This window comes from Leuresthes tenuis, unplaced genomic scaffold (genome assembly GCF_036924035.1).
Source record: "Leuresthes tenuis unplaced genomic scaffold, fLeuTen1.0.hap1 SCAF_19, whole genome shotgun sequence".
Lineage (NCBI taxonomy): Eukaryota > Metazoa > Chordata > Actinopteri > Atheriniformes > Atherinopsidae > Leuresthes > Leuresthes tenuis.
Genome location: NW_027325373.1, coordinates 31,318,120 through 31,390,208, shown reverse-complemented (window position 1 = coordinate 31,390,208; position 72,089 = coordinate 31,318,120). Strand labels below are relative to the sequence as shown.

Below are 72,089 nucleotides of genomic sequence, written 5' to 3'. Positions count from 1 at the left end.
GGATTATACTAAGGAGCCAACCTCTTCTGACTGATTACCTTCTTTTTTAGAGGGGCAACATTGTCCAGTGTTGCATGCATTGAAACTATAGTGCTGTCAACAAGAGAGTCGAGTTCTACTGGAGTAAAATTTAGGTTGTCGTCCTCTGTCACATCTGCACATGGCAGTGAAGAAAAGCATGATAAAATCAACTCTTTAAAACTGGTTACAGCATTCTCTGATAGACACCTTCAATACGTAAAATTCTTCTCAGAAGCCGTATAGTCAAGTAATGTAAATTCAAAAGTTATTAAAAAATGGTCAGACAAGACAGGGTTATGAGGGAACACTGTTAACTGTTCTCTCTCAATGCCATAAGTCAGCACAAGGTCAAGGGTATGATTAAGGCAGTGAGTAGGTCTGTGAACACTTTGAGAAAATCCAATAGAATCTAATATAGAATTAAAGTTAATATTTAAGGCTGTCATTTTCAACATCTACATGAATATTAAAGTCACCCACTACAATGACTTTATCTGTACTCAGCACTAACTGGGATAAAAACTCTGAGAATTCAGACAGAAACTCAGAATAAGGGCCAGGTGAACGATACACAACAACAAATACAAGAGGTTTTTGTGATTTCCACTTTGGGTGGGAAAAACTGAGAATCAGAGATTCAAAAGAGCTAAAACTAATCTTGGGTCTAGGACTGATAAGTAACCCTGATCTGAAGATAGCTGCCACTCCTTCTCCTCTACCTTTGGTTCGAGGAACGTGAACATTTAAATAGTCAGAGGGAGTTGATTCATTAATGCTAACATGAACCTCCTGCTGCAGCCAGGTTTCTGTAAGACAAAATATATCAATATGATGATCACAAATCAAATCATTCACTAACAGAGACTTCGAAAGGAGATATATAATATTCAGCAAACCAGATTAAATAGTTTGATGTTTTTGTTCAGTTAAAGTTTTTGTTTAAAATTTTTTTTGCACAAGAGAATTAGTTCCTTTTGTGTTTTTTGATTGGGGGGGAGCATCAGGTGGGAAGCCGCAGAGAAGTGTGTTAGACTACAACTCTGCATCCTGGTCTCAACCCTGCGTTGTCATGTTTTTGGATGAATAATAACTAATAAGACCAGGTTTTCTCCAGAAAGATAGCCAATTATGTATGTAGCCCACGTTGTTTGCTGGACACCATCTAAACAAACAGTGATTGAATGAGGACATACGGCTAAACATGTCATCACTGGTCAGATTTGGCAGGGGTCCAGAGAAAACTACGGAAACATTGTTTTGGCATTGTTTTGGCAAAATTACACACCCATGCAACATTAATTTTAGTGTCCTCCGATTGGCGTAACCGGGTGTCATTACCGCCAACATGAATAACTATTTTACTGTATTTACGCTTATCTTTAGCCAGCAGTTTTAATTAGGATTCTATGTCACCCGCTCTGGCCCCTGGAATACATTTGACTGTGGTCGCTGGTGTTGCTAATGCCACGTTTCTGACTATAGAGCTGCCAATTACCAGGGTTTTCTCCTCAGCGGATGTGTCGCTGAGTGGGGAAACTCTATTTGAAACGTGGACAGGTTGATGGTGAACCACAGGCTTGTCTTTAGGACTATGACTCCTCTTCCTGACAGTCACCCAGACACCCGGCTGCTCGGGATCTGCTTGGGGACGACTAATAGAGCTAACTAGGCTAGTTGGCTCCGCACTGGCTGAAGGGGCCTGGCTCGCTATTGGGTGGTTTTCAACAGTGCAGAGCTTCCAATTCAGATAACCTCGTCTCCAAAACTACAAAAATACTACATTTGTTACATGTACCATTACCACTAAAGGAGGCAGAGGAGTAACTAAACATCTGACACACGGAGCAAAACAAAGCTGCAAAGTTAAATGTGTGAGTTCTGCAAATCAGCAACAAGGTTTCCCTTACCTGGACAATGCTGTGTGGTAAACTGATATGACTGGAGGGCTAGACACCAACGCAAGATTCTTGCATTCTGATGCTGTTTTGATTGCATCCACTTCAAGGGTCGATGGTCCGTCGGCAATACAAATTCTCTTCCCAGAAGATAATACTTAAATGAATCAATAGCCCATTTTATAGCTAGTCCCTCCTTTTCGACAGTTGGGTATTTTTTTCCTCACAGTTGAAAAGCTTCTTACTTAGGAATAGGACAGGTTTCTCCTCACCTGACCTTCCCTGGGCTAACACAGCTCCTAATCCCACACCAGAGGCATCAACCTGCACAAGGAACTGTTTTGTGAAGTCAGGGGTCTGTAACACAGGAGCTTGACAGATCTGTCAAGACAGATGTGTTTGTATGCTATGGGAATAGCAACACCCCATTTTGCCTTTGTTAAAAGGCTACGTTTGTTTTGTTAATAAAAGTCAACTTGTTCTCTGCACACCTCCTGACCAGCATGATGCTTTTGTGCCCCTGCATCTCTCACTCCACTGTAAGATAATAATAATAATAAATAAATAAAATAAAATAATGAAAATACATCAAATATATAAATATATATTCTGATATTCAATATGGAGAGGGAGGAGTTTGACTTTCAGGTTAATGCAATGCATTTTCTTGAAACAGTAAAAGCTATGTCACAAAATTTCCTGGAACTCTGAGTCAATTTTAAGTTTGTTGCATTTCCCAAAAGACAGAGTCCTGGATCTAATGGAATCGGTGTTTCCATTTTTGTTAGTGACTTACATATATCATACCAAAATGTAGCTACTTTAGCACATTGCCACATGCAGTGTAACATGGTACCCTCAGCAATACCACATCTGAAACAGATATTTGAAACTGAGGGATTGTACCAGTGTAATTTTTGAGGGGTGAGATAAAGTTGATGAAGAAAGTTGTAGTTTTAATTTAATAAGCTATTCTAACACAAGCTAGACCACAGGACCCCGTGTATTGTAATGCCCATGTCAGACTCCCACCTCTCTCTTGATCGGTGTATGTTTCGTTTTGAATAAATTTAGAATAGAACTTAAGATTCATCTCCTCACATATAAAGCTGGTCCTAGTAGAGTGCCTGTGTAGATATCACTCCGTTAGCTCTCCTGTAGCCGCAAGTAGCCACATAACAGCACCTATGAGCTAACAGATCTATAGTACACGTTGTTCATTCATTCGTCTTAAAGTATTGGTGAAATAAAGACAGATAGTGTCTTATTTAGAGGCTGCATCGTATTTGCCCCGTTTACTTCGTTATATGGATTGTGAGTTATCTAAATAGCTTCCGAAGGACGCCGACTTTCGCCAAACTGTTCTCGGTGAGTAGATAAACGTATTTCATGCCAGAAATAAGGTCTCGGTTTAAAAATACCAGAGTTCCCCTTTAATGACCGAGCTCCATCATATCTTTTTTTTTTTCTCTTGTCCTGTCCAGCATTATGGCAGCAGAATTGTAATCTGAATACCTTTTAGGCCAAACAGATTTGCTTTGCCAAGAGAAGCTTTATGAATGTAAAGCACAACTTGATGCCCATCAACTGCTTATTTATTTATTTTTGTTACAGTATTTAACATGTAATAGTGCCAAACCGGACCAGGGGACAAGCAAAGAAGAAGAAGAAATAGAACAAAAATAGAAACAAAAACCAGACAACCAGCTGCTACACCTGTAAAAACACTACAGACGACAATCTACGACCTCTGTTGGGAATCCAGCCTTAGCGCCTCCAGGAGCACCTGAAAGCAGACAAGCAGAGAAAAAACAAACAAAAACAAGCACAAGTAGCGGCAATCGCATACAACACAACTGTGCATAGATGAGCAATCAGAAGCAGGCAGAGAGGGCCACAAGACCCAAGTCACCAGCAGCCCCCACAGAGCGTAGAACCCAGGAAGCCCACCGCAGGGACAACCACGTGTCCACCCAGAAGGCCGCAGAGGAAGCCCCCGGACAGAGCCCCCATAAGTACAGGGCAACGGCCCACCCAGCCGCCCAGACATGGGCCGTGCACCGGACCCGGGCCCCAGGAGCCGAGCGCCCCCGGGCCCCTCAGTAGAGGCACCCCAGACAGCCACACAGTGGTTCAGCACCATCGTGGTGCCACACAGTGTGCCATCGGAAGCAGCACAAGCAGGCCAGACGACAGCAAGTACCAGTCATCACCACACACACTTACTTGCATGTCCCATACATCCACACGTCCTCCCTCCCTCAACTCTGCTGGCATGTGGCGCAGCGGGCACACCAGGGGGCCAGCAGCCCCCCAGCCACCACAGACCCCGAACCAGCAGAATAATTCATCCTCCTGGCTCCTCCCGCCCCGGGCAACAACCAGGAAATAGGGGTGTGGGAAGACCCCTCCCCTTACCCTTCCGGCTCTTCAATAACTTCTAATAGTGAGCAATTAAAATTGAGGGGCAACCAACCTTGTAGAACTGTGAGTGTGGCCCCCTGGGCAACCTACATACCCAAAGAGCCCTGCCCACCAGATGCCACTCAGTGCAACCACCCCCCAAGACCTAATGTGTGTGTGTGTGAGTAATGTCTTAGGTGTAATTAAAACAGGGGCGGGGAACTGCAGAGTGCAGCCAAGGGGACCACCTGCATGGCCCCATCCACTACACCCCACAGAACACACACGGCCCCAAAACCCTTCATGTGTGAGTGTGTGCTGTGTACAGGGGCCAGAAGGGAGAGGGGTATGGGGATATAGACCGGGGGAGCTTCTCTCTCCCGGAGAGGGCAGCCAGAGACTGGCTGCAAAGGGCACCCCCGTTACCTGGGACCCGCCACAGGGCAGGAGGGCCTGATGTCCACCAGGCTCGGGGCCTGCAACGACCATATTCGGGGAGCTACTGTACCCCCAGAGGGCACCCACCCACCCCACCCCTCCTCACCCCAGAGGACCTCTACAAAAAAAATAACAAAAAAACCCAACCAAACAGACAAACAAACCACGCGGTCACACCAGTTGCAGCAGCCCGGGCCTGAGACCGACCATCACCCGGGTCCACTCAGGCCCTCCCTAACAGGGGAAAAGCACAGTCCCACCCCACCACACGTCCCAACACCCTAAAAAAAAAACAACAACCTGCGGACACATCGGAGGTCCCAGAGCAACCAGCCCGGCACCAGGACCTGCACCAACCCACCCATACTGTGGTGTGCTGAGTTAATTTCCACGTTGATGTTGTTTAAGTCACCCAGTATGCACAGCGTGGGGCATGCAGGAATGCTACACTTAAGCCATGTTGATAGGTCCTCAAAGACTTCAAGCCAGAACTTCTGGACAGGCTCACAAAACCACAAAGCGTGTGCATAATCATCAGGTGTGTTGTCGGTGGAATGTGAGCAGACGTTTGAGTGTGTCAGACCCATCCTGAACATCCTTTGTCCTGTATAATGTGTTCTATGAAGAATTTTGTATTGTATGAGCTGCAAATTAGGATTTTGAGTCATTCTGAAGGTGTTCAAACATATTTGTGGCCAGAAGCTATGACTAGAACTGATGGATAAATCTGCCTCCCATTTTTAGGATGATAGAGACATTGTGTCATCTATCTTATACAATAATTTATATATTTTTGATAGTAGTTTTGTGGTGCAGATGCTTAGAAATTCTGCTACCCTAATTGGGAGTTGTAAGTCTGGTTTGTGGAGGATATATTTCTTGGTTATTATAGACTTAAGTTGTTGATATTCTAGGAATGTATTGCTGCCTATCCCATGTTGTGATATGAGCTCATCAAATTAAATAAAATGTCCATTTTGGATTATATGTTCCAGATATTTGATTCCTTTGATCTTCCACAGAGTAAAGTTTAGCATTTTTTTGTTTTGCAGGATGTCTGGATTGTTCCAGATAGGTGTAAGCTTACACGGGAAAAGTGAAGACTGTTATTTTAAGAAATTCCCTCCAGGCTGTCAGAGAGGTGCTGATGTTAATGCTTTTGAAACATTTGTGATTTTTTACATTTTGATTAATAAGTGGCAGGTCAGAGATTTCCAGATTATCACACAATGCTTGTTCTATATTTATCCATGGTTCATCTAGTGGGCTAGGCTTAAACCATTTTGATACATATTGTAACCTATTGGCTAAGAAATAGTGCTGAAAATTAGGTAAATCTAGTCCACCACTGTCCTTGGTCTTCTGTAGGGTTTTTAAACTAATACGTGGTGGTTTGTTTTTCCACAGAAATTTGGAGATGCATGAATCTAGTGACTTAAACCAAGTAGCAGACGGTTTTATGGGGATCATTGAGAACAAATACCTTTTGGTAGTATTATCATTTTAATAGTTGCAACTTTCCCCATAAGTGACTTCCAACGAGTGAGATCGTCCTCTACCGTCTTTAATAATTGCACATAATTTAGCTTTGTTAACTCTGAGAGCCTGGCAGAAATGTTTTTGCCTAAGTGTCTAATATTTCCTGACTGTAAAGTGATCCCAGGTATATTCTGGACCCTACAGTTAATGGGCAGAACTGTGGTCTTAGACCAGTTGATAGAGCAGTCAGAAAGTGCTGAGAATTTATTTTTGAGTGTGATCGTGTGAGTGAGAGACTGTGAGTTCTGAAGGAAAAGTAATACATCATCAGCATAAATACTTATTTTATGCTCAATATTTTGGGGTTGGATGCATTTAATATTTCTATCTTGTCTGATAGCAGCTGCTAAAGGTTTGATGAAAATAGCAAAAAGTGAGGGAGAAAGTGGGCAACCCTGTCTTGTACCTCTCTGCAGACTGAAGCTTGGAGAAGTTTGATCATTTGTCCTGACATACGCATTTGGGGAGCTATGTAATATCCTTATCCAGTTGATGAAGTCTGACCCAAACCCGAATTTGTTTAATGCTGCGAATAAAAATTTCCAGTTCACTCGATCAAATGATTTTTCTGCATCGAGAGAGACGATTTTGGTTTCCAAGTTGTTGATGGTAGAATAATCTATGAGATTAATAAACCTGCGCGTGTTAGTGGATGAGTGTCTGCCTTTCTGGTCGGGATGTATTATAAGGGGAGTTATTTTTTCTATTCTTTTGGCGAGGGCTTTACAAATTATTTTGAGGTCTACATTCATTAGAGATATTGGGCGATAGCTGGATGGAAGTACGGGGTCTTTTCCTGGTTTCTGTAGCTGGATAATGTTAGCTTTAGAGTTCATGTGTGTGGATAATCTGCCATTCTCTTTAACTTGTAATACCATTTTGTGAAATGTAGTTGCCAAAACAGTCCAAAATTCTTTGTAGAACTCTGATGGAAAACCATTTAGCCCGGATTTTATATCTAATTAAATGTTTAATTGCAATACACTTAAAAAATCTAAGTTACATACCATTACTAAACAACCCTGAGTAAATTGTACTAATCTATAGATGTTGGCGAATGTATGGTTAATTTTAAGTCAAATTAATTTAAATTTCTAAGTTTTTCTTTTTTTTTTTTTCAAATTAATTGAGTGAGAGGCCCTCGCAGTTGCAGACTGGACCATCTGCGTTTAAAAGTGAGTTTGTTTGTTTCTCTCTTTTTTTAGTATCCTACATAATACTCATTCGGAGTACAACTAGATAGATAATAAAACAGAAGGAAAGACAACATGCAGCTTTATATTAAACGTCATTCTGTAAAATGTAACTGAAAATAAAGTACTTTGAGATTTTGATTTGTGACGATTTGTTGTGACGTGATTGCATGCTGGTGGCGGGAACATAAACGCCCATGACCGCGACCACGTTCAACATTCAGTCAAAGTCAGACCTGTGCTGACCGTTCTCCGACCATACTACAACCGCAATTGCTGTTGCATGAATTCGAGGATCTATTGGTGAGGAGATGAAGTTTTTGTTTTAATCTGTGTGGTGCTTAGGACGTTTACTGTTAACCGGTTTGACGGACATTTTAAGGCAGGCTGTCCACTAGCTTACTTTTCCTCGGTGGGGGAGGGGATGTTTGGTCGCAGTGGAATTCTTGATTTTTTTATCGCTCAGCTTAGCCTGTTTCCTATTGTAGAGCTAGTTTTCTTATTCTGATAGCTTTATATGAGCAATAAAAGTTTATTGTAACAAGTTTCACCGTCTTAGATACTTAGATACAAATCTCAACTGAGACGACGGTGTTCAGCGAGGCGGGCTGTCCTGTGTGCGCGGAGGGAGAAAACGCGTCCAGCCGTTTTTCTTCGCTTTGCTACTGAAACTGGTAAGTTCACATATTTGACCATATTGGCCCTCAAAAAGGCAATTCAGGCAATGATAGCTTATGCGGGAACATTAGAAATACATCGTTAAAAAGTCCAAACGTTATGACAACTGTTCAAAACAAAATTCAAACACAATGATTTGGAAATGCAAGTATTGTGCTTTTAGCTGTGAAAAGAGAGCACAGCTGTTTAAACATTATAGACTCAAACATGGAAGTTATGCAAGAACAGAGCCATTTCCTTGTTTGCATCAGGAATGTCTGTGCACATTTAAATCACTAAATGCACTTAAAGTGCATTTATCCCGCATTCATACCAAAACCCCGGGTGGCAACACCCATTCCGAAATCCCACCATTCCGACATCCCACCATTCCGACATCCCGCTATTCCGACATGCAAACGTCCCACCATTCCGACATCCCGCTATTCCGACATTCAAACGTCCCACCATTCCGACAAGGCTTTCCGTATATGGAAATGTGAGTTACTCAACAGGTGAGTCCCTTCTTTCTGTTCATGCAATTTATATGTTTAACACATGTTTACAGATAAGCGTTATTAAAAACACAAAGTCTCGACAACTGGAGGAGGAGAAGCAGACCGTTGTTTTCAATCACACACTCAAATGCCACTTGTTTCAACTTCCGAAAATTTAAACCAGGAAAAAAAGGCTTACAAACATGGACCGAAACGGCTCCATAATACGCATAAGAATCCAAAATAAACGAAAGTTAACTAAAAGAAAGCAAATAAACAGCATGAAGTGGTCAAAATTGGTTTTACTCATGCCTATGTGCGTCTGGCACATGCGTCTTCGGGCTCTCCCACGTTGGTTTGTGGATGAAAGCTATATGTTCAGCTGTAATGTCATGTAAACACAATCTCTACATGACATTTACTCCCAGGTGTGACCAGTTAGGTCCTTAAGATATCAACAGGCTGTATAAAGCCTTGCGCAACGGCTGTGTGTTTGTGCCAAATGCGCAAAGCCCATCCGCGCTTCCCAAAATTGGAGCGAGTACTCATAAATCACGTGAATAACATGAATAAACGTTTTTACTGCATTTTGTTGTGTTTTACACGTTCTATGCTGTCATTTCTCTCCTCTTCTATTGGCAAGGCAAGGCAGAGTGCTCGCAACTGTGTCCTGTGCAGCCGTGATATCTGTAATTGCAATTATTACTTTTGCATATGATGACAGCGTGCAAAAGACGCATGGGCTCTGTGGAGAGCTCCGCTCCAGCTGGCTGCTGTGACAGCTCACTGACACTGTATTTCTGCTTAATCAGTTTCAGTCTCGCCAGAGTTACATTAATATCTGTATTTTTATATTTTAAATTTCAGGGGTTTTTGATAATAGATTATTAAAGTTTGTTTGCGAGGCTGTGGCCTCTGCATGTGCAGAGTTTGTGCGCCAAACTTTAGGGCGTATTTGCGCCGGCATATCATTAGTGCAAAATGTTTTGGGTAAAACATAGGCTATTAAAAGGAACTGTTGGAATGGCGGTATGTTAAAAAAAAAAATGCGCATACTGTGTGCTGTGCAAGATGTGGTACAACAGCTTTGGCAAATAAATCAGCTGTCACAACCACTTCTACAACACAGAGTCATGACTGTATTAAACAAATATGACTGCCACCTGGATGAAACATTTGTTAAAGAGATGATTTGTGCTGTGTCAGAAAGTAACATAATGTCGCATTGTTCCAAAGATGGACCTTTAGGAACTGCCAAAAAAAGAGCAGCCTATGTGCACAGAGAGTTTCCACTGGTAAATCCAATTGAATGTGTTGTGGGAAAAGGCAAAAAACCTCTTGCATATGTTCCTATTGTTCCCATGCTACAGTTTTGTCTAAAACTGATGTTTTAGACAAAGCTATGTCAGAGAAAGTCCATGTCCCACAGAAATACAGGTCATATGCAGATGGGCAGTACTTCAGTGAAAATTCACTTCTTTCAAAGGGTGAGTTCACAATTGCTCTTGGCCTTTACATTGACGACTTTGAAATAGCCAATCCTCTTGGAACATCAAAGGTGAAACATAAGATGTGTGCAGTTTACTGGGTTATTGTGAACATACCAGCAAAATATAGATCCACCCTTAACTCTATCCAACTAGCTCTACTGTGCAACACCTCCACAGTCAAAGAGTGTGGTTATGCAAAAGTACTGCAACCTCTGATCTATGATCTTCAGTTTGTTGAGCAAAATGGCATTTTCCTGGAGCAGCTAGGTACAAGTGTCAAAGGTACTGTTTTGTATGTTGCAGCTGACAATCTTGCAGGATTCTTTGAGAGCTTCAGTGTCGAGAAATTCTGCAGATTCTGTTCAGCCAGCAGGAGTGACACTCAGCAATGTGAGATATGTTCTGGTTTTTTTCACATGCGCGATAAAGAGTCCCATGATAGGCAGGTGCAACAGGTGCAAAGGGATCCTGGATTGGGTCGGTCTTATGGTGTTAAAGGAGCATGTCCTTTAACTCAAAATCTTAACCATTTTCATGTGGTGAGTGGGTACCCTCCTGACATCTTGCACGATATCTTGGAAGGCATTGTTCCAACCGAGGTATCACTGTGTCTTTCAGACCTGATAGGCAAGGGTTATTTTACACTTGATGTGCTGAATCAGGCCATCAAATTCTAAAAAAGTACACTTTTAGTGACAGAACAGATCGACCTCAGACGATTGGAAAGGGATTTTCCACTAAAGGGACAATTGGTGGAAATGCCCATGAGAACTGGTGTCTCATAAGGCTCCTTCCACTTCTTATTGGTCACTATGTCCCTGAGGGTGACAACACTTGGGAAATCCTCATACTTCTCAAGGACATTGTGGAGTTAGCTGTAGCACCAAGACATACTGAGGAGATTGTAGAGCACAGGCACTTGCTACAGCTAATCTTTCCAGATTTTCGTTTGAGACCAAAACACCACTTTGTGGAACATTACCCTCAGCTTATCAGGAAGTTTGGTCCCCTGTGTGAAGTTTGGACAATGCACTTCGAGGGGAAGCACAAGTTCTTTAAAACGGTAATTCGCACTGCGCAGAACTTCGAAAATGTCGCCATGACACTTGCAACAAAGCACCAGCGGGCAATCAGTTACCACCTTGATTGTAGCTCTTTTTTCAGACCATCAGTTGAGATGTCACGGGTTACCCCAGTTTTGCTTTGCATTTTCCCTCCAAATGTACAAACAGTACTTGCGCATAACAGAAGAACACCAGGATCAGTGCTTAATGCGTCATCTGCGTGTGTAGATGGAAAAAAATATCATCCAGGCATGATACTTTCTGCTGGGTCAAGCTCAGGTCTCCCTGAATTTGCTCAGATTGAAAAGATTATTGCAGCTGATGCAGAGATTCTGTTTGTATGCCACAAAATGACAGCATGGTACATTGAGCATTTGAGATCTTACCAACTACATTGCAATGATGTTACCTCTATGTATGTGGTTAAGATGTCAGAGTTAAATGATGTCCACCCATTGTCAGCATACAAGGGTACAAGGAGAGCTTATGGTAACACTGAAAAGATTTGTTATTTGCTAAATAACTGTCCATAATTTCTCTCCAGATGGCTGTGCAAGAGAAATTTACCATGAGGATTATTGTCACTGAGGGAGATATAAGAAAGTTGACAATGACAACACGACCAGACACACTTAAAGATTTAATTGACTGGCTCAAAGGCACTCTCCAAGCAAGTTACAGCTTTGGCTTGCAATACCAAGATCCTGAATTTAACAATGAACTGTGTAACCTCACAGATCTGTCTGAGCTCCCTGAGAAACCAACTATCAAAATTATCCCAGTGGTTGAACTTGTACCAGTCCATGAAACATGTACTGACACAAGCAGCCTGGCAGAAACGGATATCCTGTCCATCTCCTCTTCAGACAGAAGTTCTCAGTGGCCAGAGATATTTGAAATTCCCAAATTTCCAGTTGATGTTGAATATAGACTACGCCAAGGTAACCTGCTGCATCTCAGGGATGCCACCTATCTGAAAGTGACAAAAGAACTGAAACATGACATCCTCACAAAATTGGCAGAGACAATGTATGCATTTAAAGCATACCCAACAAAGGAAGACTTTGAGACTGTTGCAAAAGCTTTAGTGCAAACACATCCATGCCTTAAAGAAACAGGGTCACCCTCTGGTTGGGATGGATGGAAGAACAGTCTCAAGTTCAAGATGGGTAATTATAGAACCAAAATGCGCCAGTGTGGTCGACTTGATGTCACGGTCAATGGTGGTAAACGTGGAAGGCACTCTACAAGTGGTGACCCTCCCAACAAAGACATTAAGAAGCCAAGGAAAGGGGAAATACATTTTCTGCCTGATTATCCTGAGGGGATGGAAAAACACAACCTGGAGGGAGCTCGTCAGGTTCTGGTCAATGAAATGATGAAGAAAAAGCCAAATGGGTCCCTGGTTAAGAAAGAGATGGATATGACATTTGCACTTCGTAGAAAGGAAGTTGTCCAAGACAAGCCTGCCATCAGCCAGATGGTACAAAGATGGCCTGCTCTTTTCACAGAAAGTCAGGTTTGTATTCATGTTTTTGATACTTTTTATAAATGTTTTTATGTTTCAACTGTAATGTTGACCATTAAATAATTTCACCCATATGTTTTGTTGAGGGTGTCAGATAAGGTAATTTGACAATGTGCTTATATATTGTCTTACTGTGTTTCAGGTTTATTATGAGTTCAGCAGAGTAGTGGGGAAAAATCTCAGAGAAAACTTTTTTGATGTCCTAGACCGTTTTTCTCCAAGTCTGATGGACCTCTTCAGGAACAAGAGAGGCCTTACTGGTCAACTTTTGGCTGAGCTTTTACATCGCACAAAGGTGAGTTGTCTACATTATCCCCATCTTGTGAAGTTTTTATTTGACCTCTGTTCCTTTCGTCTTTTTTTCTATTCTTTTTCCTCCTTTGGTCTGCTCTATTCTTCCCTCTTTTCTGTTAATTCATTTCTTACCTCTGCATCTTTTGAGCTCATACATTTACCTCATCTTCTGTCTCCTTTTCTACTTTTGTCCTTTCTCTGTTGCTCTGTTTTTTAATTCCTTGTATCCTTCTCTTTTTATTTCTTCCCTTTCGTATTTCCATCCCTCATTCTCTTATCTTATCCTTTGTTTTTTCATTATGTCTTATAGACCAAAATATATTTTAAATAGACGTTAGTATCCTTATAACTGTTACTACTACTGTGTGTTGTATTCAATGTCCCAGACAACTGAGCCAACAGACATTCGGTGTCTTTGCCTTCGAGGGCTGCCAGTCATCTTGGGAGATGGTCCTTCTGCCTTCTTCAAAACATGCTCTGTAAGTAAATTAATTTGTTGAACATGTTTTTTCTTTCTTTCACTTTGTTTTCTTTGGGGAGAGGTTAATGTACACCTAAAGGCAGTTTGTGTGTACAACACAATACTATTTAACCGTTCTGATTGTCTTCTCTTTATTAATTTGTTTCTCCTTTAGGATGAAACTGTCCAGGACTCATACATTCAAACTCCAGTGGGACTCCTGTGTATTGATGAAGAAGGCCCACAGCTGAACCCATCCAAAGTGGGAATCATCTTGGAAGGACGTCTGGTGATGGATGACTTGGACAGTCTTCCTCAGGCCTTCTGCATCCTTTATGGACTGATTTACGCCTTGCACCTGGACTATCCCAAGTACATGAAAAATACTTTCTCCTTTGTCCAGCAGGTGATGCTCAGCCTTGGTAAAAGTCAGTTGCCACCCAAGATTCAGTCTTTGAAAAACCAGCTCTCAGTGTAAAGTCGGTTTCTGACTGGTGCAGATATCAGGTGCTTGGTTGAAATGTTGCACTTTTGACATGTTGCTGCTCATGTTTATACTTTGTATGTTATAGAGGGGCACTGATACTGTGGTTCGATTACGTTGAAAAAGATGTTAGAGCTGTTTGTTTTTGGAATTGTTAAAAAATACTATCGTGTCTCAGAAGAAGATTGTATATCCATCCACTTCTGGCTTTAAGAAGTGAGCAGTGACAGTATTGTGAACTTGGATATTGTTAAGAACTTTTCTACTATAGATTGAAACTTATAATTCAGACCTTTTTGCACACTTTTTCTCCAAATAATTGAAATGTAATTTGTTGTGATGTTAGTGTGAACATATTTAACCATCCGAAGTTAAAACAGCTGACAGAGATTGTCATAAAATATTGTTTTAATGTTTTATACAAAATATGTTGAAGACATGGGTCTCCATCCTGTAGCACGGTTAAAGGTAAAACTTTAATAAAATAAAACACAAAAATGATGCCACTTTGTTGTTTTCTTTTTCTCACTACTATTTAAAGGTTCACACACCTTGATGATAATAACTGGACTAGATAAATGAACATTACAAATACGTTTTAATTCAGTCAACTTGGACTAAAGTGCATTAAACTTAAAGATATTAAGTGTAATAATTGTGCAAAACACTTGACCGTGTAAACTATTCATAGTTAAATCAACTTGGCATTTAGTGTATTTAACTTAAATATATTAAGTGCAATAGTTGCGCAAAGCAGTTGACCTTGCAAACAACATTTAAGTTGAATCAACTTGGCATTTAGTGTATTGAACTCAAGCTTTCAAGTTAGATGTACTTAAGTTTTCATCATACATTACTAAAAAATGTTAAGGCAACCGGTTTCCTCAAATTTTTTTAGTACATTCAACTTATCCGGGCTTAGAGTGTGGGGCTTTGTTACTAGGCATATGTTGAAGGGCTTCATGGAGTTCTCCTATTGAGAGAGGTGAATCCAGAGCCATTGCCTGTTCGGTTGGTAATTTTGTAAGGTTGATATTACTAAGAAACTGATCTATGTTACTGTCTGATGGATCATTTTGTAATGAATATAAGGTTTTATAGAAGTCCCTGAAAGCATTGTTTATTACATCGGGGTCATGGGTGACATTTCCTTTTGAGTCTTTAACAGAAGTGATTGTTGTTTTCTCTTTCTTTCTCTTTAGTCGATTAGCTAGGAACCTTCCAGATTTATTGCCGTGCTCAAAGTTCTCAAAGTCTTTGTATCAGAAACTGTGTTTGTTTGTCAATAATTTTGTTTAATTCAGGTTTAGCTTTTCTTAGTTCATTCAGTATGTGTTCCTCTTTGGAGGTACTGTAGACAACTTCTGACAATTTAATCCTGAGTTCTAAATCTGATATCCTTGAACTTTCCCTCTTTTTCTTATTTGATGAAAAAGAGATTATTTTGCCTCTCATAACTGCTTTTCCGGCTGAAATAATAATAGAATAATTAATAAAATCAGGGTCTTTTAGTAATGATGTATTAAATCTCCAATTCGTAGCTGATGGTGTAACTCTGTTATTCTTCAATGTGATAGAAACTGGAGCGTGATCACTGATAGTGATGGGGTGGATTTTGGTGTCTGAAATATCGCTCATCAAAGAACTGCTGACTAAGAAATAATCTATTCTTGAATATGAGTGGTGTACTTGGGAGAAGAAGGTGTATTCTCTAAGAGTGGGGTGGTGGGAGCGCCGAGCATCACAAAGACCAAAATCATTCATATACTGTTTAACAATATTTATGGACTGCCAGTTCTGCTGACTTTCCGAAGTACTGAGTCTGTCTACTCCTGAGTCAGAAACCATGTTAAAGTGAAAAAGGAGTGAAAAAATGAGGGGTCATCAACATTTGGACCATATATATTTGCAATGCATAAATTCATATTTTGAATAGATAAATTAACTATTAGAAATCTACATTCTGGATCTATAACTGTGTTGTTTACAGTGAAATTTACTCTTCTACTTATCAGGATGACTACACCTCTTTGTCTGGAGTTGAAACACGCTGAGTACACATGAGGAAACTGTGTTGTGGTGAGAACATCAGCTGCAGTCTTTGATAAATGAATCTCCTGTAATAAGACAATGTCTGCCTGTAAATTCTTCAATTTATTGGAGATTTTTAATCTCTTCTACCTGGACCCAGCTCCATGCACATTCCATGAAATAAACCTCAGCGTGGACGTGCTCAGACTAACGCAATGAGTGCTGGATGCTTGCTAAAAGCATCCCGTGCATGTGTGTACATACATGTTTCTGTTCATGAGTGCGGGCACACTTGCTACAGTGTGTACGCGCGCTGTCAATGCTGTGTAAGCGTGGTATTTGATTGCGTGTGCTGCTCAAATCTCTGCGCCGTGCATGTTAGTATTACCCTCCTGACCTAGGAGTGTCAGGGAGGGTCTCGATGGCCTTTGCCGCGATGTCTGTAGGCTGTATGTGAATACAAAAAAAGGCAGAGCGATATCGGCCTTTATACAGCAGGACTGCAGGATTTATTCTGCAGAATCCAACAATGCACATTAGTAATTATTACAAAGTAATATAAATGTGCATAAATGTGACGCTTCTGTCCGTCACCACAACAAAACAACACAAAACAAACCCCTTTCTTTCTTGCTTACATTTTACATTGTACCCTGTTAGCTACGTTAGCAGTTAGCAACCGTCACCGCAACGCTTAACACGGTTAAAACTCAAAATTACTCGGTTGTAAATCTCTATACTTTCCACTCATAACGTTGATACTCTTGAAACTTGTTTTAAAACACAGACATGGATAAGTTAACCCCACCTGTATGTGAATACAAAAAAAGGCAGAGCGATATTGGCCTTTATACAGCAGGACTGCAGGATTTATTCTGCAGAATCTGCATAGGGGTTTTGGGTTTCTCAGGCGTAAAGCGCCCCCTATTGACATGAAAGAGTATCGCGCTACTACCGAAAACAACAACAGTACAATGAAATGAGCATTGAAATCCCATTTTCTGATACAATAACATGAAATTTAAAAAAAAACATTTATAGGGGTGTCTTGTTTTCTTTTTGTTTGTTTTAAACCATTTCAAACACAAATTTTAATGCACTCAGTATTTTTTTTACACTTAATGAGCTTAGTTTTTAACCCTTTACACTAGCATTACGTATTAAAGTGGAAACACAGCGGGTTGGGGAAGAAAGACAGAATATAAAAACAGTGCGAAAGAGTAAAAGTGTGGAGAAAAAAACCCCCAAAACAAACCCAAATAAACAAATGTGACCTGCATAACATTCTATGCTAGTGAGACTGGCAGTGAGCTATCTATTTTGCCTTGACAGATAACTTGTGTTTCCCTGTTCCAACAGGTATCCTTTGAATGGTGTTCTGGTGTTTTTCCCCCCTCTTTTCTGTCTTCTCAAACCCCAGCTGGTCGAGGCGGATGGCCACCCTTCCTGAGTCAGGTTCTGCCAGAGGTTTCTTCCTGTTAAAAAGGAGTCGTTCCTTTCCACAGTCACCACAGTCACGTTCAAGAAAGGAGATTGGACTGAAGACAAGTTTCGGTGGAATCTGTTGGTTTCCTTAGCTAGGATATTGTTTTTTGAATTGGCTCTATATGAATGAATTGGATTATTTTGAAATTAATTAATTGGATTTAACTGTATTATGATTACAAGGAATTTAATTCCATTTGGCTTTAATTGGACTATATTATTTAAGTGCCTTGAGATGACAATTGTTGTAATTTGGTGCTATATAAATAAAACTGAATTGAATTGAATCTGTTGGGATTTTCACGCTCAACCATCTCTAGAGTTTACAGATAGTGGTCCGAAAAAGAGAAAATATCTAGTGAGCGGCAGTTGTGTGGACGAAAATTTCTTGTTGATGTGAGAGGTCAGAGGAGAATGAGCAGACTGGTTTGAGATGATATGAAGGCAACAGTATCTCAAATAACCACTATAACCAAGGAATGCAGAATACCATCTCTGAACGCACAACACGTCTAACCTTGAAGAAGATGGGCTACAGCGGCAGAAGACCACACTGCGTACCACTCCTGTCAGCTAACAATAGGAAACTGAGACTACAATTCACACAGGCTCACGAAAATTGGACAATAGAAAATTGGAAAAACGTTGCCTGGTCTGACGAATCTCAATTTCAGTCGCAGTCTAATTAGTGGTGTAACGGAACAAAAAGGAAATTTCCTTCGGGCCCTCAGAATTAATGCAAATCAAAGGGGAATTCCGGTATTATTAAACTTAGACCTTATTTCTGGCATGAAATACGTTTATCTACTCACCGAGAACAGTTTGGCTAAAGTCGGCGTCTTTCGGAAGCTAATTAGATAACGGGGAGTAAATGGGGAAGGGACGATGCAGCCTCTAAATAAGGCATTATCTGTCTTTATTTCACCAATACTTTAAGACGAATTAATGAACGAACGCGTACTATTGCTCTTTTAGCACATAGCTACTGTTATGTGGCTAATTGCAGCTATAGGAGAGCTAACGGAGGGAATTCTACACACACCTCTACTGGGACGACCATTGGACTGCCATGGCTATGGTATTTGGTAAAAAGGGTACAAGAATTAAAATTACAGCTGCTGCGGAGCAATTGTTGGGGCCAGGGAATTTTAAGCAATAAGCATGAGAACTGGAAGACAACAAGACAGATGACATAAAAATATACAAGACATCACTTGGGGCTTGAACTTGCAACCTCTGAAACCAAGGACCATCCTCTAACTCAGTGAGCCATTTAGCAGGTATGTGTACATAAGAAGCATCCATATATAGAAAGCCTCTTTAAGTGGAAAAACATTTGGCATTGTGAACAACACTGGTAATGGGTTGAAACATCTAGAAAAAGAAAACATGAATTCAAGAAATGCAAGTGGTTACAAATGGGAACCAAGCTACTGTGGTGTATTGGGGATGGTCGCCTTCAAACTGCCTGTGTGTAGCTGATGCAGGAAGAACTCTGCTGACACAGACTTGATCGAACACAGAAACCTTTATTGTCAACCAGGTCCGTATCAGAATTACAGATTGATGCATCAAGTCTGGAGAGATGTGTCAAGTCCGGATTCCCCAAAATCTCTGACTTACTGAGGATGCGGTCTTCGTTAAGTAGGATCTGCCTGTTCTTAGTGACCTTGAAGATGTTGAATGTTCCCATCACCAAACATAAAGCCTGGACATGGTGTTTGTGTAATTTTGAGCCTATTCTTGGACAAACTTATTCTCAAAATGTCCTGATTTATACCCATGACTCCCTTACACAGCTGGTAATTACCAGACTTCTTATCATTTTCCCAAAACAACTTTGCACAGGTGGTAAACATCAGACACTACACTACCGCACAAGTCGGCCTCGGGCTTGGATCCTTAATAATCGACATAATGCATTATTTAAGAATTGAAAACCTATCATTAAAATAAAATAGAAATATCTTACTTTCAAATATGCCATTCATTAGCTTGGCTTTTTGTATGAGTCTTGATGAGTTTTGAAGATGCACTGACCCTGGACAGTTTGTGCAAACAGTCAGTGCGGTTACATGCAGGCAATCGGATCGGATTAATGGCGAAATTACAATAAGATATTATTGTAGTTATAATATATGAGTTATTCACCTCATGTAACAAGCTTAATCTGACTAGAAATTGAATCGGATCGGGTTACTTGCGATCGAATTAAGACCCCGGGATAACTCGATCCGATTGCCCACTTAACGTGCCTGGAGACGACAGTGGATAGGATCGAGCATTCTGCATGCTCGAGATTTTGTCCCGCGATCGTCACCCGGAAGTTGAAGGAGACGATATTACTGTTGTTGTTGCCGCCGTCAGAAAGAAACAAACAACTCGATGGAGAATGCGCTGTTGTGCATCGCATTTGTGCCATAACCATGCTCATCACAAATGTTGAGGGATGTAGCTTCATCTTGCGCTTCGTTCGCCATATTTCTCGAATGCCTTAGTTTTGTTGTTGTTGTGGTGAAGACGTCAACCACAAGGACAATGCCAAGTGTTATCTTCTTTGTTGTAAGACATCATGACCCTTCCAAGGCAACTGTAGTGATTTACAGATGGCTCATGGATAGAAAAACAAAAGTTCTTCTGGCTCTATTGAAGAGATATTTGAACACACAGAGGCACATGTTTTTCTTTCATGTTAGATGGTGTGGTTGCAATGAGGGCATTTATCCTTTTCAGGGATAAGCTTGAACCTCTATTCTCTGTGGCAGCAGGTAAAACCAAGGGGGACACTGCAGCTGTATCTTGCTCAGAAGCAGTCGAATCTTGAGAGGTGGAGATTGTAGCTTGCAGGAGCATGGATAGAGGTGCGACAGTTGAGCTTTGTTGCTCTGCTGAAGCAGAGCTGGTAGAGGAGAGATCCTGTACAGATAAAACGGAGGAGGACACTGTAGCTGTATCTTTGTAGGTGGGAGGAGAGATCTGTTCTGGAGAGGTGGCAGTCATGGCATGCTGGCAAGCCTCCAAGTGTCTTGTCATGTCTGGCCTTCTCAATACAGTTTTACTGCACACAGGGCAATGATAGTGTCCCTGATTTCTGCAGTTCAACCCACATCTGCAGATAATTTTATCTAGAATAAAACCATGTCTTAGTTAGGGACCAATGACAAATAAGTAAGAACACATTATAATACTGTTTATATATGAATATGTAAGAGACAAATAATAAGTCAAACAAAATTATACAAGAATTATATGATATAACTCAGTTTTCTTGGTCTTTGAGTAAGAAAATGACAATTAAGTGAGCACTATCGATACGATAACAAAGCTAAAAACTACCCTAAAGTCAAAAACCTGATTCTTTCAAATGAATATCACTTTACAGGGCAGTAGTGTGCAACGTAACGTTCTAGTGAATAAAAACTGTCTCTGTTTCTTCGTATGACGTCGTCACTTGACTTTTACTTACCTCGTCGTCTCCACACTTCACAAGGGGAACGAAAAATACGTGCTTCCGGTATACTCGTTTTTCATTTTGAAAGGCTTCGAATTAACTTCCGGTTCTCACAGTGAACCCTCACAGTGCGGGTCCTGACAGTGGAGATCTGCAGCTAGACTGTGTTGACAAATTCAGTTTCAAGGGTTCCGGAACACGTTAAAGTTAAAGTTAAGAATTAAACAAAGTCCTTATATAATTTAGAAATGATTTACATTATGGGGACCGCTAAGGTCTATATGTGGCTAAGGCAGCAAGTGTGTGTCCTCAACCATGACACCAGCCCTCCCGCAGTGACTGGCCCCCGGAGGGAGGTGCCTGCAGGCTGAACGGACCTGAAGGGCCCGCGTAGCCTTGAGACATGAATCGATGGAAGGGTTAAGAGAAGGAAACTCCCACTGTAGGCGTTTCTCCACGGTCAGAGTATAATGAGACTATACAGTCAATGAACACCGTTTTTCCCACGTTTCCGAGGGTGAAGAACGGATCATTTAGGGGTTACTTCGCCGGGATTTTACCGTTAACTCGACCCGCTCATGCTGATGTCACCAGGCACAAACCGAGCTATTTAGAGACAGTAACAGTTCTGCTACGGGATGTTGTGAACATTATTATTTTCTGAGGTTTAAGGCAGTTCTGTAAGTCCTCGGTTGGAGGTATTTCAGGCGGGCAGAACCGCTGCTACAGACCGAGCGACCGACTGTCAAGTCCTCCGCTCCTCTCGGATACGGCTCGATCAGGTTCGTTTCTCGACAAAATCTGAAGTTTTCAGGACCAGTTGAGCTTTGTCAGCTACATTTAAGCCTTTCTGGAACTTTTTGTTTGACTTCTGTCTTAAATTTAAACAATTTGATATAATCTGTTTACAAAAACTGCACTCAATAAAAACACATCACATTCCCAGTAAAAATACTCAAAATCATAAAAATGAAATGACTATTTGAAGAAAACGTTGAAACTACATTTTAACTCTTAAACCCTACTTGAGTTGAAATAATTAAAAGTACTGTAAAAAGTAGTTAGAACATATGCAAGGTAAGCATTTGTGTATTATACGGTGTAGTGACACATGCTGTAAAAATTCTACTTTTAAACTGGTTTTCATGTGTTTTATTTTGATAAATGTTCATTAAATATTAAAATGCAAAGTACCCAGTGGTCATATTACTAGATTATGATACAGAAGAGGAGTTATACTACAGCAAAAAGTCAGGGAGGAGTACTTTTTCAACAGTTTAATATGCTGTATTAAGTCATACAGGAGCAAAATCTACATGATTAATGAAAGTATTGTGTTGTAAAATCTATTAAAATAAAAGAATGATGTGGAAGAGGATTTGAGGCAGATGTAAACATGTAGACACGTTAGTGATTAGTGTAGCATCTGAGGAAAATACAGGAATGGCACTTAAAAATGTGCTTTAATCCAATACTGAACATCTAATATGCGGATTTTAATTTAATGTGTCAGTCTTACAGACTTAAAAGATACCATGAAGTGATGCTTCAGAGCAGCAACTAGCTGTCTGTTATTTTCTGGCTTTAGGTGATTGTTAACAATATATTCATATTTTTGTCTTATTAGCAGTTCAAATTTTTAACATGTTCAGTTTTTTATCAGATAAAACAAAGAAAAGCATTGAATCTTCACTTTTAAGCAGCTGAAAGTATTTTACATTTTCAGGTGAAAACGGTTGTTTACGGCGTTCCATGAATATTTGATCTGCTTCAGTGATCAGACAGCAGTTTTTTTTTTTTACACGTAATAGTTAAACATCTGTAAACAGCTGCATGTCTCAGTTCTGGCTCGGTTTGTCTTGTCATTTCCCAGCAGAGTGTTGCAGTGATTCAGTCATAATCTTCCTCTGTTAAATCATCACAGAAAGTGGTGCCATGCTATGTTAAATATGTGGTGTGTGCTGTGACTCATGTTTCCACACGACCCTCCAGTTTTCTGTGGATCCTTGAGGACGAACACGTGACACTCGGCCTTTTACAGGTTACTTTACTGACTTTATGCTCTATGTTGGTTTAATCAAACTCTGAGACGTCTAAAGCCTCCTGGGTTTTCCAGCTCTGATGGATGAGAGGAAGCAGTCTGGGTGTTAGTGTGACAACTGTTCAGAGCTGTCAGCTGGCTGCAGAATCTGGTGTGTAGGTGAGGGCTTCAACATTGACGGTCTAACAAATCCACGTGTTAAAGATCAGTTTCTGCGTTCCACAATATGTTTTTATGTGCAGGTTGTTGGTGCACAGCAAGTCTCTTCTACAGTAACTTGTCTGTACATTTGATTCAGAGGATTCTGGTTAAGAGCTGTTTCGTCTCCAGAATTTTTGAGAAGCCCTCCATTGTGTCACACTGTATGAACCTACTTCTGGTGTGTTCTGCAGAGGACCACCATGCAGGGTCCTTAATGGATCCAAACTGAGTGATATGACCTAGAAGATGAGAACAGTTCGAATTCTCTAAAATATTAAGGAAAGGAACTCTGATACTTCCTTCATTATCTCCTTTATCAGAGGAGCACCCTTTATGAGAGAAAGGAAATAAATCTGACCCATAATTCCTTGCGGCTGCAGCTTTTATAGCAAAGCTCGACTGTTTCCATCCAGTCAAACAAACTGTGAGGGAGGATGAGTGCGAGCAGCCTGTGGCAGGACTATGTTTCCCTTTTTTAAAGTTTTCTTTCTATTTTCAGACTGACTTTGATACTAAAGTAATATTCTGTATCTAATGTGATACGTATGACCTAATGTAATAACATTATAAGATTGCAACAGACAAAGTGTCTAAGGCACTTTTTGTAGAATATTGTGAATACAGCTTAGTCATCCTTAAAGATGTTTCCATCAACCTTATTTTCTATAAAGGAAGAGCTCAGCAAAAGATTATTGGAGGTTTTTTTTAGTATTGGACCTGAGCCTTTATCTCATTTTGCTGCACGATGTTGATGTCCTTTTGCAAACATCAGTCGGTGTTTCTGAACGCTCTCTGCAGCACCACTCAGTCCTTCTGAACACATAAAGTATCACAAATGATCTATCAAACAGGATTTATATATGCTCTTCAGGCGGGATCTATAAACACCTTGAAGTGTAAAGACACGTAGCTGCAAACTGTTTATAATTTCACCTGAAAATAGAACATTAGAAATAAAAAAAATAGAAAATAGAAGTTTGATAAACTAAATTTTGATTTCAACTGTAGTTGAATGGAAAACAGAGAAAAGATTAAAGTCGTCTTCTTTTGTTGCACATTAACCATCCGACAACCCTACATGTCTGTGTGGTGATCTTTAGAGGGGCCCGGACCCTTGTTTGGGAAACTTTGGATTGAACTTATTAAGTAAGCTTCAACAGAAAATCCTGATCACATCTTTCTGAGCGCCATGTACTGAAACCTGTTTTTATTTCTGGCTTCATGCTCACATTCGTGGAGTTTAAAAACAGATATCCTGAAGGTTTCTGATGACACACAAAGCCGATACGACTGCACTCAACTGAAGGCTTTAATTAGTAGTGCTGCTTCTCTGATGGTGTGCATGTTTGGCCAACAACAAAAACGTTTCTGCCTGTTTTTCATCACAGTTCCCCAAACATTTGCATTATGGCTGTATTTTCCTGCATCTCATCTCCAGATGTTGCACGTCTCCCCCTCTGGTAGACCCATTACCCCCCCCCCATCCTGTCTTAAATTTTAGGTTTTAAATGACACATACAGCAGCTGTGTGAAGCTAAAATGAGGCCTCCCATCAAACCCTGCTGTTCATGTGTGTGTTCTGTGTATTAAATATGCCTTCATAAAGCTGACATTCTGCTGTGCTGCTCGTCATGCTTCAGGACTCCACCCTGGATCACACGTGCACACTGGCGGTGTGTGCAGCTGAAGAACATACTCTAATGAGGCAATTGGCGTGTCGGCAGCGCTCATACTCTGATATTCAGCTGATCTGAGGCTAAGCTAGGGCGGTCGAACACTCTTTACCGTGTTTATGATCCTCATAAGATGATGAGGAAGGTTTCCTGTTCTGCTGCCTCGCTGTTCAGAACCTTTACTCTCTGAGCTCAGCTTCCTTCTTGTTTCAGTGTTATCAGACAGAATCAGGAAGGTTGTTGACTTCCTGTCAACTTTCAACCTGCTGGTTAGTCAAAATGAGACATTTAAAGATGACAATTATGACTCAGAAAACTGGATATAGTAATATGTTATGTATGTAATATAGTAGTATAAGTGTTGCTGTGGGGCTTTTTTTTTGTTTGGACCTTAGATTCTGTTGTTTTTCAGTTAACTTTACTTCCTGTTTAATTTTAGAACTGGTTTAGCTTCTCCTGCTGTTCACACCTGGTTTCAGTTTACTGACTGTCACACACCTGTCATCTGTTAGTCATTACCCTCCTCTGTAAATGTTCTACCCTGTTTTCTGTGTCCCCCTCTGATCCTCAGCTTACTTCACATCCAAACAACCCTGTATTTTTTAGATTTTTTGGGCTCTCGTGGTCAACAGGAAAGTGGACCCGACAAAGAGCCTCGGGTCAGTGCTTGAACCAGCTTCTGCAGCACCTTTATACTAGGCACCTCCGGCATAACCCAGTTTCGTTTTGTTTGCGTTCTCAGCATCAAATCTCTTTTAGGTTTTTGTTCATTGCTCCTCCTTGTGAAACATCCCTGAGTTTTGTTACAATAAGTCCTGATCGAGCCCTAATTTCTCTCTGTATGTGCAGGAAAACAGGCAACCGGTTGAGTGATTTACTGAAACACGGTCTAACATAAATATAAATACAGTATATAAGGCAGAAACAGAGTTTGTTCAGTTCTAAGGAGCTTTAAAGTGAATATTTGGTCTGAGCAGCTTTATTCTCCAACACAGCCTGAACCCTCTTAGACAAGCTTTCTGTAATTTCTTTGAGTAGTCTTCAGGAATAGTTCTCCAGGCTTCTTGAAGGACATCCCGAAGCTCTTCTTTGGATGTGGGCTGCCTTTTGTTCCATTCTCTGTCAAGATGATCCCACACTGCTTCAATAATGTCGAGGTCCGGGCTCTGGAAAATGGTCATGTACAAGATGAAAAAGCTGAAAATAACCAAAGAAAAACTTTGAAAGACCTTCAGAAAGCCTGGAAAACTATTGATCAAGACCTTATTAAAGATTACAGAAAAGTCTGCATATGAACGATACATCTACCTTTCTTATTTTGTGGGATTATTAATATATGTGAATATGAATGCTTGTGCATTATGTATGAAACCAGTTATCATCACAGGTTTGGTACTTTTGATGTGAACACTTGTGTTTTCACCTGCAGACCTTCTGGAAGGCTGGACCGAACATGTGACAGTTGGAGTTGTGCGAGTGTGTAGAGAAGAAAACATTGATCATTGTGTGTTTATTGATCACATTTGCAAACCTGTCACTTTTCTATCAGATGCACTCAAAAATGTGCAAACATCATGATTTTTGGAAAGTAATAATTTAAAACTGGAGCAGGATTAGCAGAAAAAGTCATGAAGGCTGGGTGTCGTCTCTTTACCACAGATAATGTATTTACCAAAGGAGGAAGCCTCTCACACCTTCATGGAGACAAATGGTGGAAGTGTTTGTTTTAGGCAGCATGCACATCTGTCTGTATGATTTACTGCTGCTGTGTTGTGCTTGACACTTTTATGACATATAGTAGTCACAAGTGAGCTAAGGGGGGTGGGGGTGACGTGACCTCCAGGTGTCAAAGGTGATATCAGCAGCATCTTGGAGAAACAGCTGCGGGCATGTGAGCAGCATTATGGGAAGAATTCACATCCAGTCCACTGCCCTGAAACGAGGTCCTGATGTTCAAGTTCTGCTTTGGCAAACACAATGAACAAAAAATGTTTCAACTCTGGAAAAGTCAGATTTTTTTTTCTCTGTGCTGTCTCTACAGTGTGAAAGTCACAGTAAGTTGATGTATTGGGACACTATGGGTTCCCCACGCCGCTTCCTGCTGCTGCTGCTGCTGGTTCAGTTCCTGCCGGCTCAGTCCAGACCGGCCTCAGAGGACAAAGACACAGGTAACATACTTTACAGATGTCAGAGTCTGGACGTCTGGGTGTGTTTTTTCTCACAGACATTGAAGCTGAAACAGTGATTATTGTGTTTGTGATCTACACGGTGTCCAAAAGCCAAACATGTTTGGGTTAAATGTCTCTAAAAGGCTCTAACTGAACTGAATTAATTGATTTAAGCTGGATGTTGTATTTTCTGTCATTTGTCTTGTTGCTTCAGTGATGAACATGTTCATAAATCATTTACTGCAGCTCTGAAATAATTGCTCCTCTTTAAAGTGTATCAAGTTATTTTTTGCTTAAATATCAGACCAAACAGATGGTAAAAGTGATCAAAACACCCCAAATTAAGTTTGTAATAGAAGTTTAGCAGCAACATGTCTCTTTCACATCTCAAAATATGCTGACAATCTGCTTTATTTATGAATTATTTAACTATCTTTATGTGAACATCATCTGTATGTCAGACTAACTTGTTAAAGCTGGGTGTAATCAGTGCAGCAGTGACTATATTTATTCGAAGGGAAAACCAGCAGTCACCAGTTTAAAACTGACTTACATAAAGTTGAGGTTGTCTTAAGATGTTTTGTTTGACCTAAAACATCCAAATATTCAGTTTTCAAACATATTTAACAAAGAAAAATTTTCTAATTTTTTAACATTTCCATTTAAAAAACGACTGATTTAGAAAGCTGTTTGACATTCAGATGTTGATGAAGTGAGAAATGATATAGTTTGTCTTTGGTTTTGGGTTCTTGTCATTGGTCAACAGTGTTGGTCTCTTTTTCAACTGTTTACCTGTTTTTTGGGGGCTTCTCTTGCTCTCTTTTGTTGGACTCTTTCGTGTTTGATTCCAGCTGTGGTCGTGGCGCTTCAGTCTCTGCCGTTATATAAAACATTATAAAACTTTCCAGTGAGCAAATTTCTTTAATAGGAAAGTTACTTTTTCTAGGTTTGGCTGTTTTTGGCTCAGCCGCATCTGAAACTGGTTAAAGGGATTTTGATGGTTTAACCGAGGCTTGGCGCTCAGGGTGCTGGTTATGGTCTGTATATCCTGTCCAGACGCAGTAATGTAGGAACACATGCACACAGTCCAAGAGTGTTATGGCCACTCATACTCTCTGTGGGTAATCAACTCGGCACAAACACAAGCAGAACCTTTCAGACTACATTCACGCTCCTTCCTCGAACTCTTTGTTTGCGTGGAGCTGCAGTATATATCCTCTCTCTGTGTGTGTTCGGACGTTTTTATTCCAACCATCTGGACTCCAGCTGAGACTATGTGATACTGTTGTTGTTGAGCCCATAAATTCTTGTTTTTCTCTCAGTCAAAAACACATCAAATTTAGCCTCTCTGCTGAAGTCTCCTTCTCCTAAACAAAGCCTTCTCTCGAGCAGCTCAGCAGCACGAAGCTTTCTGAAATCACACCATGTTTTCTCAGCTCTCTGAGGCCGACAATAAGATCAAACACAACATATTCTTGTGTTTAAGACTTTATTTTACTTTATTTAGGTCCTTTTTATACTTTAAGATGCAACAAGCAAACCTCCAGGCTGACCTCTTTATTTTTTAATTGGGGCTGCAGCAAAAGTCACATTGAGCATTTGAGATGAGATTTTTTTTATTGTAAACTGAACATCTTGTGTTTTTGTGTGCCAGATAAATAAGACATATAAGACATAATCTGGATCTGAGGAGTTGTGTTCTGTTGGGTTTTTCTCACACCAAAGCTCTTTTGTCCCTCAGATTTGGTGATCAGACTTAATTTTGATGGACTAAAGAATGTGCAATAAACCAGAAAATTAGAGTATTTTTCGTGATAAAACAAAGGAAATTAAGAGAAATTTATAACAAGAGTATAAAACTCGCATGATAGAAAAGTTCATGTTGGCTCTGCCAGAAGTCTCTCTCACAGTGGTAGTACTTTATGAGCACTAAAAAGACGCTAACCCGCTCCTCGTATCCTGTTCCCATTCACACATCCCAAACACTGTACACTGCACAAGGTGCCCAGGTGCTGCCTCTTTTCATGTTAAAATAAGGAGTGCTGTTGTGACAAAAGTGGCATGAAAAGTGAAAACAAAAAAAAATTGCACGGTGGTGTGATGGTTAGCACTGTTGCCTCACAGCAGCGAGAGGGTTACCAGTTCAATCCCCACCTGAGGCATGTTCTCTCCATGTATGGATGGGTTCTCTTCCAGGTACTCCTGCTTCCCACCATCCAAAAAAGTCCTTAGAGTCACTCCTAAGGACTCTAAAAAATGAGTGTGAACGTGCATGGTTGTTTGTCTCTGTGTGGCCCTGTGATGTACCCCGCCTCTCACCTGATGACTGCTGGGATAGGCTCCAGCCACCCGCCACCCGACCAAAGGATTAAGCGGGTATAGAAAATGGATGGAATAAAACTGTTATAGTTCTGATTAAAAATTTCAGTTTTGAAAGTGGAAAATGATTTTTATAGAACCTTTTCCAAAGGCTCTCAAGGGTCCTAATTTTGAGTTATTCTGGGGGTACCCCAGAGGTTTAAGTTAATTAGCTTCTTTGTGTTAGGACTCATGAAGTGGGATTGTCTTGTCTCTGTTACTACCTCCCTTGCTGGCTCAGAGGCCTATCACCTGTGGATCGACTTCAGAGGTGTTTGCCTTTTACCTGCTTCCTGACTCTAGAATACTTTGGTATACAGAGGAGTTCATGGTGGACTCAATGACTGCAAGGTGTCCAGGTCCTGTGGCTGCAGAACAAGCCCAGATCATCAGCCCTCCACCACCATGCTTGACAGTTGGTATGAGGTGTTTGTGCTAATAGACTGTGTTTGGTTTACTCCAAACGTGCTGCTGTGCATTATGACCAAACATCTCCACTTTGGTCTGGTCTGTCCAAAGGACATTGTTCCAGAAGTCTTGTGGTTTGTTCAGATGCAGCTTTGCAAACCTAAGCTGTGCTGCCATGTTCTTTGCTAATGTCTTTCCTCCTTGACATCGTGTTAACACACACCTGAATGCTCCAGAGCAGCAAATGGACAAAACTTCTGCTTTTATAGAGGTGCTCAGACTTACTGATGATCAATTACTCAGAGCATTGATCAGCAGCACCTGGCTGCTACTTACCCCCACAGTTCCTGTGGAAACAGTAAGGTTTTCCACTGATGATGTGATCTGCTCAGTAACTTTCATGTGACTTGTTGTGTGATTTCTCTGCACTGATGGGGTTCTGGTCTCCACACCCCCCATTCCCGATTTCTCAGTTTGGTAGCCAGATGAAGAAAGTTTGCTTATTAAACTTCTTATATGTCAAAATGTTGGAGGCTGCTGTAAGTTTGAACACTTTTTATGCTGCAAAATTGTTTTTATATTGTTCCTCAGATCTGAACTCTGTTACAATCAGCCTCATGTCTTTGTTTTCATCCTGAAACCTGCCATCAACCAGCAGGTCTTATAAAAACAGGTGTTGGCCATACAGATAGATTTAGTACTGTCATAACAAAGGGTTTGAGTATTTGTATAAAATAGTATTTTAGTCTTTAGTTTTCAATAAATGAACAAAACACTTTCCTGCTGCCTGATATTTATCAGGATCATGTGTGAGGCTGTTTTCCACCTGTTTAATCTGATCTTTCCCAAAACTCCTCTGCCTCCTTTTGTGATAATGGTACATGTAACAAATGTAGTCTTTCTTTAGTTTTGGAGGCGAGGTTATCTGAATTGGAAGCTCGGCTCTGCACTGTTGACAACCACCCAATAGCGAGCCAGGCGCCTTTAGCCAGTGCGGAGCCAACTAGCCTAGCTAGCTCTATTAGTCGTCCCCTAGCAGATCCCGAGCAGCCGGGACCTCAGCAAGTACCCCTGACTGCAGACCGCAGATCAACGTTGAGCTGCGCCCACATTGAGCCACGCCCACGTCGAGCCCCACTTGTGCCCTTTTCAGACGCCGTCTTGTGGCGGAGACTATGCAGCACATTCCCAAACGGCAATGTATGAAACAATTATAATTATATATATTAGATAGATAGATCTTTTTTCTTCCTGTCCATAATTTTATCAATACAATTATAATTATATATAATTGACAGATAATTTTATGTATGAAACAATTATCATTACATATATTAGATAGATCTTGTTTTTTCTTCCTGTCCATAATTTTATCCATTCTGCCTATATTTAAAACAAAGTTTTTATAGATTTTCCCCAGAACAGAAACAAAAACATACACCTCTGTATAGAGACCTACTGTATATGATTTTACCAGAGATAGGTTCTCATGAACCATGTATGTGTCAGGAATTGCAACTGGACCCAAATGCAGATGCTGGTAGAGATAGGTAGATAAACAATAAACTTTATTTTTACTCGCAAACTGAACTCACAGACAACAGGAGGAACACAGGAACACCAGCCACAGGGAACAGGCTACAACACCTCAACACCTCGTCTATTGCATGCCCAGGACGGGGGATTGGACTGAAGACAAGTTTCGGTGCAATCTGTTGGTTTCCTTAGCTAGGATATTGTTTTTGAATTGGCTTTATATTAATGAATTGGATTATTTTCAAATTAATTGATTGGATTTCATTGGATTATGATTACAATGAATTGAATTCCAATTGACTTGAATTGGACTGCATTATTTAAGTGCCTTGAGATGATAATTGTTGTAATTTGGCGCTATATAAATAAAACTGAATTGAACTGAATTTCTATCTGACATTTAACAGTAACCTCATAAGGTCTCAGTCTTTGGAGGTTTTTCTTCTTTAATCAAATCAAATTCAGCTCGCCTCCCCCTTCAGCTACTTTTCAGCTGGGAGGATGTTTGTGTTGTGTGTCTGCTGTTAATGGTGCGAGGCGGTGGGGGAGGAGATCTATGAAGACTCAGAAGTGGTTGGGTGTAGTGCTGCAGTGTGGCGACAGCTTCTGTCTGCTGCTGCTTGCTGAGCAGAAACACTCACATTGACTCTTTTCACTGAGCTCAGAGGTTAATCCTCAAACTGTTTGCGTCGTCTGTTGAGTTGAAACTGTGAATCTTTAACTAAAAAACTTGAGAGCTGCTCCTACCTCTGCACAAAATTCACACAAGCTCCTTTTTAAACTTTTAAACCAGACACAGTGAAATCCTCTGAAGACGAAGAGGACGATGAATCATCCTCAGAGGAAAATAAATTGTCCAACGAGCTGTCAACAAGCAACGAAAAGCTCCAACGTAAGTCTTACTCTGCTGTTAAATCAGTGCAGAAGCAAATTATTGTTATTACGATGCTTACGTTGTAGTATCTCCTTGTTAGCGTTGGCGCCGCAGTGGGTGATGCCAGAGAAGATGGAGAAGCAGCTCCACGCCGTTCCTGCCAGCAAGACGGTCAAGTTTCGCTGCCAAGCAACCGGAAACCCAGTCCCCAGCCTGCGCTGGTACAAGAACGGGAAAGAGTTCAGAAAAGACCAAAGAATCGGAGGGTTCAAGGTGTGTGTTTGGTCCAGAGACAAGATGTCAGAGGTTGTTTTAACCAAACCTATGAAATCATCTTTTTTATCTGCTGTCTGTCTTTCAGATCAGAGACCACATGTGGACTCTGATAATGGAGTCGGTGGTTCCCTCCGATAAAGGCAACTACACCTGTGTGGTGGAGAATGAATATGGGAGCCTAAAACACACCTATCTTCTGGACGTAGTTGGTAAGATGTTTGTTTCAGATAACAGCAACACAACTGAAAATATGTTGACCTTATTAACAGGTCATGTGATGCAGTCATGTGATGTGTCAGTAAACTGATCGTCTGTTACCCTGCTGACAGATAGAAAACCTTGATGCTCCATCTGATCTCCAAAATCAAAACTTACTCTGTGAGTCTGTGTTAGAAGTTTGATGTCAAAAGATTAAATGGTTGCTGAGATATGGCCTCAAGTCCTGTTTGGCGCGTCATTACTGAGTTTGATTGGCTGCTACGGGCAAAGGGAAATGAAATAAAACATTCCACATGATAGCTCTTGTGAGGCTTGGTCTGAAGATTCTATGTGTCAAGTCCTGTGGAAATCAGACAATCTGGGTGACCTGTAATGCGTTTTGAAGGTTTTTGATATAATTCAAAATGGCGGACAATCAAAGATGGCACGGATGACGTCATAGGGTTGGTTGACCTCGGCTATATCCAGGGATTACAACGGTACCTCATTTGTGAAATTTGGACAAACGGGTCCAAAGATATAAGCAAAAATGCATTTTTGCTAAATATAGCGCCACCTATAGGTCAAAGATCACCAAAATTCTTGGGCCTCTTAGATAACGAGTCTTGAGTCTCTGGTAGAAGTTTGATGTCAAAAGACCAACCGGTTGCTGAGATATGGCCTCACGTCCTTTTTGGCGTTGTCGCCGTTAACTTTGATTGGTTGTATTGGGTGAACAAAGTCGAAATTGAAAAATCCGCTTCGTATCCTTTGTGCGGATTCGTACAAAGATACTCTGTGACAATTTTCATGAGAATTGGTCAAAATCTGTGACCTGTGAAACTTAGGTTTCACAGGTCAAAACATTTTCAACAAAATCCAAGATGGCGGAAAATCTAGTCAGACGGAAAATGACATCATAGGGTGCGTTGGACTCGTCATGATCCAAGGATTCCAACGATACCTTGTTTTTGAAATTCGGACACATGAGTCAAAAGTTATTTAGCTGAATGTGCTTCAAACTTTGACGTGTTGGTGGCGCTAGAGAGTTTAGATTTTGGGCACCAAAATTGTTGAGTTTGCTAATGGGATGGTCCTAAATATATGTGCCAAATTTCACAACTTTTTACCATTGCGTTAATGGGGCTGCCATAGACTTCAATTGCAGCGGAAAGTAGATCAATAATAATGGAATACCAGCTAAAACAATAGGTGTCTGCAGCTTCGCTGCTAGACCCCTAATAAATATGATATATATATATATATATATATATATATATTACTGTCCTGGTAGGAGGTCACACCATGAGATGCAGTTAAGAGCCCACTTCTGCAGCCTTGATGGATGTAATTACTCAAACATGGTCACAAACATTATTTATCAGTTCAATTCAATAAGATAATTCTTTATTAATCCCTTAGGGAGAGTTATATTGCTGCTGTATTATTATTAGATATATGCTATTATTATTGATAACAGTAAAATGACAAATCAATTGACAAAGAGGAGATGAGCAGAGATGAAGGTGTGGTAGAAATCTTCAGAGGTCTCCATCTGTGGGTTGGCATGTTGTTTTTGTAGTTTAGCAACAATTTAGCTGATGATGTCACACACAGCATCAGCAGGTAAAACAGGTGAACTCTCTGAGTAGACAACTTGGACAGAAACTCACAGCCAACAGTTCAATATCTGGGGTGCAGAGACGCTCCTTCTCAGTGACATGTCCAGGATTACACCATCTGTTGTTAACCAGCTCTGTAATTCTCTTCCTTTACTTTTACTGCTCTGTCTGCAGTCTCTGTCTGCCCATATAGTCTTAAAGCTGAGCAGAGAGGTGTTAGAGTTGCTCCTGCAGCCAGGTCTCGGTGAAAATCATATCACATTTCCCATGATTATCAAGGGAAGACGACGTTTAAACGTCAGGTAACATTTAAATCACCAATCATACCTGAAATTCCACCAGTTATTTTCCAACTAGGTTCACCTGTTAACTGGAAACCAGTCCAAGCTGGTTGATCACATTGTTTGCCTCATTCTCCATCGCGGTAAACGGCATGTTATTGTGAATTTCTACGGGTTTCTGCATCTTTCTGCCTTAGAACGCTCCCCTCACAGGCCGATTCTGCAGGCCGGTTTGCCGGCCAATCAGACAGCAGTGGTCGGGAGAGACGTGGAATTTGTGTGCAGAGTGTTCAGTGACCCACAGCCTCACATTCAGTGGCTCAAACACATCACTGTCAACGGCAGCAGAGTGGGACCAGACGGACACCCCTATGTCCTGGTTCTGAAGGTATGAACAGCACGCAGGCAGCGTCCATATTGGTTTAGTTTCTGTCAAAAAGAATTAAGATATATTTTTGCATTTCTTTAATCTTGTATTTCACTGCTTCAATTTTCTCCTAGGTTACAGGGGCTAATCTGGCCCATGCTCATTCAAGTTTTTATTGGACTTTAATACCTGTAAACCCCACAACAAAATAAAAAAATTTGCTCCATAATCCACAAATATTTACATTTTCCACAAATAAATACAGAACCATTTACTAACATATTGCTTGATAAATATTTTGACATTTGAGGACTAGAGTTGCAGCAAACGTATATATTTAGGCAAGTAACTGGATAAGAACCTGCTCTGATGGGCAGATTAAGGAAAATATAATGTAGTGGGGTAATTCTCATCTTAAAGACTTTGAAGTTAACATGCAACTCAAAATATTCATATTTGTTACATCTTAACATCATTACTGATAAAGCTTTTGGTCATGAACAGACTAACAAACTGCTATTTTATTACTGATGGAAGAGAAAAGTATTAAAGGATTTAATTGGCCTCGTTGGCGTTTGAATAACAAACCGTTTATTCTCATAAACTACGACTTTACGCAGAAGTTTAACAACTTCTGTCTGTTTACCACCATATGATTTATTTAACGGTAATGCACTCCAGATTTACATTACTTTAATTTCCAATGTAAATTACAAGTGAGAAGCGCATTTTTAGGATAATTCAGCATGCAAACTGAAAGTTGGGGATCAAACCATCAACTTCTAAAATACGACCACTTTACCCCCTGAACTGCAGCCGCTCCCTTCAGGTCAGGTGATTGGAGCCCAGTTGTGGCTCCCCTTACAGTTGGTGGATGCAACACCACACACATGAATCTGTGGCCATGTTGAAGAGGCCAGAAAAATGTCAAACAACGGAAAAGCAAGCATTGCGGTGCAGGGCTGGAAACCAAAGTAGTGAATTGCGGTATCTCAGCAGGGTGGCGTCACCCAGGAATGTGCAGAACAAAAGTTAACGCACTTCAAAAAGAGTCAGAAGCATATAGTTTTCAGGTTCACAAACTTTTCTAGTGTTGCTCTGATTTGTCATTTTCCCCTCTGTAGTGTTTTATTTTTTATTGTTATAAGGAAGTATGGAGCCATCTCAGGGCCATAATGTCTGAAAAGATCATTTGAAAAAAATATTTGAAATTGAAAAATGATGTTTTGAAACTAAAAGTCCGATTTTGAACTTTGGAAAACAAAAAGTTTTTTGTTTTTTTTCCTTCAGTTTCACATTTGATCTTTTCTGATTCAGATTTTTTATTTCAGTTTAAAATAATTTTTTATACCTGTGATCTCCTTCAGTTTCTCAATCTGAACTTCTGAACTCATCCACATTTCAGCACATTTCACTCGTCTTACTCTCAGACTGCAGGTTTGAACACAACAGATAAAGAAATGGAGGTTTTGACTCTGAGGAATGTAACTCTGGATGATGTTGGCGAATACACCTGCCTGGCGGGGAACTCCATTGGAGTGTCGCACCACTCTGCGTGGCTCACTGTGGTCAGCGGTAAGTTAACAGTTCATACACACAAAGGGATCTAAAATCTGCCGCTATGTTCACTGTGACTTTCCTCAACTTCGCCTCAGAGCTGCCGCCCTCCCCGCTATCCTCGCCGACCTACCTGGAGATCTTCATCTATTGCCTGGGGTTTTCCATCATCCTCATCCTCACCGTCACAGCAGTCATCTGCAGGCTCTGCTGTGCCCCGAAAAAGAGCGACTTCAGCAATCAGCTGGCGGTCCAGAAATTAGCCAAGAGCATTCCTCTGAGGAGACAGGTGGGGCGGCTGTCTGTTGGTGTCCTCGTTCCATCCTCTTCCTTTGATACAAGATATCGTCTCTGTCTGTGCAGGTGTCGGTTGAGTCTTCGTCCTCCCTGCAGTCGGGGATGTGTTTGATGCGTCAGTCGCGTCTCTCTAGCACAGCAACCACCATCCTGGCTGGAGTGTCAGAGTATGAACTTCCCTACGATCCTGCGTGGGAGCTGCAACGTGACCGGTATGATGCTGCGACACCTAATGTACGCCGTACAAACATCTCTAACGTCTCTCTGTCTCAGATTAAATAAGCCACTATATCTCTCTTCATGGAGTCTTTTTCTCTGAGGTTATTCGTCGGAGAAAGAGTTAGAACTAAGCTGACTAAGAAAGAGAGTCGTGTAGCATTATATCAATGAATTCCTGTAGCCACTGTTGACATCTGAGGACTTAAAATAACAAAATAAGATAGAAATCAGCTGACAAACAATAATGAAGCAGGAATGTAAAAAATTTTAAAGAAAATAGATGAAAAGGTAAAAAATAAATAACATAACAGGAAATAATAGAAGTAAATACAACTGGAAATAAAATTTATTACAAAAATGTTATTTTAAAATATTAAATCAAAGTAAAATGAGGAAATAAATAATTTGGCAGAAATTAATAGATTAATAAGATGTAAAGGGAATGAACAAAGGAATAACAAATAAAGAAATTATTTATGTTCGAATTAAGATAACAAATAAAGTTGAAAACTGTATGACAAAGTAAATAAATGGTGACATTAACACAAGCTGTCATGAATGTAGTTTGAAATATAAGCATGGGATATGATTATTTTTATCAGCAGATCTACTTATTTCTTAAACCTTTCATATGTTTTTGTATTAATTTCGGATTCTGACAGTTTCAGTCCAGTTCATTATTGATCATATCACCACCTGGTGGTTAAAGAAAGTCAGACTGATGAGTTTTCAGGCTGGGATACAGGAAATGATGCAGGACTACTTTACTACTTAAGTAACTTGTGTTGTATTTTTTTTCATCTTTTTTTATGTGTGATGTTTTCTAATGAGAGCTCAGGGAAGTCTCCTCTCTGTAAATTCGGACTCTTCTTCTGCTGACTCGTTGGTACCTTTTTGTTGCTTTCTTCAGACTGACTCTGGGGAAGCCTCTTGGAGAAGGCTGCTTTGGCCAGGTGGTGCTCGCCGAGGCTGTCGGGATCGAGAAAAACAAGCCCACACGCCTCACTAAGGTGGCCGTGAAGATGCTGAAAGGTGAGAGATGCTGTGTGGATTTCCGCAGAAACAGCTGAAGGCGGTTTGAGTTTGTTGTGATAAGTTGCTGTTTTGTTCAGCTGACGCCACCGAGAAGGACCTGTCTGACCTGATCTCTGAAATGGAGATGATGAAGATGATTGGCAAACATAAGAACATCATCAACCTGCTGGGCTCCTGCAGCCAGGACGGTGAGTGTTGTTGTGTCCACATTCCTGGCAGAGCTAAGAGGGATGTGTTTTTCTCATCATTTTGTTCTGTGCTGGATGGGTCATGTTGACCTGGAATAGGCCCTCTGTACGTGGTAGTGGAGTACGCCTCGCAGGGGAATCTGAGGGAGTATCTGCGCGCTCGGCGGCCAGCCGGGTTGGAGTACTGGAGTGGGTTGCGGCAAGCTACGCTAGGTAGTGTGGAGATCCGGGAGCTGGTTTCTGCTGCATACCAGGTGGCCAGAGGAATGGCGTACCTCGCCTCAAAGAAGGTGAGCAGCCGCAGCCCTCGCCGCATCTACTTTACGTGTTTGGATGCGTAACATAAAAGCCGGTCGTCTCTTTCAGTGTATCCACAGAGACGTGGCAGCCAGGAATGTGCTGGTCACCGAAGACAATGTGATGAAGATCGCCGACTTCGGTCTGGCTCGAGACATCCACCACATTGACTACTACAAGAAGACCACGAACGTAAGCCTGAAGGTTTCTAATAGACCTAACATTGATATCATGAGATGCTGATGCGTTAATGTTCCCGCAGGGTCGTTTACCGGTGAAGTGGATGGCACCCGAAGCTTTGTTCGATCGCATCTATACGCACCAAAGTGACGTGTGAGTCCCTGAAAACTTACTGTTTCTGGTTAATATGCCTTTGTTTAACGTGTCCCATCAGGTCGGACAGGCGGTCGCTGCTCTGCAGGAGCTGACTGGGCCAAAGAAACGACATTAGAACACTGGAGAACAAAACGATGTTCACAGAATGTTAGTTTCTACTATTCAAAATTTTGCACCTGAAGCCCTTAAAGTTCTAATTGGGAGCTGGTTTCTATTCTCTGAATTATTATTATTATTATTATTATTATTATTATAACTTAAAGCATGTTTTTAAGTATGGACTTAAGTTACTTTTAAATATGAATTTTTATCAACATAAATATGTGAAAAGTATTATTGAGCATCCCATAATAAGAGAAGAACATGTTAATGGCATATTGCCTTAATATTATTTTTTGTATTCTTATAAACAAAGTAAGTAAACTTTATTTTATTAATCAAGTCTGTAAATTAGTTCATACACAGCTAAGTTGTTCCACTTTAGCAGTAAAAGTACAATAAATACACTTCAACTTCAGCTTTTCTACAAATTAATTACAACTAAAATAAACTGAGCACAACTTCAAGTTAACGGATCATAACCACACTTTAGGTTTAATGAGGATCAGCCTGACTGCAGCTGCACTCAGACACACTGAAGTTTAAGACAATTTGTGTGTTATTTTGCAGCAGGCCACTTCAGCTGATATCACTAAAGATAAAATTCAGCATCACCTCACTGTTTTACCCTCCACGTCACCATCTGCATGCTCGCTGCCATCTTCGCATTTGGTGGCAGAAGAAGAAGCAGCACCGAGAGAAAGGTGAACATTTTTTAGACATTTTGATGCTCCTGCCTCTAGCGCTTTTTTTTTTATCTCTACACCGCCTTTTTGTTGTGAGATTCAGAGCTGGTGCAACCTCACGAAGACCAAAGTTAATTGGCTAAAAGCAGCAACCACACACGACTACAGCTGATCATGCTGAAAAGCCACCTTTCCAAAACCAACCCACCGACCCAGACACTGTAATCATAGTGTGCGCTGCTTGATCAGATCTATAGATCTATAGATTTTAAACCACATTATTTTTTCTTCCTGCCCAATTATCCAGTGGCCCTCTAGGAAAACTCCCGAACAGTCTGCCCTCAACTCCCTGTGAACGCTGGCGTCTGAAACCAGAACTAAAGTCTTTTTGAAATGTTAGAATGTTAGAAATGAATCCCTTTGTTGTGGAATTAATATAGTTGTCAGAATGATCTTGTGGGCAACATGTTCACATATTCTCACTCTGTTGAACCCTAGTTAAAGTAGTTTCCTGAACAGAAGAGTCTTTAAGGCTGTTCAGACTATAGGTGTTCCCATCTGACGTTACTATGCATCCTCACATCAGTCACCACTCACAGTCGCCTGTCATTTAGTAGCAAATAATGTGCTAACTGAATTATTATATTATTCAGACATTAACCTGTTTCAGAACTGAAAACATGTTATTTGGTCTGAGCACCTTTATTCTTCAACACAACCTGAACCCTCTTGCCAAGCTTTCTGTCATTTCTTTAACTAGTCATCAGGAATAGTTCTCCAGGCTTCTTGAAGGACATCCCAAATCTCTTCTTTGTATGTTGGCTGCCTTTTGTTCCCTTCTCTTTCAAGATGATCTCACACTGCTTCAATAATGTTGAGGTCCGGGCTCTGGAGAGGATTAATCCCTCCATAAGACCTGTTGCCTCGGATTTTCAGTCAATTTCTTGTCATTTGGCATACTTCAACCTTTTCTCCCTGTTCCCCTTCCTTAAGAATGGCTTCTTGACAGCCACCCTTCCATGGAGACCATTTCTGATGAGGCTTGGGCCAACAGTAGATTAATCAACTGAAGGTCCAGATCCATCTGTCAGGTCTTTGCTGGATTGCTTTGTTTGCTATTTCTTAAGGACATTACTTTCAGATACTGTTTATTTACTGTATTATTATTATAAATTTTTTATTTTGTCCTCCACTTTTCCAGTTTCCTCAAATATTTTAAGGACACACTGCACACCATGCTGAGATATGCCAAGTTTCCAGCTAATAGCTCTTTGGGAATGTTTATGTTTATGCATTTGGCAGATAGGGTCACCCCTACTGAAGGTAGTAAATAAACTTTATTATATAGTACCTTTCATGCAGGGGACTTGAACCCAGGTCGAAAGGTGGCAATCATACCTCTACACTATCCACTATCTATTCATAGATGCAACAAAAGAAATGGGAACAAATTATGTGTCTTTGTGACAGACTGCTAGTAACAAAGTGCATAAAGATACAATTTAAAATGGCTTCTTTGGTAAGTTGTCTGTTATGTTGACACAACACTGGTTCATCCCTTGAATTAGGAGCCTATTTTTCTGCTAGAATGATTCATAGTTCAGAGTTAAGTGACTTGACTAAGAAAAAACACATTCCTCTGAAAATGGTCAGGTACAAGGATTGGATTGAAAATATGAAAAAGCAGAAAATGTTAGCCCGATTTTTTCATTGGAAGCTCAAGAACAAGCTGGAGAAATCGTTTATTATTAAAAAAGTATTTATTAGTGGTCACAAGTAAAGTATATTGCAGCGCTGGACTCTGAGTGCCAGAGCTCCCGCAGGAAATCCGTCAGGCCGAGCCCCGTTATCCGGAACCATGTCATATTTATATTCAGCTTTATCTCACAGAAGTTGTATTCACACTTGTCAGAGTATAATTGGCCAGTTTTGAGTGGCATGCTCAGGCCAGCTGCTGTCCTTGTTGTGTTCTTTGGATGTGATAAACAATGTGTGTGTGTGTGAGTGCTGTTTTAGGCGTGGATCTAATGGGGCGGCTGTAGCTCAGGAGGAAGAGCAGTCGCCCACCAATCGGAAGGTCGGTCGACTCTGGCTTCCCTAGGATACATGTCGAAGCGTCCTTGGGCAAGACACTGAACCCCACGTTGCTCCCCCAGTGTATCATTGGGGGTATGAATGTGTGTGAATGCTTAGAAAGCACGTAGTTATATCTTAAGACGTGCTGTATGAGTGTGTGTGAGTGGGGTGAATGCGGCATGTAGTGAAGTGCTTTGAGTGGTCAGCTAGACTAGAAAAGCGCTATACAAGTACAAGTCCATTTACCTATCTGCCCTAATAGAGATGTTTTGTCTGACCCAGTTGTTTATGTCCTTCTAAGGTCTTGGACCATTTAAGGTCATCTGTTGTGCACTATGAGCAGAGTGGAAAAGTACCAGCTAGGAACATAGGTTATTTAGGAAAATACAGAATATGAATTTATAATGTCTAAGATCAAAGCCAATTATAACAAAATGTCCAAAGGAAAACTTTGAAAGACCTTCAGAAAACCTGGAGAACTATTAACCAGGACCACTTTAAAAGATACAATTCAATTAAAATATTTCAATTATTTCTGAGCTGCAGTCAGGTTCTGCTCTGCTGTACCTCAGGATCTTTAAAGAGTTTTGAGCTCGAGTTGAACATATCTGTTCATATTAAAGCATCTGAACATGAAAACCAGAGATCAGACTCTCAGTTTGAAGGACAAAATGAGACCACAAGATAAAAAAGAACACGAAAAACCTGAAGTATAGTGTAGGTGAACTGTGACCTTTAGAACAAACTGTGGGCTCTGATGTGTTGTACCTGTGAAGCCGACACATTCATTAGAGTCAACCTTCAGCAGCCTCCTCATTCAGAAAGAGTTCCTCCAACAGTTTATCAGTCAGATGTCCGGATAGATTCATGTGGAGCCGTCAGCCGGTCTCCTTTATAAAAGTGTGTCATGTTTTATCAGCTCGTTACTTCTCCCCAGGGAGTAAGAAAAGCTGTCACATGAATGTAGCGCATGTTGATCTGAAAAACAGGTGGTTTAAGCTGTTATTTTTATGTGTTTTATCTTCAGTTGAATGCAGACAGAACCTTCAGTGCCTGTATCCTGCAGCACAGTAAATATGTAATATAAATGTGCATTTCTTATGCTGCAGGTGGTCGTTTGGAGTTTTGTTGTGGGAGATTTTCACCCTTGGCGGGTCTCCTTACCCTGGCGTCCCCGTGGAGGAACTCTTCAAGCTTCTGAAGGAGGGACACCGCATGGAAAAACCATCTGCATGCACTCAGGAGCTGTGAGTTCATCCACACATTTAAACAGACTCATCTGTGGATGAAATGTTCTGTAACAGTGAAACTTTTTCAGGTATCTGATGATGAGAGACTGCTGGCACGCTGTTCCATCCCACCGGCCCACTTTCCAGCAGCTGGTTGAAGATTTAGATCGCACCCTGTCTCTCATGGCCAGCCAGGTAACTTTCCAAGCCCTTCAATCACTACAATACGTAAATTAATCAGTTTGCTACCTGAGCTATTTTCATATAAAAATGTTCTGAAAATGTAATCAACTGTTTTTCAGTTGTTTCTCTGGCCGATTCCTCTTTAAAATGTGCTCCTCGTCTCATAAAATCAGCTGCTATTTAATATTTAATCATTATATTGAAATAATAACTCCTGCAAAGTATGTTGCTGACTATAAGGAAGATTGTTAGGATGCGTTCTTTTTTAAGTACTTAAGAAACAGATGGATTTCTGAAGAAGACAAATTAATCAGATTATTTGATTTAAACCTGATTGTTGTTTTGCTTCAACATTTTAATGACACATTAATTAACTTTGTTTTGTTTGTTCGGTTTACTTTATTCTGATATAAGAGTTAATCATTTACAATAAAAAAGGTCTTTATGTCATGTTTCTAGAGGCATGTTAGTTAGTAGAGAAGACCCAAAAGCAGACAGTTGAAGAAAATAAATCCTATTAATTTAAAAGAAACTATAAGTAGGTAGAGGGAAGTGGAGTGTGCAAGGAAACAGAAACCCAAAAGGTTCTGGTACTGAAAAATGTTTAAAAAACACATTTAGCTGTTTTTACAAAAATAGTCTTTTGGCCCATTTCATTGTTTGAATGCAGGAGTGATGCGATCACCAAGTGAATTATCAGAGTGGGTTCACAGAGGTTTTACTGAGGTTAGGACCTAGAGGGAGGAGGTGAAGACAGGCAGAGATGGTCTGAAAGAAACTGAAGGTGCTGCCGAGGCAGGATGAGCAAAAATTACTGGAGGAAAGTCCCTAAAACAAAAGTAAAAACCAGGAGAATATACACTGAAGGAGGGATGATTAACAACAGGTGGGGCAGTGAGGCAACTGAACTAAACGACAGGATGTTATCAAAGTAAAACATTTGAGTTAAACCTCCCATCTGAGACCAGCTCCTGACACCCTCTCACATCTGAGGGCAATCACTGAGTTTTAAAGATTCTACAAAGGATCATTCTTTGACTATGTTAATTATATTTTTCTGAGATTATTTCCCATCATGCACCTGGTGGAAATTCTTAACAACAATGAAGTGGGCCAATAAGCAGCTTTTAGCCACAGCAGATTCGACTTTTATGCTGTTTCCATAATGCAGTTAGTTGCTCCTCTATTTGTTCGGTCCCGCTGATCCAAACTTTTTTTGTCTCATCTGTTTCCTGTTTGGAAGCGACTGCAGCGCACATTTTGAGCGACACAATTTGCATAAAACTAGAGAAAAGACTTCTGATGATATTAAATTTGTTTCGTGGTGATGTCATGAAGTAATGGAAGAAAAGTTTGGACCTCACGCATCCAAAAAATATCCTTCATTTGTTATCTGAGTCTTCACTGACAGCTGAAAGCAGACTGGAGGAGTTCTGCTTCGTGTTTCAAATGAAAAAAGTCTTGAATTTCACCTCCATGAACCTGCAGCCGCCCTGTTGTGACCCTCTGAATCTTCCTCCTCAGGAGTACCTGGACCTGTCCATCCCTCTAGTCCAGTACTCCCCAGTCAGCGGCTCCGCCTCGGCTCATTCCTGTACCTCCACATAGTCACCGTGGAAACTTTCCCCCTTCCTGCATCACCTTCATCCCATTTCCTGTGCAGCACTGGGCAGCCCCAGGAGGCCCTGGGCGGAAAAAGAGGAGGAGCTGCTTCACCGCAGCCTGATGTGAAGAACAGCTGAACTGAACTGGACTGAGCTGGATTCCCTCAGGAAACACATCATCTCTTTGGTAAAAGGTGAACAGACTGAAACAGGACTCTGGTTCCTGTGTGTTCGTATAATGAAGGCCGTGTGAATATTGTAAATAATACGTTGTTAACTGGAAGGATGAATAAAGTGGGAATAGATGAGAAATACATCTTCTTTATGTTATGTTTAATTTTTTTGAGCTAAAGTTGAACAGATCTGTTCATATTAAAGCATCTGGAAACCAGAGATCAGACTCTCAGTTTGATCTCTGGTTCTCAGCAGCTTCCTCAAACCGTCCACGGACAGTTCATCCCTCAAGTAACAGATTTGAAGTTAGATTGTTCTTCTGGTCGTCTGTGATGTCATTACGCCAAAGATGAAGCCAGTGTTACAGTATATTTACAGCATTGCACTTATCCTCCAGCTGATCGCAGCAGTTACACAACATACTTTAGTTGAATGTGTAAAATAACTGAATAACAATATTAAAATGCTTTTGAATTTTTCATCTCATGTGGTTTAATTTGATGCTGGACGTGTCCTCGATCCAGTGCAACACTCGTACTACATGGATAAAAACACAAATACAGTACATAATGGCATCTCAGAAGCTCGTTTTTGAAAGGTTGTAATAAAAAGTCTGCAATGTTTCACCCCATTGGGTGACATCACCAATACCTCATTTCAGGAAGTTGCCTCCCAAACACTAAATCCTGTTCCCAGGAACAGAAAAGAGAAGGCTTAATCAGTGAAGCGTTTAAACCTGCTACTCAGTAAAGGTTAACTCAATTAACTCATAAATGTACTTGTTGTAATCCCACTTAGATGCTTTGATGATGACTTTAACACAAACACACAGTGAGTGTAGCAGTGTTACAACCGCAAACTATATATGAGTAAATGTTAAATAAAAATAAACACAGCCTCTTTAAATGGGAGTCAGTTGCAGCAGCATCTAGTGGCGTTCTGTGGTATTGCATGGTAAGATGCTTCCACTGTTAGCTGAGAGTTTCATTGCAGAAATGTATGTGTCGTCTGTGTAATAGATGACCTTTTAAATGGAAATAAAGCCCTGGTGCCTCTAACTGGATAGAAAAAGGAGCTTTGTCATCTATAACAGAACCAGTTCTTCCTCTGACTGCTCTCCTTGTTTTTTCGCCTCAGAGCCTGAGGCAGCGTTTGTCTCCTTTCTCAGAGAGGAAACACTGGTGATCGTACATCATGTGAGTTGTATTCCCTCTGTAGCTTCTGGCTGACATTCAGTGGATTTCGTTACAGCCTCATGCTGAGCTCTCCTTCCTGTTTTCTGCTGTAATGCCATCTATTTCATCCCTCATAGGTCTGAGACGGCCACAAAGGTCGGAATCACTTCCAGAGAAAGCTCTCCGGAAACAGCCAATGTGGACCTAAAAAGTTTTTAAAACAGCTTGAAATAAAGAGAATAATTAGACAAACAAAATATGAAGAAAGTTCATATGAGCATCTAAAACAGAAAGTTATGTCAATATTTATGGATTAATACAGAAGAATTATTCACTTTCTGCAACCCAAAGGATAAAAACTGACTCCTTCTAATAGAGGAGATGAAAGCAGAAAAACCACAAACAACAAAAGGTCAAATCAAAGAGTAGAATACATGGATGGAAAAACCTGGTTCAGATATGTTCTAACAGGTGTGCTGAGTTTCAACACAGTCCAGTAGCTGAACGTGCAGAATGTTTTCATGTTTATCAGCACAAAAATCACCTCACTGATGAATGTATTAATGTTTCATATGTCATGTGGAGAAAAAGGTCTAAGACGTAAGTTTGAACAACCTACATGTGCTATTTTTTAGAGGTTTTTTAGGCTTTATTTATTTATTTTGAACATGTTAAAAAATACCCAAAACGTAAGGAAAATTGTAATCATAATAAATCATTTTATATGTTCAAGAGGGAACAGGAGGAAGCATAAACTGATCCAACAATCCAACCTCTTCTTCTCTGTTTCACAGAACTTGTTTCTAAAATGTGTCAGGCTTGTTTAGATGTTCATTTCCAAATCTGTGATGCTGTATTTTGGGGGTAGGATTATGAGGGTCATATTTGGCTGCACAGTAGAACAGATGACCACTTCTCCAGTCTGATCAAACTGGGGTTTGATTTGTTTTTCAACCAATTCTATGAGCAGATTACGAATTGTTTCTCACTGACATCAAAAACTGAGAAAATGGCTGCTTGAATTATTTTCATTTTCAATTAAAGTTTGATTCAGTTTTATCTGTATAGTGCTAAATCACAATAAACATTATCTCTACGTACTACAAAGATAGAGCCCAGTTCAAGCAAATTACAATCCAATTCATTAAAATATTGAATATTGTCCTTTTTTAAAAAAACAAAACAAAAAAGAAAACAACAGATTGCCTTAAAACTTCTCTCTGATCCAATACCCATCCTCCACATTTGAAGCTACTAAAGGTTCACTGGCTGGTTGCAGCTCTGCAGACCTTAAGTAAACACTCAGAGCAGCGCTGCTGAGATTCCTGGAAACCCCTCCGCCTGTCCAGCTGTCATCACAGATGCCTCTGCAAATACACCAAAGCAGGATGGAAAGAAGGGTGTAGCCTGCAGCCTGATGGGGTTAATGGGCCATAACATCGAGGTGAGAACCCATTATGGGTCAGCGACAGATGGCTGAGCGAGAGCCATCAGGGGGTCACTTAACACCTCAGGCTGCAAGCCAACAAGCCAGGACAAACACCAGCACACAAACACCAGCACAGGTGAGCTGTTTCAGAGCTGAGCCACCTGATGTCCCAGCTGCTGCTCACTCCTATTTAATCTGGTCTTTCCCTTCAAAGAATTGCCATCTTCTTCCTCTTCCTCCCCTTACCTGTGAGACAATGTGTACTCAGCTCAAAAATGTGAACAGAGATACCTAGATGTAAATTCTTCATTAAGTTTTTGTATTTTGACATCAGCAGGCAGATGCGTTGTGGTGTCTGAAAAAGTGAATATTTTATGCCTAATCCTAACCAACTCCTCAAATGAAGACAAACTACCACAATCTAAAATAATAAGAGTACTAACAGAGTTCAGTAAATATTGTCTGAGATTAAAATAGAAATATAAACATATGGATTTTTAAGCATTTGTTAGAAAAGTTATTGATTTGTTTAAATGTTTGAGTTCACTTTGGATTTTAGCAGTTTTAGTCCTCCTAACAGGCATAACAATATATCTCCATAAACATGTTCATCTACAGACCCTCCATAATGTTTTCCATCTTTCTGATGAGAAACATGAGCTCTGTAATCACAAAAGGACTGGTAGGTGAAGGAAGACAGAAGGATCCTCACTGTGGAAAAGAAAAATCCTGAAAGACCCGTCCACCAAATCAGAACCAGTCTTCAGGAGGCAGGTGTGTCTTTGTCAGAGACTTCATCAACTTCATGAACAGAAATACAGAAGCTACACTGCAATATGCTAACCACTAGTTAGTCACAAAACAGGATGGACAGATTACAGTTAGCCAAAAAGTCTGGACTCAGCAGAGAAAATCAGAATTTTACACTGAGGCACAGAAGGGGAACCCAAAGAAAAATGCATCTTTGTCCCAAACATTATGAGGGAGCCATACATGAATAAAGTGCTGGTGGTCATTACAAATGCAGAAAAAATCTCATCAGTCTCTATTTCTACATTTCTTTCAATCTTTCTTTAAATTATTTTCTCTTTACTTGATTATCTGTTTCTGTGTAACTTATCTATTTCTTTCAATATGTATTTACTGTTTTATATTGATTTCTATCATTCTTTGTACATGTATTTTCTCCATCTGTCTCTTTCTATCTGTCATATTCTTTTCTGATACATTTCTATCCTTTCTTATATATTTCTGTATTTACCAGTAATTCCTACTGTTATCTTCTGATTCTATCCATCTGTGTGTTAATCTTTCCCATAATTTCTTCTTCTCTTTGCTCTTTCCCTGTATATTTCTACCTCTCCTTCTCTGTATCAATCCAACCTTTGTCTATCACTCCCAACTGAATACAGAAATACTCAAACATACAGTTTTTTTGTTGTTGTTGTTGTTTTTTTGTTTTTTTTTCCCTTGTTCTGTTCAGCATTATGGCACCAGAATTGTAATCTGAATACCGTTTATGCCAAACACAATGGAACTGCTTATTTCTTTATTTTTGTTACACAAACACACAAACAAACAAAAACAAGCACAAGTAGCGGCAATCGCATACAACACAACTGTGTGTAGATGACCTCAAACCACAGATAACACATCAACTGCCTAGCGAGCATGCTACTGGGCTAATGAATGTGTGTGTGTGTGCGTGCGTGAACATACAATACACATGGCACAGGTCCCACATGATAACCATGCTTAGTTATGAGTGTATAAGTCGGCAGCCTACATACCCAAAGAGCCCCACCCACCAGATACCACTCAGTACCACCCCCTAAGACCTAATGTGTGTGTGTGTGTATGTCTGATAAGTAGTAATGTCTAAGAGGTGTAATTAAAACAGGGGCGGGGGGTTGCAGAGGGCAGCAAAGGGGACCGCCAACATGGTCCACTACACCCCACAGAACACACGCCCCCCAAAACCCTACGTGTGTGAGTGTGTGCTGTGTACAGGAGCCAGAAGGGAGAGGGGTATGGGGATATGGACCGTACAGTTTTAACAAAAAATTTAACGTGCATGGAGACAGTCTTCATTAGCACATTGATCCATCATATTTATGTTTTATGAGGGAAACCACACAAACTGCAACTCAGAGGAGGACTGTTTCACAGCTGTTCTGATAGGAGCTTAAGGAGAAAGACTTTCAATCCTCATTTTTTTCTGCTCTAAAAATGTTTCCATGACTCAGGAAAGTCAAACCTGCTGCTGAGAGTTTTATGACTTCAGAAGAGAATTCACACCGGTTTTTTTTCTGCAAGATGAGAAGCTCTGTTAAATAATGAACGCGTTTTCTTAATGGAGACTACATTAAATAACAGAATATTTTATATGCATGCACACCTCCTGGTGACATATGTTGGTGGTGCAACGAGAGCTCAATTCTTTCAGCAGCAACAGAACAAAAATACTAATTATGCTGAAAATGTTAAAAGCTGTTGCCTCATTTAACACGTTTTATTAGAAACATGGTTTTATAATGTAGAGTATTATCTGAGAATGTCAGAAACATATAGGGAACTGTGAAGCAGTGTACAATTGGAAAGTATAGAAGTCAACAGACGTGTTTGACTATGGTAATTAAGATATTTGTGTTTGAATACATCTTTAAATTTTTTTGACTCTTAATAATAGAATTTCAGAATGGTTTTCAGGGATATTTTCCAAAAAAACTGCCTTCACTATCATCAGAAACTGCTGCAGCAGTCACAAACATCACTAACACATAATTAGTCTGATTCAGTGATGAGAAATCATCAGATGAAATAAAGCAGCCCGATTCATCAGTCATATATAATTTATATATCATTTATTTTTTAAATAAAACAAGTAAATTTAGCATATAGAATTTGGTTCCATCTCAACATGTCTAAACATAACAAACAGCTTATAAAGTGATCCCAGATCAGCAAAAAGGAGTAAAAAAAATAGCTCCATGACCAGCATTAGAGCATCTCTTAAACTTCTCAGCCTCTTTTCCCCCTCCTGCTGATTTAAATACACCAGCATGACGGCCTCATAAGTTAATTTAACAAAATAAATATCAATCGTAATTAGAGAAATATGGGACTTTTAGAATATCTGGAACAGGATGTTCAGATAAGCTTCACATCAGGTGGTCAGTGGATGGACAAAGAGATTATTCATAATTATCATCCCAAATCACCATCTAAAGCTCTCTGCTGCTGTAGATGTGTTAGTGTGCACATGTCGATTCAACATTCATCATTGCTCATGTGTTTATTTCAAGGTGTATCATCTACTCATTGGTATTAACCCCCTCCTCCCTCTCCTGGTCGTCCACAGATCTCTTCCTGGCAAACAGGTGGGTGGGGTCTCGGCCTCTGAAGCTGGGTTGGATGTTGAACACTGGCATGTTCTTCCAGTTGGATGGGTTGTTGTAGGCAGGGGAACCAGAGCTGGGGATGCAGGGTTTGTTCTGGATGACCTGGAGGAAGGTCTCCATGTCGGGGTCCAGCCGAGCAATGATGCTAGTCCTCACTGCCGCCACCGTCTCCTCATCACAGGCCTGCAGGGTCTGCAGCAGGGTGCTGTAGTACCTGCAGTTTGGGCAGAGGATGCAAAGTCAGGAACAAAAAGTATCTAGTGACACACACCAACAAAATAGTTTTAAATTTAGTTGGTGTTACATGCATGGAATAAAAAAGAAAACGTATCTGGTTCTGCTGCACTGAATAAAAGATTAGCATAAAAATACAGCAGAAAGTCTATTAAAGAAGATGAAACAGATGAACTTCCTGTTCATATGTTTACTGTGAGGTGTTCAGAGAAGCTGAACAGTGACCCCAACAGGCCAAAAGTTAAAACGACATGAAGAATATCAAGCCTGAGTTTCGTTTTCAAAGCACAGCTAAAGTATTTAATGTGTTGCAAAAAAATTCTGATTAAATCTTTTTTTTTTTTACATATTTAAGTCATGGATGTGTTGTCCAGCTGTTGTATTACAGACTAAAAATCATGGCTACTGCCAATATAACTTAATATGACAATCATTTTATCAATTATTTAATTGATTGTTGAGATCAAAGAGAACTGTTATAATATTTGCTTTGTCCGAGCTTCTAAATTAATGAAATTATTGAAAGGCAAAGCTGCAAATATAAAGCTGGAAGTTTAGGTATTTTCTATTAAACAATAGAAATGTAATGCAATAGCATGTTCAAGTTAGTAACATTATCACTGAAGTACAACCTCAAAGCTGCTAGCAGCAATCAGTTGTTGTATTTTAATTGGATGTATTTCGACTGCTGATGTGTGTGTAAAAATGTGTGCGTGCCCTCAGGTCTCACCTGTTGGGGAAATGAGTTGGCACTTGTACCACCTCACCAATGGCATCAGGGTTGGTACGAACCACAGTGCAGATGTCTAAACTGGTGTAACACTCCTCTTGCACCTTTAATAAAAACAGAAGCGTTTCCTTCAATGAGAGAGTTTATATGATCACAAGAATCTCAGCTAACAGACTAAAGTTGTTATTGTGATATAAAACTTTAGCTACATATGACAGGTTTCAGATCATGATATCAAGCTTTATATCATGATCTGAAACTTAAGAGATTTAGCCTTAAGCTACCAGACTTAGGCTAAAACATGTTTATGCTCTCACAGTAGTAGCCATTGGCATCACTATCAGCCTCTGCAGACAGATATAATTTTAGCACAGACAGAAAGATATCCAGTCCTAAAAAAAACTATCTACACACAGGCTCTGCTGATGAGGCAATGCTTTGATCGAATACTGACTGGTTGAAAGTTTGTTCGAATCAGCTCGAGCCGGTAGGGGCTGACAACTACTAATTTCACAGCAAAGAGGACAAGATGCCAAAACCCATGAAAAGCAAAGACACACAGGTAAAATAACGATTATAGCTGCATGAACAATCTTCATTACCTAAGACTAATTTTTGCATCACAAAGCAGATCTTTGGCCACTCTTACCTCTTTATTTTCCATGGTGAAGCAAAGTTAAAGGACAAACAACAGCATCAGCACAACAAAGAGCAGCCCTCAACTCAGACTTCCTCCATGTTGCAGCAAAATGCTATAACATCTCGCTGTGTGCTCAAAAGGCTCCAACAGAGAGCATACAGAGAACTATGTTCAGCCCATCAACCAATTTATAGGTTTGATCATAATCATGCTAACATAGTTTGGCCACAGCTAACAGAATGTCCCTAAAACTAACTTAATGAAGATAAAGCTAATGAACTGAGGCTAAAGCTGACATGTCGAGGCCCAAGCCAAAAACTAGCAACTGTCAAACAAAACAAACTATCGTGCTAACATACATTCGCCAAAACTAATGAACTGAGGCTCAGTGTCAGAAATTAGTGGGTAGTGCTAAAAAGACCATTATAGCATGCTAACATACTTTAGCCAAAGGTAACAGCCTATGGCCAGATCTAAAAGAATTAGACGCAAGCCAATGGTCTGGTCTTTAGGCCAGCATAAAGCTATCCAATGAGACTGAAGCTAGTCAACTAATGCTAAAGCTAACATATATTATCCTTACACACTTTAACCATAGTTAGCAGCTTGTGTCTTAAGCTAGATATCTGAGCTAAAGGAATCTAGGCTATTATGTTATCATTCTAAAATGATTTAACTGAAACTAACAGACTAAGGCTACAGCTAACAGAATGAGGCGGAAGCTAGCAGGCTGAAGCTAAAGCTAAACAGCTGCTGCTAACAAAATCATGTCAAAGGCCATAATATTGTGCTTACACATTTGGACATTTTATACATAAAACATCCCTGCCAGTGACACTCCATCTTGTATATTGTATGGACGTGAGTTTTGAAAACAAACTAAACATAAACTAATAAACTAAACAAATCTGTAATACAACTGTCTAAAAATCTAGACATGCAAGTCCTTCCATATCCTGTACATTTGCTATATAATTAGCCATGTTGAGCAAGAGATTAAATAGACTAGAGGAGTTTATGGTATGATGAATGTTTCAACTGATCTGTGGATTCAGGGAGGAGTTAGACGCCTAATAAAGGGACGTGCTGGACCAGATTTCTCCCTAATACTGTGATCAGAACCAGCATAATCCTCAGAATCAGGACCCATATGTCCATGTGGACAAACTGACAAACCTCAGCAATCATCCTCTGGAAAATGTTGCAGCGGCGGATAGTCTGGAAGACTTTGTTTGAGATTCCCTGAGAGATGCAGTGGAGACTCTTCTTCACAAAGGTTTTACCCTGAAGTACAAACACAGAGGTTAGAGGGTAGAGGGAGGAAGGACCGGTGAACACAGATGGACAGCAGGTGGAGAGACCCACCTCTGTGTTGAAGCTGGCAGCTGAGTGAAGAAACAGTTCACAGATCTCGTGCATCCCATCGGTGTCGCAGGTGGAGTTTTCAAGACAGGAAAAAAATCCACAGCCGACAGTCACAGCGCCATTCAAACATCTGGCCACATCAGCTGCAAAAACATATTCAAACGAGAACATGTACACATAAAATGCATTATTGCACTTTTTAAATCACAAGAATCTCAAAATGTCCACTGTGAAGAGGAACAAAGCTGTTCAAATACTCGTGATTTAAATAACCAAGGTTTAAAGATGGCCCTCACTGCATCGGTAGTATCTGTATGAGTTTATAGAAACACTAACAATAATACACCATAGACCAGATGTACATTATTTTTTGAGTGAGATTCAAATACAGGGATTCTGTTTGGACTACTTTTACAAAGTTGAATATCACACTTTGACTTATATTGTTGTGTTAAATGGAAAATATGATATCTTTTTAACTGCAATATTATTATTTAAACATAATTTAAAAACTCAACATTAAACAAAACTATCAAGTTAACATAAAACAATCAGTTGCAAAAAAAACAACTAAATTATCAAAAACATTTTTTAAATGTACTTTAAATGGAATTTTACCTCCTGAAGGATTTAGGGAGGACAAGTCAGGCTTGTCCTCTCTAAATCAAAAAGAATCAGAGGCTGCTAGCTTATCAGAAGCGGGACTTACACGGGGTGTTTGCAGAGAATCGTGCCCGACGGGGAGCTGCCTCCTCTGGCAGCAACTCGAAGCCATAGGCGGAGCAGAGGGCGAGGAGGGAGAGCAGAGCGGAGCCGCGCAGCATCATGTCCGACGGTCAGGATGCGGAAGGAAAGCTTGGTTTTATCAGGACTTTCAGTTTTCCTGTTGGTTCTGCTACACCACCGTCCTTAGCTGGTATTTATACTAACCCCGCCGTTAACGGGCCAATCAGAGCGCGCGGGGGTCAGTTAATGGTTTATTCACAGGTGTAATTACCCCACTAAAATAATTGGACATTTCCACACACATCAGAAGATCAGTGGAATTTCCGAGCAGCAGGGAACTCGAGATATAATTTTAGACTTGTGGGTTTAGTTTCCCACAGTTTGCTGCTCACAGATTCACAATGTAAACACTTAAGAAGCCTTATGTCACGTTTTCAGACTGTTTCCTTCTGCCTTTGACACAATCAGGCGTTACAAGCTTATTTAGACCTGCGTTGATGAACATCTCTAATCTGCGTTTAAAGGTCATTCAGATAACCCAGTGAGATTAAAGCTACTAGGGTTTTAATATGGTTGGATTATAATGAAAACTGGACACAGTTATCACTAATTTAGTTTGTTATTGAAGAAATAAAGAAAAAAGTCACAACATGTTTATGACCATTTGTTTTCAGATGAAAGTGAGAAAAATACCAAGATTGCAATGTGAAGGTGGTGGCTTTCAGTGGGGTTTGTTACCTGTAATCATGTGTAAGTTTGTGAAACGGAAACATCCATTTCTAATTCCAGTCACGTATTTAGCGCATCCTTCACAGTGTGGAAAACATGACGTCAGAGGGACCCGACCCAGCAGAGCTGTGATCCACAATTTAAGTCGTCTCAATGAAAAGTGTTTATTAATTCCAGCTGTACAAAAATCAAATCATCCAAAATAATTAGATCAACATAAACATAGACATTTTGTTCTCTGAACTTATTATAATTTAGGATATGGGTTGATTAAATTAACTCGGGCCTCTATTTTAGTTTTTGAATGCACCAGTATCAGGTTTACTCATCAGTCTTGTTGCAAATTAATTTATATTGGTTTATTTACATCTTAACAAAGAGAAATCACTTTATTAAATGACCAAAAGGAACCAGACAGAAGCCAATAAAGCTATTTTTATTTAGTCACAACACCAACCAAATAATTTGTAAGACAGACCAAATATGACACATAATAACATGATATTCCACCTGAAAATCCTCACAGTCAGTTTACCTCACAATCTTTTATCATTCTAGATTTTAATTTAATGTTTTTTTAATGATCAACAACTAAGAAACTGAACTAAACTCTTTTAACTCAAGATATTCCACAATTTAACCCCAAAACTGAGACACATCTGCATCTCATATCAGATTTAACTTTGCATTCATCAAACTGAGAACAGATGTGACAGAGTGTGGCATTTCTGAAGCTAAACATCTTTCCTTAGACAAATAAATAACAAACAAACACAAATAATTCTCTTAAATAGTTATTTATAAGACAGTTGGCATGATTTTTAGTTTCTTCTCTAGTTAAGAAATGCATAATTCATTCAACAAGACTGACACATTCACACAGACAGTATTGTTAAAGGATTTACATTTATTAGAAGAAAAGATTGAGCTTCAGTGAAAAGATAATAAGATCTAAACTGAAATTTTACCAAATGTTTGTGGTGTTCATACATCCATAAAAAAAGACCTAAAAAGACTAATAAATGTTAATCAGAGCTGTCGTCCTTCAGGTTGCTGGTTTGATCTAGAACTTCTCTAAAACAAAATACTGAATCCCTCATTTCACACATTGTGCTCTCCATCTATAGCTGCTTCAGATAAAAGCATCTGCTGAATGAAAGTAACATACCAAATGTTATTAGATGGAAATTATCCAAAAAAATTTAGAGTAATTCTATCATGGATTGTACAGTCCTGATCCAGCCCTCATTTCTTTCTGATTTCCCTGCAATCTTTTAAAGTGGTCTTGATCAATAAATAGTTCTCCAGACTTTCTGAAGGCCTTTCAAAGTTTTTCTTTGGACATTTTCTGCTTCTTCACTCATTTTCAGTCCAGTCCTTGTACCCGACCATTTTCAGAGGAATGTGTTTTTAGAGTTTTTTCTTTGTTAAGCCACTCCTAACATAAGCGATGAACTAGTGTTGTGTCGACACATAACAGACAACTTAGTAAAGAAGCCATTTCAAATTGTATCTTGAGGTACTTTGTCACTAGCAGCCTGTCACAAAGACACATCATTTGTTCCCATTTCTTTAGCTGCATCTATGAAAAACACCAAAGATAACACAGTTTGACAGACAGAAAATAGTATTTTTGCAGCAACAAGGTGATTCCCAAAGAGCTATAAGCTGAAAACCTAGCATATTGCAGCATGGTGTGCAGTGTGTCCTTAAAACATTTCACCTAAAAAACTATCTACAGCAGATAAACAATATCTGAAAGTGATGCCCTTAAGAAAGAGGAAAAAATCCAGCAAAGGCCTGACACAGGACCTGAGAGCTGCATCTGGACCTTCAGCTGATCCATCTACTGTTGACCCAAGTTTCATCAGAAATGGTCTGCATGGAAGGGTGGCTGTCAAGAAGACATTCTTAAGGAAGGGAAACAGCGAGAAAAGGCTGAGGTATGCCAAATGACACAAGAAGTGGACTAAAAATTGATGGTAACAGGTCTTATGGAGGGATGAATCCTCCCCAGAGCCCAGACCTCAACATTATTGAAGCAGTGTGGGATCATCTGACAGAGAACGGAACTAAAGGCAGCCAACAATCAAGACTTTTGCACTGCGTCATATTTACTCATTTAGGTGATGATACTTTTCTTCTCGTTGGATCATTATGTGTCTCTTTAACTTGATAGTTTTACATCTAATTTTGTGCTGCTTTTAGTTTTTTCATCGTGACTCGCTTTGGCTTGCAGTCTCTTGTTTTTGTGTGGGAGCTGTGGAAAACTCTGTCTTATCTGAGAGTCACTTACCAGTGAATTGTGGGAGTTGTTACCGGAGGGGCCTGCGTTCCATTGCGACCTGGCTGACCACAGGAAGCGGTGAGCCTTCATAAGCCTGGAGGTCAACAGGCGCTGATAAGCATCTCCCACCTGTCACGCTTTCATTCACCCCCCCCTCCAGCACTCACTCACCCCACCAACCAGAGCCATGTGGAAAAATACTGACGTTTTTAGACCCTTTTAGTTTTCCATATATTTCTCTTTTGCTTGATATTGAGAAGTGGATATTTAGAGCCTTAGTCTCTGACATCTTTTAGTTGCTTCTAAAGCTTGACTTAAATCTGTTTTTAGATGAATTCACTGGACTTAAGAAGAAGGAAGGCACCCAACTCTGTATGTAAAGTCTTCAAAGCTTATGGTGATTGTCAGAGTAAAAACCAGCAATGACTTGAGAGAACTGAGTGTCGACCTAAGGGAAAGGTGCATAGGGGGGAGTAGATTTCTTATTGGCTGCCAAATTGAGTCACCTGTGAGGAAAGGCCTCGGTAACCAGACAGGAAACCAAAAAGTCAATGATCCAGACGTTCCTAAGTAAGTGAAATGACCCAGAAGTTTCTGAGCAGTAGATAAGAACTGTTTGAATTCTCTAAACACTCAAAAAAAGAGCTTCCTTCAGCATTGGACCATCCTTCATGAGAAAGGAGGTAATTCTGTCCCACAATTCTTTGAAGTCACAACTTTCATAGTGAAACTCAATTATTTATTCAATACATCTAGACGTACTAACTGTGATTCATGGGAAAAATATAAAGACAGGAGGATGAGTTTGAGCATCTGGAGATGAAAATATGTACTTTTAAAAAATTTTGGTCACTTTTTTTTAGTTACGAACTTTGATATCAAAGTAATATAATAAAATCATCTGTAATATATGATGCAACATTTGTGATAGAAGGGCATTAGATGAAGTATGTAAAGCTGTTTTTGTTAAACATTTGTGGTTTCAGAGGTGCAGAGCCACTTCACAGCTCAATGTCATCTTTTCCTGCTGCCTTATTTTAACCCCATGTTTTCGAATGAGGTCAAAGAAAAGTCGATGGAGGTCATCATTTGTCTGTTCGACTGGACCCACAACCTCTCATTTGATCTGTCCTTATCAGAATATAAATGCTGACTGTATCCACACCGTTTATCCCCAATTTTATTTGTTTACATGAAAAAATTCCCTCCCTTTGATACTGAACTTCCTTCCTGTCGTGTTCTTGTGTCTCTGTGTTTTGGTTTATTAGTATTTGCTCTGGTTCAGTATTTTCTTGATACCTTAGTTTAGTCTCTGTTCAGTCTTTTGTTTTAGTTCCTGTTTGAGTTGTGCCATTTTGTTTTATCTTTTTAAACCTTAGTGTTAGATTCTGTTGTGTTCTTCAGTTTGACAGCATTCCCAGTTCAGCACAACAGTATGACAACAGATCAGCGTCTGACAGATAATCAGCTGATAACATCCTATTAAAAATGATAAACCTAAAGACTTTGTATTGAGCAACCTGACAGCAGAAGAATTAAAAGCAGTAAAATAACAGTTTGTTTTTTGCATCAAAGACAACTTCTCATATCTCCTCTGGTAATCTCTCTGTTTAAACAGGCAGCCCATTAAAGCAGCGTATAGTGTATATGAAAATCTTAAGAGACTTTCAACGAAAAACCTGATTAAAATAACATGAATTATTTCCGGAAACACCAAAAGGGTTTATAAAAGATTAATTCTTTAGTTTTTATTACATTATTAAGATCAAAAGCAGGTAAAACACAGTTATGTTATCTATTCGTGTTTCATGTTATTACCCTGTCCTCAGGTGTCTTGGTTTTGTCCCCCAGTCTCATTCACACCTGTCTCCAGGTAATAATAGACCCTCCCACTACTTATAGCTCTCTGGTTGCTTCAGTCAGTTTCCAGATCACAGCTGTTAGAATACTGTATTTCTCTGTTTCTTGTTGTCCGTGTATTAGTCAGTTGTTCACTCTTTTATTCTGTTATTGAAACCACCGTCTGTAGTCCTGCTCTGCAGCAACTTTAGCTGTTTTACTAAATCCATCCTGCTTCTTCCTACCTGCCTGTGCCCGCCTTCACCTGTCTTCACTTGCCTTTATCCACCTTCACTTGCCTTCAACAGCCTTCATTCGATTCAATTTCATTTCAGTTTATTTATACAGCGCCAAATTACAACAAATGTCATCTCAAGGCACTTAAATAATATAGTCCAATTCAAGCCAATTCATTGTAATCATAATCGGGTCGGGTCGCGGGGGCAGCAGCTTGAGCAGAGAAACTCAGACATCCCTGTCCCCGGCCACTTCCTCCAGCTCTTCCGGGGGGACCCCGAGGCGTTCCCAGGCCAGCCGAGAGACATAGTCTCTCCAACGTGTCCTGGGTCTTCCCCGGGGTCTCCTCCCAGTGGGACGTGCCCGGAACACCTCCACAGGGAGGCGTCCAGGGGGCATCCTAACCAGATGCCCGAGCCACCTCATCTGACTCCTCTCAATGCGGAGGAGCAGCGGTTCTACTCCGAGCCCCTCCCGGATGACTGAGCTTCTCACCCTATCTCTAAGGGAGAGCCCAGACACCCTGCGGAGGAAACCCATTTCGGCCGCTTGTATTCGCGATCTTGTTCTTTCGGTCACTACCCACAACTCGTGACCATAGGTGAGGATGGGAACGTAGATTGACCAGTAAATAGAGAGCTTCGCCTTCTGGCTCAGCTCCTTCTTCACAACAACGGGTCGGTGCAGAGCCCGCAATACTGCAGGCGCCGCACCGATCCGCCCGTCAATCTCACGCTCCATTCGTCCCTCACTCCTGAACAAGACCCCAAGATACTTGAACTCCTCCACTTGGGGAAGGATCTCATTCCCGACCCGGAGAGAGCATTCTACCCTTTTCCGGTTGAGAACTATAGTCTCGAATTTGGAGGCGCTGATTCTCATCCCAGCCGCTTCACACTCGGCTGCGAATCGCTCCAGTGACAGCGGAAGGTCACGGCCTGACGACGCTAACAGAACCACATCATCCGCAAAAAGCAGAGACCCGATTCTGAGGTCGCCAAATCAGACACCCTAAATGCCCTGGCTTCGCCTAGAAATTCGGTCCATAAAAGTTAGGAACAGAATCGGTGACAAAGGGCAGCCCTGACGGAGTCCAACTCTCACCGGAAACGTATCCGACTTACTGCCGGCAATGCGGACCAAACTCTGACACCGGTTATACAGAGACCGAACGGCCCCTCTCAAGGGGTCCGGCACTCCATATTCCCGGAGCACCCCCCACAGGACTCCATGAGGGACACAGTCGAACGCTTTCTCCAAGTCCACAAAACACATGTAGACTGGTTGGGCGAACTCCCATGCACCCTCCAGGATCCTGCCGAGGGTATAGAGCTGGTCCACTATTCCACGGCCAGGACGAAAGCCACACCTGGGGCCTTGCCACCGAGGAGCTTTTTGACCACCTCGGCAACCTCAGCCCCAGAAATGGGAGGCCCTGTCTCTGAGCTCTCCGACTCCGCCTCTTCCGAGCACGTGTTGGTAGGATTGAGGTAGTGCCTCGAAGTATTCCCCCCACCGACTCACAACATCCCTAGTTGAGGTCAGCAAAGCCCCGTCTCCACCGTACACAGTGTTGACTGTGAGCCGCTTCCCCCCCCTGAGACGCCGGATGGAGGACCAGAATCTCTTCGAGGCCGTCCGGAAATTGTTCTACATGGTCTCACCGAACTCCTCCCAGGCCCGAGTTTTTGCCTCAGCAACCGCTGCAGCCGCAGCCGCAGCCTGTCTGGCCTGCCGGTACCTATCAGCTGCTTCCAGGGTCCCACTGGCCAAAAAGGCCCGATAGGACTCCTTCTTCAGCTTGACGGCTTCCCTCACCACTGGTGTACACCAGCGGGTTCAAGGGTTGCCGCCACGACAGGCACCGACCACCTTACGACCACAACTCCGATCAGCCGCCTTGGCAATGGAGTCAAGGAACATGGCCCATTCGGACTCAATGTCCCCCACCTCCCCCGGGATATGGTTGAAGCTCTGCCGGAGGTGGAAGTTAAAGCTGCTTCTGACGGGGGATTCTGACAAACGCTCCCAGCAGACCCTCACAATACGTTTGGGCCTGACAGGTCTGATCGGCATCCTCCCCCACCAGCGGAGCCAACTCACCACCAGGTGGTGATCAGTTGACAGCTCCACCCCTCTCTTCACCCGAGTGTCCAGGACATACGGCCGCAAGTCCGATGATACAACCACAAAGTCGATCATCGAACTGCGGCCAAGGGTGTCCTGGTGCCAAGTGCACATATGGACACCCTTATGCCTGAACATGGTGTTCGTTATGGACAGTCCATGATTGGCACAGAAGTCCAACAACATAACACCACTCTGATTCAGATCGAGGGGGCCGTTCCTCCCAATCACACCCCTCCAGGTCTCACTGTCATTGCCCACGTGAGCATTGAAGTCCCCCAGCAGAACGAGGGAGTCTCCGGTAGGAGCATTCTCCAGTGCCTCCCCCAGAGACTCCAAAAAGGGTGGGTACTCTGAACTGTTGTTTGGCGCATAGGCACAAACAACAGTCAGGACCCGTCCCTCCACCCAAAGGCGGAGGGAGGCTACCCTCTCGTTCACTGGGGTAAACCCCGATGTACTGGCACACAGCCGGGGGGCAATAAGTATGCCCACACCTGCTCTCACCACGGGCAACTCCAGAGTGGAAGAGAGTCCAACCCCTCTCAAGAGGACTGGTTCCAGAGCCCAAGCCGTGCGTCGAGGTGAGTCCAACTATATCCAGCCGGAACCGCTCAGCCTCGCGCACCAGCTCCGGCTCCTTCCCCAACAGAGAGGTGACATTCCACGTCCCAAGAGCTAGCTTCAGTAGCTGAGGATCAGACCGCCAAGGCCTCCGCTTTCGGCTGCTACCCATCTCACAAGGCACCCGACCCCCTTGGCCCCTCCCACGGGTGGTGAGCCCGTCGGAAGGGGGACCCACGTCATGATTTCGGGCTATGCCTGACCGAGCCCCATGGGCACCAGGCGCTCGCTGCCGGGCCTCACCCCCGGTGTCCCACATCCGGGCAAGGGATGACGAGGTCCAAATTAATTTTTCATCATAAGGAGTCTTTTGAGCTGTTCTTTGTCTGGTCCCTCATCTAGGATCTGTTTGCCTTGGGTGACCCTACCAGGGGCTTGAAGCCCCGGGCAACATAGCTCCCAGACTCATTGGGGCACGCAAACTCCCCCACCACGATAAGGTGACAGCTCAGGGGGAAGGCTTTATAATAAATAAATAAAACATAATGAAATAATAAAAATTTTATAATTGAACTTTTCTGTCTACACAATATTTCGCCCGATGACTGCTGGGATAGGCTCCAGCCCACCCGCTACCCGATTAACGGATTGACGGTATAGAAAATGGATGGATGTCTACACAATACTGATCTTCTGTTTTATTATAGTACTGAACTTTCATTGTATTGTTATGATCATCATTAAATTTTTTTATGTATAAGATAGTTATGTTTTATTTTTAATCTATAAAGTGAAATATTAAATTATCTTATTCTATAATGATAATTTTTTTCAATAATTTCCTCGAAGAGCTTTTTGATTGTTGAATTTTTTATCCTATTAAATGTCTTCAAATCAAATCACAGTTTTATCTTTAATGTTAAGATTGTTCCGATTTCATATTTAATTTTCTCATTTATTTGGGAAAAATCTTCAGTCTGCTGCCGCCGCTTCTTCCACATCAGGTTGTGTTTGATAATGAGGTTTGTTTTTCTGGACCAAATACGTGTCTTTGCACTAACATAAATTTAACATAAATCAGAAACAAACTTCCTGGTTTGGCTTCACTTCTTGTTCCTCTTTTAGATGTCCTGTCCAGTTAAAACTTGATGTCCCAGCCGGACTCTTCGTCAGGAGGCGGCTCCTCTGTGTTCTGTGGGAAGAAGTCAAAGTTGCTGCTGTCCAGGGGCCCGTCCACCAAAGGGACAAATGCAGGAAGTTAACTCTCTCATCAGCGGGTCGCTACAGTGCCGACACTGAGGGATAACCGCTTTGGGCATGAATGGAGGCTTGATGGTTCCCTGCCGCAGGCTGTCCAAGTTGAAGTCTTCAAACCACCTGAAGAACAAAGAGACGTAACAATAGCCGCATTTGGACAGAGACATTCTAAGAACACAGTTCTATGAACTGTCCACCTTGAATTTCATTATAATAACTGCCCTTCTCCATGGGAACTGTTTAATTTTGCATTCGCACATGAGTCAGGGACCTTGACGCAACCGTCTGCGACAGACATGTTACTTTAGCGCCACACTCAACAACAAAACAAAACCCACGAAAAATAAGGAGAGAAAAAAACAACACCACAAAGAAACTAATATGGAAAACGAGGAGGCCACCGTGTTCATGGTCTGCATGACGGTAATATTGATCATGGACGATCAGATCAGGCGTCTAAGATTGAGGCTGGAAGAGCACACAGCGAGAGTCAGGAGACGAACAATCGAGCAGCAAGCGATACTTCTTCATTTAATTTCATTTTATTCATTCAGGATAGCAGAACACCGCAGGCAAAGGAGACAACATGTAAGTTTAACTTATTAAACATGCGCCGGTTTTTGTCCTTTAAGGAAGAGTATTTCCATACCGAAGTTGAAGAGAGCTTAAGATATTGAGATAAAACTGTTACGATCTGCGTCTTTTGTTTTTTTTCTGTCTGGTCTCAGTTCTGTCACTTCCTCACTTGTTTCCTCAGTTCCGTCCTTACAGTCATCAGCTCCACTCCCTTCACCTTCACTCATCCTCAGCTGCACTCACTCACCAATCACTCTCCCAACAATATTTAGTCTCCCTGTTTGTTCATAGCATTTGCCAGATCCTCACTGTTACTTCTCTTGAGCAGTTCCAAGTGGATGTCTATATTCTGGTCAGTCTATTTGTTGCGAAGTCTGAAGAAAACCACTGGTAAATTAGACTAATCTGAAAATAAACTCCAATTTGTACAGAAGCATAAAGATTTGACTCTGGAGGAAAATTATGACAACTCATAACTGAAAATAAATGTTATTCGATAAAAGATTATGGAAACAATGCCACAGTGAATGTGTGCTGTGTGTAAATGTGGACATTTGCAGCCATACCTTCCATTGAGCAGCTCAAACACCAGTATTCCCAATGACCAGCAGTCCGCTGAGCTGTCATGGCCTTTGTTCAGGATGATCTCAGGGGCAACGTACTCGGGTGGTCCACAAAAAGTCAATTTCTTCTTACCCAGACCCACCTTCTTCGCAAAGCCAAAGTCCACCTGTCGAGAGGAAACAAACAGCACATCTGAGTTTGAACTCACTTTGATGGATAAACATCTGCAGATGGTATCCTCACCAGCTTGGCATATTCTCTGTGGTCCAGGATGATGTTCTCGGGTTTGAGGTCTCTGTAGATGATTCCTCTGGAGTGGAGGAAGGAAAGAGCCTCGATAACACAAGATGTGTAGAAACAAGTGGTGCTGTCGTCAAATGAGCCACTGAAATAATAAATATGAGTTTATTTAGGTCGTTGTTTGATGAAATACCTGCAAAAGGTAATCTGTTCCACATGTTGCGGCCGTGGCTCAGTGGTTAGAGAGACACCCGATTGTCCAATAACTGGAAGGTTTGCTGTTCAATTCCCACTCTCGCCACACAAAGATTGGCCGAGGTGCCCCTTGAGCAAGGCACCGTACCCCCATGCTCCCTGGGCGCTGTGAATGGCTGCCCACTGCTCCAGTGTATGGCATCTGTTTCCATGAGTGTTTGACCCTGTGCATGTGTGTGTTCACCCTGGATGGGTTAAATGCGGACTATAATTTTAGTAAAGAGTAAAAAGCTGACCCTGTATCTGCCATTACTCATCCAAGTCTGTGGTCAAGACTCTTGACCTCTGTTTATCACCATGGTAGGAAGCATTGTGGGTTCTGTAGTCTGAACTTTATTGTGCAGTTGTCAACCTGTTGACATGAACCACAGCACCAGTTGTTGGTGCGCCTCAGTCTGTTCTTAGAAAGTCTGATCGTCTTTCTCTCTGTGACTGCTGTATAATTTGCAATGAACTCCCAATCACACACACTACAGTTCGCCTCCAAGGCAAGCCTCCAGCAGCATGTAGAGATATTTTGAGTCTCTGAAAGTACGACACAACCTGAAGAAAAACAGGGAAAAATTGTTTAAGAATTTAATTAAAGCAGAGGAAAGCACCCAGTTAGAAGTGAGATACTGGGAGTGGTTTCTTCCTCACAGGAAAGCGCCTCATATGATCCAAAATGGGAAATGATTAGTCCTTTTTGATTTCTCAACATCATGTGCATCTAATCTCGTTCTTGTTTCCAATAAGTTTATAAGTCTCCTTTAAAATATTCAGTTCATATTCAGTTTATCAGTTTCTTTAATGAACCATTGAGGCTGGAATACCATCACTTCGTGATGGCTTTTGTATACTATCCAAATATAACTATCCAAAAGCCAAAAACTCTCAGTCATGTTCTGTCACTGTATTTCTACTGTCCAAATCTGGGGGGACTTGGTATAAATAATTTCCAGACTCACTTTATTTATCTTCCTTGTTTTTGAACGGTGGTAGCAGCGTGGTGTGTGTGCGCATGGATGTTCTATGCAGAAATTAGCGCGAAACATGATTTAAAAAACAATACGAAGTTAACATCTGTGAGTTAAAGTGAATTATTTTACATTAAGTAGTGAAAATGAGCAGCAAAGAGCCCTGGATCTTGTGTGTGTCTTTCCTCCAGCTATGCATGTATAGCGGACCCACGTAGCGTAATGTGATAAGATATAAGGATTTATCCGAAAGTTCTCACTATCTGAATAAGCCTTATTTAACCTCGCTTTTGGCACCACCTTCAAAAAACAGAATCTTATGATTCTGGTATGTTAAATTAATAATTAATTAGTTTTGTTAAAATTTGTTAAAATGATATGACCAAAGACATGAACCTTAAGACAACAGCAGAAATGCTTTGAATATGGATGATTATATAAGAAACACTTAGTGAATTGAACGGAACTAATGGGGGTGGGGTTGGGGTGGATATCGGAATTATTCAAATAGCCGGCTTGGTTGCTATTTGAACTTAAAGGCTAACATCTTGGATTAATCTAGATTGTTGTTGTTGACGCTGCTGTGTTTATATACATCATACGACGTCTTCTCTGATGAAGTGCAGCGCTATAGAGTATATACACCGTTATGACACGCTTTGATGTCGCCGCTAGGGCTGTCACGTGGTCAGGGACGGACTGGGACTAAAAAACGGCCCTGGACTTTGACTAGGCCCGGCCCAAAGCAATCGGCATGTGGAAACTCAACAACAATAACACCTGGTATGAGTGTCACAATTCTTTGATTTTGGCTCATGATACAATACCATCCAAATTATAGCAATGATGTTGGCTAGTGTGTTGTAACTCTGTATAGCATTCTAGTTTAACTTGAATATTCACATAGAAATTAAGGTATTATCACACTGTAGTCCCTCTGGCTGAACCAATACAAAACAGGTATCTGAAACACACAACACATAGTATAGTATGAGTTATGATAAATCACAATGTAAAGAGGCTGTAAATATACAGTTTAACTTGAATACTCACATAGAAATGAAGGTTGAATACTAACCTGAAAAAAAAAAACAGCAATGGCATTTTACTCAATGTTGGGGGAAAAGGAGTTTCTTCAACAGGTCGCTTTTTTATGCAACTCTGTCTATGACTAAGTCATTGTCAAGGGACATGAGGATGTCTTTCTCTGTGGTCATAAGCATGAATGCTTCCAGGTGTTCTTGTGACTGTGTGCTCCGTATTCGACTTTTGTTATGTTTGAGAACAGAGAAACTTCTCTCACAGGCTACCTGTGTCACAGGCAGAGTAAGGAGGAACCTGTATCCAAAGCCAAGGCTATGATAGGCATCTGCAAAGAGGTTATAGCCTTTCAGAATTTGATAGCAACAGACTGGGCATTCCTTACAAGATTTGCACTATTTGTTTAGTACATCTGTGTCTTCTTCATCATCATCACAGCCACCCTCTACCATCCTGACTTTGTACTCTTCAAGTGCAGACATTTTAGGCCGTGGCCACTGAGCTGCCAGACACTTTAACTCAGACTGCAAAATGACAGCTGTTGCTCTGCTTGCTAAGTTCTTGAAATGCAGAATCATGCAGAGCATTTGATGACACTTCAGCAAAGTTTCTCGGATTAAGAAGAGCCAAGTCGGCATAGCGTGTACCACGGGTCAGAAAACGCCTGTGGATGCTCTCTGTGATTGTATCCATAATCTGGTTATGGACCTCAATTTCATAGGCTCTGTTTGCATCTGTGAAAGTCTCATCACTTGTTGTCGCTTCACCAGCCATCATCTTCCTTTTCCTCTTCCTTTTCTATGGAAGTTCTGCCTCCAACTCAAGCTCACAGTCCTCTTTCACCATGAGTTGTGTATTTGCCCACTGGAGGAAGGTATCAGCAGCTTGCTTAACTGACTTAAAATCTCTTGCCATGTTCTTCATGGAGTTTCCATTACCATCCTGTGTGCACTTAAGAGATCTAGTCACCTTGACTGTAGGTATTTTGACAGCGGTGTTATAACCTCAAAAATCCACAAGAAAAGCTGGGCAGTTAACACTGTGTCATCAGCGCCTCTAAAAATCCTCTTGCTTTGACATGCACTGCAGTTTTTAAATTGGCCTGACCTTGAAAGACGCTGAGTGTCATGAGGACATCAATGTATAAAGCCTGGTCTGATTTTCCAAATGACCCCAAAGATCCTCTTCAAGGCTACATCTTTGGCCCACCACCTTGTCTCTCCGATAGTAGAGGTCTGTGTCGAGTGTCCTGGCATCTTTGTTCCCACATGTTCATCCTTTGATACGATTCACGAATGAATCAGCACAAATATTTGGACTATAGAGCCACACATTTGACATTCATATGATGTAATGCTCCCCCCTGAGCTGTCACCTTATCGTGGTGGGGGAGTTTGCGTGCCCCAATGAGTCTGGGAGCTATGTTGCCCGGGGCTTTAAGCCCCTGGTAGGGTCACCCAAGGCAAACAGATCCTAGATGAGGGACCAGACAACAGCTCAAAAGACTCCTTATGATGAACAAAAAATTTGGACCTCGTGATCCCTTGCCCGGATATGGGACACTGGGGCCTCCCCCCGGAGCCAGGCCCGGGGGTGGGGCCCGGCAGCGGGCGCCTGGTGGCCGGGCCCGAGCCCGAAATCATGACGTGGGTCCCCCTTCCGACGGGCTCACCACCCGTGGGAGGGGCCAAGGGGGTCGGGTGCGATGTGAGCTGGGTAGCAGCCGAAGGCAGAGGCCTTGGCGGTCTGATCCTCGGCTACTGAAGCTAGCTCTTGGGACGTGGAATGTCACCTCTCTGTTGGGGAAGGAGCCGGAGCTGGTGCGCGAGGCTGAGCGGTTCCGGCTAGATATAGTCGGACTCACCTCGACGCACGGCTTGGGCTCTGGAACCAGTCCTCTTGAGAGGGGTTGGACTCTCTTCCACTCTGGAGTTGCCCGTGGTGAGAGGCGCAGAGCAGGTGTGGGCATACTTATTGCCCCCCGGCTGTGTGCCAGTACATTGGGGTTTACCCCAGTGAACGAGAGGGTAGCCTCCCTCCGCCTTCGGGTGGGGGGATGAGTCCTGACTGTTGTTTGTGCCTATGCGCCAAACAGCAGTTCAGAGTACCCACCCTTTTTGGAGTCTCTGGGGGAGGCACTGGAGAATGCTCCTACCGGAGACTCCCTCGTTCTGCTGGGGGACTTCAATGCTCACGTGGGCAATGACAGTGAGACCTGGAGGGGTGTGATTGGGAGGAACGGCCCCCCCGATCTGAACCAGAGTGGTGTTATGTTGTTGGACTTCTGTGCCGGTCATGGACTGTCCATAACGAACACCATGTTCAGACATAAGGGTGTCCATATGTGCACTTGGCACCAGGACACCCTTGGCCGCAGTTCGATGATCGACTTTGTGGTTGTATCATCGGACTTGCGGCCGTATGTCCTGGACACTCGGGTGAAGAGAGGGGCGGAGCTGTCAACTGATCACCACCTGGTGGTGAGTTGGCTCCGCTGGTGGGGGAGGATGCCGATCAGACCTGTCAGGCCCAAACGTATTGTGAGGGTCTGCTGGGAGCGTTTGTCAGAATCCCCCATCAGAAGGAGCTTTAACTCCGGACATTGAGTCCAAATGGGCCATGTTCCGTGACTCCATTGCCGAGGCAGCTGATCGGAGTTGTGGCCGTAAGGTGGTCGGTGCCTGTCGTGGCGGCAACCCTCGAACCTGCTGGTGGACACCAGTGGTGAGGGAAGCCGTCAAGCTGAAGAAGGAGTCCTATCGGGCCTTTTTGGCCAGTGGGACCCTGGAAGCAGCTGATAGGTACCGACAGGCCAGACGGGCCGCGGCTTCGGCGGTTGCTGAGGCAAAAACTCGGGCCTGGGAGGAGTTCGATGAGACCACGGAGAACAATTTCCGGACGGCCTCGAAGAGATTCTGGTCCACCATCCAGCGTCTCAGGCGGGGGAAGCGGCTCACAGTCAACACTGTTTACAGTGGGGACGGGGCTTTGCTGACCTCAACTAGGGATGTTGTGAGTCGGTGGGGGGAGTACTTCGAGGAACTCCTCAATCCTACCAACATGTGCTCGGAAGAGGCAGAGTCGGAGAGCTCGGAGACGGGGCCTCCCATTTCTGGGGCTGAGGTTGCCGAGGTGGTCAAAAAGCTCCTCGGTGGCAAGGCCCCGGGGGTGGATGAGGTCTGTCCTGAGTTTCTCAAGGCTCTGGATGTTGTAGGGCTGTTTTGGCTGACACGCCTCTGCAGCATCGCGTGGACATTGGGGACAGTGCCTCTGGACTGGCAGATTGGGGTGGTGGTCCCCCTCTTTAAAAAGGGGGACCGGAGGGTGTGTTCCAACTATAGGGGTATCACACTCCTCAGCCTCCCTGGTAAGGTCTATTCGGGGGTATTGGAGAGGAGGATCCGTCGGAGAATCGAGCCTCGGATTCAGGAGATGCAGTGTGGCTTTCGTCCTGCCCGTGGAATAGTGGACCAGCTCTATACCCTCGGCAGGATCCTGGAGGGTGCATGGGAGTTCGCCCAACCAGTCTACATGTGTTTTGTGGACTTGGTTCGACCGTGTCCCTCGTGGAGTCCTGTGGGGGGTGCTCCGGGAATATGGAGTGCCGGACCCCTTCATAGGGGCCGTTCGGTCTCTATATGACCGGTGCCAGAGTTTGGTCCGCATTGCCGGCAGTAAGTCGGATACGTTTCCGGTGAGAGTTGGACTCCGTCAGGGCTGCCCTTTGTCACCGATTCTGTTCCTAACTTTTATGGACAGAATTTCTAGGCGGAGCCAGGGCGTTGAGGGTGTCCGATTTGGCGACCTCAGAATCGGGTCTCTGCTTTTTGCAGATGATGTGGTTCTGTTAGCGTCGTCAGGCCGTGACCTTCAGCTCTCACTGGAGCGATTCGCAGCCGAGTGTGAAGCGGCTGGGATGAGAATAAGCACCTCCAAATCCGAGACTATGGTTCTCAGCCGGAAAAGGGTGGAATGCTCTCTCCGGGTTGGGAATGAGATCCTTCCCCAAGTGGAGGAGTTCAAGCTCAGGAGGAAGAGCAGTCGCCCACCAATCGGAAGGTCGGTGGTTCGACTCTGGCTTCCCCAGGATACATGTCGAAGCGTCCTTGGGCAAAACACTGAACCCCACGTTGCTCCCCCAGTGTATCATTGGGGGTATGAATGTGTGTGAAAGCACGTAGTTATATCCTAAGACGTGCTGTATGAATGTGTGTGAGTGGGGTGAATGCGGCATGTAGTGAAGCGCTTTGAGTGATCAGCTAGACTAGAAAAGCGCTATACAAGTACAAGTCCACAAGTACAAGTCCAAGTATCTCGGGGTCTTGTTCACGAGTGAGGGACGAATGGAGCGGGAGATTGACGGGCGGATCGGTGCGGCGTCTGCAGTGTTGCGGGCTCTGCACCAACCCGTCGTTGTGAAGAGGGAGCTGACCGAAAGAACAAGATCGCAAATACAAGCGGCCGAAATGGGTTTCCTCCGCAGGGTGTCTGGGCTCTCCCTTAGATAGGGTGAGAAGCTCAGTCATCCGGGAGGGGCTCGGAGTAGAACCGCTGCTCCTCCGCATTGAGAGGAGTCAGATGAGGTGGCTCGGGCATCTGGTTAGGATGCCCCCTGGGCGCCTCCCTGGGGAGGTGTTCCGGGCACGTCCCACTGGGAGGAGACCCCGGGGGAGACCCAGGACACGTTGGAGAGACTATGTCTCTCGGCTGGCCTGGGAACGCCTCGGGGTCCCCCCGGAAGAGCTGGAGGAAGTGGCCGGGGACAGAGACGTCTGGGTTTCTCTGCTCAAGCTGCTGCCCCCGC

The 72,089-nt window shown here is 41.8% G+C and overlaps 2 protein-coding genes across 2 annotated transcripts; one reads left to right on the top strand and one right to left on the bottom strand.

Annotated features, from left to right (window-relative positions):
* Window positions 1–21,244: 21,244 nt before the first annotated feature.
* fgfr1b (fibroblast growth factor receptor 1b) lies at window positions 21,245–45,392 on the top strand. Its single transcript, XM_072371832.1, has 17 exons — window positions 21,245–21,712; window positions 26,887–27,013; window positions 32,109–32,207; window positions 32,290–32,462; window positions 32,551–32,674; window positions 34,764–34,954; window positions 36,364–36,508; window positions 36,589–36,779; window positions 36,854–36,999; window positions 37,917–38,038; window positions 38,119–38,229; window positions 38,329–38,519; window positions 38,596–38,718; window positions 38,789–38,859; window positions 42,833–42,970; window positions 43,042–43,147; window positions 44,660–45,392. Exons 2-17 carry the CDS (start codon window positions 26,908–26,910, stop codon window positions 44,741–44,743), a joined length of 2,121 nt encoding a protein of 706 aa, XP_072227933.1. The 5' UTR covers window positions 21,245–21,712; window positions 26,887–26,907; the 3' UTR covers window positions 44,744–45,392.
* Window positions 45,393–50,390: 4,998 nt separating this feature from the next.
* On the bottom strand, window positions 50,391–54,714 carry stc1l (stanniocalcin 1, like). The gene is made up of 5 exons (XM_072371866.1): window positions 54,597–54,714; window positions 53,888–54,030; window positions 53,699–53,806; window positions 51,883–51,986; window positions 50,391–51,132 (listed from the first exon to the last, which is right to left on the bottom strand). The coding sequence occupies exons 1-5, from the start codon at window positions 54,712–54,714 to the stop codon at window positions 50,832–50,834; spliced, it is 774 nt and encodes a 257-aa protein (XP_072227967.1). The 3' UTR covers window positions 50,391–50,831.
* Between the last annotated feature and the right edge of the window lie 17,375 nt (window positions 54,715–72,089).

Coding starts and splice junctions, on each gene's coding strand:
- fgfr1b (XM_072371832.1), top strand. CDS start 26,908: ATGTATTGGGACACTATGGGTTCCCCACGCCGCTTCCTGCTGCTGCTG. Junction 32,208..32,289: donor AAGCAACGAAAAGCTCCAAC/GTAAGTCTTACT, acceptor TCTCCTTGTTAG/CGTTGGCGCCGCAGTGGGTG. Junction 34,955..36,363: donor CCTATGTCCTGGTTCTGAAG/GTATGAACAGCA, acceptor TCTTACTCTCAG/ACTGCAGGTTTGAACACAAC.
- stc1l (XM_072371866.1), bottom strand. CDS start 54,714: ATGATGCTGCGCGGCTCCGCTCTGCTCTCCCTCCTCGCCCTCTGCTCC. Junction 54,031..54,596: donor ATTCTCTGCAAACACCCCGT/GTAAGTCCCGCT, acceptor ATGTTTTTGCAG/CTGATGTGGCCAGATGTTTG. Junction 51,133..51,882: donor CCAACTCATTTCCCCAACAG/GTGAGACCTGAG, acceptor CCCAAACTGCAG/GTACTACAGCACCCTGCTGC.